The sequence below is a fragment of the Aegilops tauschii genome, chromosome 4 (assembly GCF_002575655.3).
Source record: "Aegilops tauschii subsp. strangulata cultivar AL8/78 chromosome 4, Aet v6.0, whole genome shotgun sequence".
NCBI lineage: Eukaryota > Viridiplantae > Streptophyta > Magnoliopsida > Poales > Poaceae > Aegilops > Aegilops tauschii.
The window spans coordinates 303,516,399-303,588,487 of record NC_053038.3 but is presented as its reverse complement, the minus strand read 5'-3'; the positions used below and the strand labels follow the sequence as shown (position 1 = coordinate 303,588,487).

General features: G+C 46.0%; 2 protein-coding genes across 2 annotated transcripts; both read left to right on the top strand.

Annotated features, from left to right (window-relative positions):
- The first annotated feature begins 15,629 nt into the window (after positions 1-15,629).
- LOC141021303 (uncharacterized) lies at positions 15,630-26,726 on the top strand. Its single transcript, XM_073496630.1, has 5 exons — positions 15,630-15,766; positions 15,875-15,949; positions 16,026-16,132; positions 16,368-16,421; positions 26,175-26,726. The coding sequence occupies exons 2-5, from the start codon at positions 15,901-15,903 to the stop codon at positions 26,472-26,474; spliced, it is 510 nt and encodes a 169-aa protein (XP_073352731.1). The 5' UTR covers positions 15,630-15,766; positions 15,875-15,900; the 3' UTR covers positions 26,475-26,726.
- A 1,417-nt stretch (positions 26,727-28,143) lies between these two features.
- On the top strand, positions 28,144-31,125 carry LOC109773029 (CBL-interacting protein kinase 10). Its single transcript, XM_020331733.2, has 2 exons — positions 28,144-28,434; positions 29,328-31,125. The coding sequence occupies exon 2, from the start codon at positions 29,629-29,631 to the stop codon at positions 30,943-30,945; it is 1,317 nt and encodes a 438-aa protein (XP_020187322.1). The 5' UTR covers positions 28,144-28,434; positions 29,328-29,628; the 3' UTR covers positions 30,946-31,125.
- Positions 31,126-72,089: the final 40,964 nt, after the last annotated feature.

The window sequence follows — 72,089 nt, the reverse complement described above, 5'->3', positions numbered from 1 at the left end:
TTCAAGGAGACTACGGCGTGGCTATCTCCCCCTCACGGCGCCTCGATTTTCGGAAAGACAGTAACAGCAGAGATCCGTTGCGGATCTCGCGGAGTAAAAAACGGACTTAATGGAGGATGACGTCACGGCGGATTATCCGGAGTCCGGAGAATGACGTCACACCGGGTTATGGCCTTCACACGAACGGTAAGCCGGAGATTTTTTTCTGTCAGCAGAGTTGAAGATTGACACGAGCCGGCTCAAGTCAATCTGGGGCCTAATGTTGAGGATATAGACCTGAGAGTCACCCGCCAGGAGGGCCGGGTTACACTAAGGGTCATTGCCAGAAGCCCGGAGCTAAGTTTCAAGATAATGGGCCAGAGATGGGCTGAGACCCGGCGATGGCTTAAAGCCCGTAGTACAATCTTTATTGTTATAGTAGACTTGTAGTGTAAGGCAAGTATTGTTTAGAGTCCGAGCCGGACACTCTTATGAGCCGGCCGGGACTCTAAGGGCCACTGGGCGTCAGCCTCCCTATATAAAGGGACGACCCGGCAGTGGATTAGGGGCGACAACGATCTGATCGAGAGCCGGGCATAGCTGTTTAGCTCCCTGGCGATCGTAACCCTAATCAATAACACCTCGAACTGGACATAGGCCTTTACCTTCACCGTAAGGGGCTGAACCAGTATAAACCCTCGTGTTTCTTGTCCCGCATAACCCCTTCAAGCTTCCTAGTTGCGATGGCTCCACGACTAAGTCCTAGCTCAAGGACATCTGCCGTGACAATTCCACGACAGTTTCCCTTTAAACTTTCCTTAGATCACTGCTGCAGTTTCACCAGGCCCTGCAGGCTCAGCTTTACGTTTCTGTTTCCGATTGGAATTACCTCCTCAAGTGTCTTGGCCGACTGGTTTGCTCTTGCCACTGTGGAGTCGGTCTTCTTCTTCACCATTTTCGTACCGAGTGGCTATTTCCATCATTCGGGTCAGGGTCATGTCTCTTGTCTGACCAAATTTCAGGTTAAGCTCACGATACCGAATGCCCTCCTTGAAGGCGCACACTGCTTGATGCTGAGACACATTCTCCACTGTGTGATGCAAAGTGGTCCACCTCTGGATGTAATCTCTCAAAGTTTCATTTGGTTTTTGCACACAATGCTGTAATTCTGCCAACCCTGCAGGTCGTTTGCATGTACCTTCAAACGTTCTGACGAACACTCGGGCTAACTCTTCCTAGCTAAAGATACTGCCTGGAGTCAACTGATTCAACCAGGCTCTAGCTGATCCTTCAAGCATCAAGGGGAGGTGCTTCATGGCCACCTCATCATTGCCACCACCGATCTGTACAGCCACTCGGTAATCCTCAAGCCAAGTGTCAGGCTTGGACTCACCAGTGAACTTGCTAACTCCAGTCGCCAACCTGAAGTTGGGGGGAATCTCTGCAGCTCTGATGGCTCTGCTGAAACACTCTGGACCGGAAACATGAACTCTGCTGCTAGTCGGGCGATCTCTGTCAAGTCCTTCTCTGTGTGCTATGTTCCTGTCGACCAGACCTTGAACGAGAATCGATCTCGCATCAAAACCTGGCTCCCTTGGGTTGACTGGTACCCTTCGTTAACCACTGTGCGGGCGCCTGTCATCATATTGCCGGGGCACATATGATCCACTCCTCGGAGGAGGTGTGGGCCCCCGACGGTGGTCATCACGGCCGAGTCGGTGATCATACTACTCGTGGTTCCGACCCACATACTGATCCTGGCGGTGCCCACGTCCCTCATGCCACAAGGGTGATCTTGGGCTGTGGGCCGACTGAACTGTGTCAGCCATCACAGATCTGCTGTGTATTCTGTTACGCGACTGAGATACTACTGTGTTCCGCTCTCCTGCTGCTCGCAGCAACGCTCTGATTTGCATCAAACCTTTTCCAGCCTCCGACTGGGACGTGTGGGCGTGTGGAGTGCCTCCACGTTGCGGCGGTGAAGTTCCTCCCTCTGCTTTGAGGTGAGGGCTTCAGGATGATACTCCTCATGAGCCTGCGACAGATCGCCACCGCCGTCGCCTCCGTCAACGTGACGAAAACCAGGCGGGTTGCGTGGCGTGTTGACCATCAGGACTTCTGCCGCAGGGTCGCTGCTGTCGCACTCAGACAGGGTCTCGACGGAGCCAGTCGACAGATCGAACAGGCCATAGAGAGTTTCGTCGGGCTCGATTGCCGTGACTTGGGGGTGGCCGACTGGTGTGCCACTGCGTGCTTCACCCACTGCTGAAGCCGCGACCGACTAGATCGTTTGTGACGGCGCACAACGGGGAGCGAAGACACTACAGGAGCCGACCGATACTGGGTCGATGGCTGCCGCAAGAGGACGCCGCGAACGCACGCGCGAAAGTGCGTTGCCCCGCGGACGGGGAGTGCCTCGACGTCGAGAGGGGCCTCCTGGAGCCAAGCGGAGTCGTCGGCGACGAAAACGAGCGCGCCGAGACGGATCTCACGGCCCTCAGCCAAACCACCACCGGAAAACACGATGATGGGAATCGAAAAAAATGCAACCTCACCGGAAAGTCGCTAAGACACCTGCCCCACGGTGGGCGCCAACTGTCGTGGTTCTAAGTCTGACAGTAGAATAGGGGGTATGTATGGAGAGGCAAGATCCTAGCTACGGTGAAGTTGTGCACGCAAGATTTACGAGTTCAGGCCCTTCGCGGAGGAAGTAACAACCCTACATCTCGGTGCCCGGAGGCTTGGTCGATTGGACTATGCGTGAAGTTACAGGGGGTGCGAACCCTTGTGCCTGAGGAGGGGGGTGGCTTATATAGAGTTCACCAGACCCCTCCGGCCCTCAGTTACACAGGGTTCAATGTACATAAAGATAGGACGCTACTGGTAACGCCAGCATTAAAGGCATATAAATGATCATTAAGACTACGGAGTGAACGCCCGACCGTTGTCATTCAGAGTGACCTTAGATCTTCTGTTCTCCGAGTGGTTCCGGTATGGTCGAATGAATATATCTTTGTCGAGTGGAATTGGGGTATCCGAGTGGGATAGCTGGTCGAGTGGATTGCACTCCAAGGTGATTTCAGTCGGTATCATCTGTTGTACTTTGAATGTCCTTGACTCTAGGGCAGTGTCCTTGGGTAGGGCGTCTAGGTCAGACCTATGGCCCTACCCTAGGTACATGTCATCGTCAGCTAGGTCCAGTTAAACCCCCAAAACCAAATCTTTACTTCTCTAACTGATTTTGAAGGATTGGCTAGAGATGCCCTTAATTTCCTTCTAGACATGTGGTCATGCCATTGTAAATCAGAGAGCCAACGTAAAAGCTAGAAATGTTTACATGCCTGGGACTGTGTTCGCTCTTGGTTGAGTGTTTCATGGGCCCCCAATACATTTTCGGACTTACGATTGTTGGCTGGCAACCTCCAGGGTGTGTCTAAGAGGTTGTTTTGGACTGGGCTCGGTGCTTTATGCTGGTCTTTGTGGACTACTAGGAATAACTTCACCATTGAAGGTGTTTTTCCTAACAAACCTGCTGATGTCCTGTTTAAATGTCTATCTTCTTGCAGCAGTAAAAATTATTTGCTAAACCAGTGGATTGGGATGGTTTGGAGGTGCTGATCAACAAAGTGCGGGCGTCTGCCAATCTGATGTCATCTCCTGCCGACGAAACTCCCTCCCAATGATGTGGCTCCTCCTTTTAGCTGTAGGTGGTTGGCCTTCATGCCTCCTAGTGTGTCATTTGGGCCTGCGTGCCGATGAACTTATGTTTTGTGCAACTTTTGGTTGTTGGCCTGGTGATGTGGTTGCACCGTGTGCATGTGTTGCTTTGTTTGGTAATCTGCCGTCACTGCTAGGGAAAAGACTAGCAGTAGCGCGGGCACCCGCGCTACTGCTACAACGCTACATCTAATATTTAGCAGTAGCATGGGTCGGACACGCGCTACTACTATCCTACATAGTAGTAGCGCCTGTCCATCCAACGCTACTACTACACCTACCTAGCAGTAGCGTCTGGTCAACCAGCGCTACTGCTAAAATTTCTTGTATTTTTTTCTTTTGCGTATTGGCGCTGTATTTGTACAAGTTTTACACAATATATCAATGGTGAAAGAGACGTGAATTAGATTCAAGTGGAGGCAACATGGATTATTGGTACTTTGGATCTGCACCATGTTGCCTCCACTTGAATCTAATCCACGTTTATCACCCATTGATATATATAATAACTCATCATGCTCATAATGATATAACAACTCAGCATCATCATCATAATAATAACTCATGATCGTTATAATAATAACAAGTCATACTCCTCATCATCATAGTCATCTAACAACTTCTACTCGTTATCATAGTTATAACCATCTCTAGTTAATTGTTCTTAGCACATGATCATGAGTATTAGCTAGGACGTGCTACCCCTCTTTAAGGTAAAATAGCATAAAACAACATAGGCACTGACTCTCTATTATGGAGAATGGAGATTACCATGTCTCCAATTCGTGGGCTTCGCACCATGTTGCCTCCAAGTAGCTCCCTGCGATTATTCATAACTTTTTTCCATCCTTTGATTGTGAGGTCTTCATCTCTTTTAGAAATCGTGTATGCACAGCGGAGAACCGTAGGCAGACTTGGCCGTAAGCTCATAATATCAATGTGACCTTTCGTATGCATCAGATGAGGCACACAATCCTTTGGGATTTTCTGTTGAAGAGCATAATAATAACGTAATAAGCATAGTTTAGCTTTAATTAGAAGAAAGTATGCAAAAGATACACTAGTGTCATAAAAGTAAAAAAATCTTACCATGCCATTTCCATGGATGTTGTCGTAGTTCAACACGTGGACTAGTGGCATGTATTGACCATAATGTGGAGGAATTTCATAATTCTTATTGAAAGTCTCAACATCAATAATAAATGAGACATGATGATATTTCTCCTCGTAAGTTAGTTTAGAGCCATAAGTGTAGTAGATTTTGTTTACTACTTTCTGTATATTTTTTGAAGAATGAAAATAAGCTGTCAACTACTTTTAAATAAACAATATAAATTACTTAATAAATATGTTTGAGAAACTCATGTAGAGGTAGAAGTGGAAGTGTATCAATATCGACCCAAATGTCGATATTATCTTCGTCGATATTGTCTTCGTTGATGTCATCTTCAGGATCACCAATATCGAAGGTGACATGCATACCCTCCTGAAAATCATACGCCTTGCATAGTGCTGCCCAATTCGAGCAACCAAAATGGGAGTAGGTCACCGCATTGTATAGCTTTACGTCAAAAGCATAACCATGATGGGTCCTGAGGTGAACTCTCTTTGTCTCCATATTCTCGTGATCTTTGAAATCCAGCTTCTCCAAGACATAACGTTTTGCATGGCAGGGATACACTAGTCGAATTGTAGAAAGTAGAAATTACATGTTGAATAAGCAGAAGTCATGCTTAATTACGAAAAAAGACTTGTCGTCATTGCGTACCGTATAAACATCGAAGGTCTCATCGAGCTTAATACTGAAGCGCCGACCGTCTTCCAAGCGAGGCCTGTCGCACAGACCCCGGTCATCACCGCAGTACTCGCACTCAGGGATCCTATCATCGTTAGTCATTTCCTATGTTCACAATTCAAAGATTAAACTTGTGAAATTCAATATATGTAATACAAAAACTAAATTAGATCATTATTATTCATCACGGGTTGATTGTTGTTCTCTCGAGTCTTTTCTTGAAAACTCTCATCTCATGTGGTGTATATGGTGGACACTCCCTCACAGTTATTTCGACGGTGATGGTCGCTCCTCCCTTTGTTCCCGAGTGCATTACACAAAAATGTCTAGCACACGGGAATGAAGGAGAAGCGCCCCCCACGACAACAGTTGGGATTCTTCCTCTCTTATATTTTGACAGTATGTATATAGTGGACACTCCATCACACTTATTTCGACCGTCGGTGATGGTCGCTTCCCCTCCTCTCGTGCATTACCAAGGTATATCATGAGCAGAAGGAAGAGGAAGCGACCCCCACGACAACAGTCGGGATTCTTCCTCTCTGATATTTTGACACTATATGGTGGACATTCAAGTAGCATAGACAGACCGAAAGTCAACCCATTACATATATGGAGCAATGACATAAAAATGGAGCACTCAATATTTCCTACTTTCTAGCACAAGTCATGCCAAAATTCACGAAAAATCTGGCATGACCTTTGCTAAAAAGGACATATCGAGCGCCTGAAATTTGCCAGAATGAAAATTAATCAATACTCCGGCAAAACATAGGCCACTCGGAGTTTTGCTGCAAACAATAAAAGCCAAGATAGCACTTGGGCAAGCACATACACATGCTAGTACTACACAACACTACTCCACATATCACAGTAAGAAATAGACCATCTTAATTTACTCACTGGACGACTATCAAGGATGCCAGTGATCTTCTGGGTGTCGTCGATCGGCACATCGGTGATCTTCCCTGCACACAAATAAAATAACTATGTGAGCTATGCGTGATATGCTATCCAAATCTTCAAATGGCTAGTAAATAGCAACCTATGAGAATATCCAATTTGATTCCAAATAAAAATTTCAACTGTCTGTGATCTAAGTGGAGCCGCGCTACTGATAAGCGTCTACCTATAAGGTATTTCCTAGTAGTGACAGATCATTATTATTCATCATGGGTTGACTTTCGGTCTGTCTAGCCATTCTTGAAAACTCTCATCTCACGTGGTATATATGGTGGGCACTCCCTCTCTGATATATTTGACCGTTGGTGATGGTCGCTCCTCCATTCGTTCCGGAGTGCATTACACCAAAATGTCTAGCACATGGGAATGAAGGAGAAGCGACCCCACGACAACAGTCGAGATTCTCCCTCTCTGACATTTGCGACCGTCGGTGATGGTAACTCCTCCTTTCATTCCAAAGTGCATTACACCAAAATGTCTAGCACCTTGGAATAAAGAAGAAGCTACCCCCACGACAACAGTCGGGATTCTTCGTCCTCTCTCATATACGGTGGACACACTCTCTCACTGACTTTTCAACCGTCGGGGATGGTCACTACTCCTCCTTCCCGTAGTGCATAACAAAGGTCTAGCACAAGGAGAAGAAGGCGAAGCGACCCCCACGACAATAGTCGGCATTCTTCTTCTCTCATATATGGTGGAGACTCTCTCCCTCACTGATTTTTTGAATATCATGTATGGAGCCCCGACAGACTTAAAGTCCCGAAATGATAATGAAATAAAAGTAATTAAATTGTCCAACACTAAAAATTACAAAAAAAATTATATAACTAACTTTTTTGAAGTACATCTTACAACCCTAACATTTCATTTGTACAACATAACTAAATATTTAAAGGTATTTGGTTCTTTTGCCCCTACATTACTAAAAAAAAATTCTATTCTATTCAAATAATCTACATTATTGAAAATTTTCTATTCTATTCAAATAATCTACAATACTAAATATCTTATAACCCCTACATTTACTAAAAATCTACATTCCACATTCTATTGTATTTGAAAAAGTTAAAAAAAACCTACATTCTACAAGAATAGAGGGAGGAGGGAGGGAGGGAGGAGAGAGAGAGAGGAGGAGGGAGGATGGGCGGCTAGAGGACGAGGAGCAGGGGGAGGGGGATGAGGGGGAGGAGGGAGGGGGAGGGGTGGCTAGAGGAGGAAGGAGCAGGGGGAGAGGCCGCTAGAGGAGGAGGAGCAGGGGGAAGAGAGGAGGAAGGAGCAGGGGGAGGGAGGAGGGAGGAGGAGGGACGGCGAGAGGAGGAAGGAGCAGGGAGAGGGAGGAGGAGGGGCGGCTAGAGGAGGAAGGAGCAGGGGGAGGGAGGAGGGAGGAGGAGGGGTGGCTAGAGGAGGAAGGAGGAAGGAGGATGAGGCTTACCGAGGATGGGGCGACGAGAGCGGCGCAATGAGGCGATGACGGCGACGAGGGAGGAGGAGGACGGTCGGGCGCGGGCGGATAATGTTTAACCTAGCAGTAGCGCGGGTCACGGACCAACGCTACTGCTAACCACATTAGCTGTAGCGCTGGTCCAGGCCCAGCACTACTGCTAAGTGGGGACAGGCAGCTGGGCCCGGGCTAGCCATAGCAGTAGCGTGGGCCCCTACCCGCGATGCTACTATGGCAAGCCCGTGGGGCACGGCGACACCACAGTGTGGGACCACTTAGCAGTAGCGCTTGTCTGCGGGCCATTTCTACTGCTAACTTTCTACCTGTAGTGTTGGGATGTAACGCGCGCTGCTACTCCTAATTAGCAGTAGCGCCACCCCACTTACCAATGCTATTGCTAAAGTTCTATCTATGAGGTTTCTCCTAGTAGTGCGTGTGGCTTTATTTATAAAGTTGGGCGTATGCCTTTTCTCTAAAAACACACAAGGATTTATATGTTTTTTTTGGAAAAAGGAGGATAAACCCTCGGCCTCTGCATCTGGACGATGCATGCGGCCATCTTATTAATTATTCATAGAGACCATACAAAGTAATACATCAGTGAGTATGAAGCCACAATCTAGGCAACACCTGTTGCTACTCCTATCCCATTGATGAAGGTGTCCCGAATATCCGAGCCTAATACCAAACAGACATCGCACCAAACCCTAACATCTAAAGCCGGATGCCCCAGCCCAGCCACATACCGGGACTGGGTCCCATAACGGACCGGCGCACTCTCGGAGGCTGCCGCCGCCATCTTCCACCGGCCTATCTCCAGAGCAGCAACTGACCCATCGACCTTGCCTTGCCTGCCGTCGACGCCACCACGACGCCAGACAACTCCACCATCCTGGACGAATCCGTCCACATGCGCCCGTCGCTGAACCTCTGCAGAACCATGCCACCGAGATCCGCCGTCGGCCCTGCGGTGGATGAGACACCGCTCTTCCGCTTGTCCCGTCCAAGTAGCACTTGCTCCAAAACGATGCCCTCAGGAGGGACAACGACATCAAAGGTACCATCATCGTCCGATCCGGTAGATCCAGATCTAGGGTTTCCTCCGAAGCATCACGAGTGGGGTGCCACGACCTACAACAACGATGCCTCGAGAAGGGAACGGCGTCATAGACGCTGCCATCGTCCGCCATGACCGAAGTCGGCGCGATTTTCACCGGAAGTCGCATCCCCCAACCTTGCAGCTAGCTGGAACCGAATGCAGCCTCGCCGTGGAGACGAGGGCCGCCGTCGGCATGCTAGCAGGGAGCCTCCAGCCGCCCCTCACTGGTCCTCCTCGCGCCACGGCCGGCCAAGGCCGTAACGAGACGGATCTGGACAGGACGCCAGATCCGCAGCCATCGGAGCCACCCATGTGCCCGCGGCCGCCTCACTGCCGACCATGTAGGTTCCCATCGCCCGTGGCGGAGCCAGGATTGGAGCAAGCCCCGGGCCCCAAATTTTTTTTGCCTCGAGTGAAAAACTTATCATCCATAAGGCTTGTAGCTACCACAAAAGATACCCCATACAAAATATGGCTCAATTGCATGAAAATTTCAGAGTTCAAACTCAATGCTTAACGATACAACAAAATGGATAAAAACATGACAAAAACTACAAAGAACAATATGTGATAAAAAGGAGTACCAAAAGAATGGTTTGCTTCATCAGTGGCTCACATAGCCTCATCAATGGTGGAAGAAGAGCCAACACCTTCAAGACATCAAAAGCAAATTTTAGTAAGAGAAGGCATATTCATCAAGTGAAATAATTAGCATTGGCACAAATCTAAAATTACTACTTCAATGAGGTAAAATCCCTTTGCGCATCCTATATGATTGGAAGCAGTGTACAATATCATCATCATCAATACTTGCTAATACATCCGTCGCGGACAAAAAAAAACAACAACAACAACAAAGCCTTTAGTCCCAAACAAGTTGGGGTAGGCTAGAGGTGAAACCCATAAGATCTCGCAACCAACTCATGGCTCTGGCACATGGATAGCAAGCTTCCACGCACCCCTGTCCATAGCTAGCTCTTTGGTGATACTCCAATCCTTCAGGTCTCTCTTAACGGACTCCTCTCATGTCAAATTCGGTCTACCCCGCCCTCTCTTGATATTCTCCGCACGCTTTAGCCGTCCGCTATGCACTGGAGCTTCTGGAGGCCTGCGCTGAATATGCCCAAACCATCTCAGACGATGTTGGACAAGCTTCTCCTCAATTGGTGCTACCCCAACTCTATCTCATATATCATCATTCCGGACTCGATCCTTCCTCGTGTGGCCACACATCCATCTCAACATACGCATCTCCGCCACACCTAACTGTTGAACATGTCGCCTTTTAGTCGGTCAACACTCCGTACCATACAACATTGCGGGTCGAACCGCCTTCCTGTAGAACTTGCCTTTTAGCTTTTGTGGCACTCTCTTGTCACAGAGAATGCCAGAAGCTTGACGCCACTTCATCCATCCGGCTTTGATTCGATGGTTCACATCTTCATCAATACCCCCATCCTCCTGCAACATTGACCCCAAATACCGAAAGGTGTCCTTCTGAGGTACCACCCGGCCATCAAGGCTAACCTCCTCCTCCTCACACCTAGTAGTACTGAAACTGCACATCATGTACTCGGTTTTAGTTCTACTAAGCCTAAACCCTTTCGATTCCAAGGTTTGTCTCCATAACTCTAACTTCCTATTTACCCCCGTCCGACTATCGTCAACTAGCACCACATCATCTGCAAAGAGCATACACCATGGGATATCTCCTTGTATATCCCTTGTGACCTCATCCATCACCAATGCAAAAAGATAAGGGCTCAAAGCCGACCCCTGATGTAGTCCTATCTTAATCGGGAAGTCATCGGTGTCGACATCACTTGTTCGAACACTTGTCACAACATTATCGTACATGTCCTTGATGAGGGTAATGTACTTTGCTGGGAATTTGTGTTTCTCCAAGGCCCACCACATGACATTCCGCGGTATCTTATCATAGGCCTTCTCCAAGTCAATGAACACAATATGCAAGTCCTTCTTTTGCTCCCTATATCTCTCCATAAGTTGTCGTACCAAGAAAATGGCTTCCATGGTCGACCTCCCAGGCATGAAACCAAACTTATTTTTGGTCACGCTTGTCATTCTTCTTAAGCGGTGCTCAATGACTCTCTCCCATAGCTTCATTGTATGGCTCATCAGCTTAATTCCACGGTAATTAGTACAACTCTGAACATCCCCCTTGTTCTTGAAGATTGGTACTAATATACTCTGTCTCCATTCTTCTGGCATCTTGTTTGCCCGAAAAATGAGGTTGAAAAGCTTGGTTAGCCATACTATCGCTATGTCCCCGAGACCTTACACCTCAATGGGGATACAATCAGGGCCCATCGCCTTGCCTTCTTTCATCTTTTTTAAAGCCTCCTTCACCTCAGACTCCTGGATTCGCCGCACAAAACGCATGCTGGTCTCATCAAAGGAGTCATCCAGTTCAATGGTAGAACTCTCATTCTCCCCATTGAACAGCTTGTCGAAGTACTCCCGCCATCTATGCTTAATCTCCTCGTCCTTCACCAAGAGTTGGTCTGCTCCGTCCTTGATGCATTTGACTTGGCCAATATCCCTCGTCTTCCTCTCTCGGATCTTGGCCATCTTATAGATGTCCCTTTCACCTTCCTTCGTGCCTAACCATTGGTAGAGGTCCTCATATGCCCGACCCCTTGCTTCACCAACAGCTCGCTTTGCGGCCTTCTTCGCCATCTTGTACTTCTCTATGTTGTCTGTACACCTATCCAGGTATAGGCGTCTGAAGCAATCTTTCTTCTCTTTAATCGCCTTCTGGACATCATCATTCCACCACCAGGTATCCTTATCTTCGCTTCTCCTTCCCCTGGACACTCCAAACTCCTCCGAGGCCACCTTACGAATGCAAGTCGCCATCTTCATCCACACATTGTCCGCATCCCCTCCTTCCTCCCAAGGGCCCTCCTTAATGACCCTCTCCTTGAACACCTAAGCTACCTCCCCCTTGAGCTTCCACCACTTCGTTCTAGCAACTTTGGCACGCTTATCCCGCTGGACACGAATCCGAAAGCGGAAGTCAGCAACCACCAGCTTATGCTGGGGTACAACACTCTCTCCAGGTATCACCTTACAGTCTAGGCACGCACGCCTATCTTCTCTTCTCGAGAGGATGAAATCAATCTGGCTAGAGTGTTGGCCACTACTAAAAGTCACCAGATGTGATTCTCTCTTTCTAAAGAGGGTGTTAGCTACAATCATGTTGTAGGCTAGATCAAAGCTTAAGACATCTTCTCCTTCTTGATTCCTGATGCCATAGCCAAAGCCCCCATGCGCCCCTTCAAAACCTGTGTTAGATGTACCCACGTGGCCATTAAGGTCTCCTCCTATGAAGAGCTTCTCACCAATCGGTACACTCCTAACCATGTCTTCCAGGCCTTCCCAGAACTCCCTCTTGGTGTTCTCATTGTGGCCTACTTGCGGGGCATACGCGCTGATAACATTGAGAACCAAGTCCTCAACTACCAGCTTGACCAGGATAATCCGGTCCCCACGTCTCTTGACGTCTACCACTCCATACTTGAGGCTCTTGTTGATCAAGATGCCTACACCATTTCTGTTTGCAGCCGTCCCCGTGTACCACAGCTTGAAGCCGGTATCGTCCACCTCCTTCGCCTTCTGTCCTCTCCATTTGGTTTCTTGGACGCAAAGGATATCAACCCCTCTCCTCACCGCTGCATCAACTAGCTCCCGAAGCTTCCCTATCAGAGACCCTACGTTCCAGCTACCTAAGCGAATCCTCCTAGGCTCGGCTAGCTTCCTTACCCTTCGCACTCGTTGAGTCAAATGCGAAGACCCTTGCTCATTTTCCACTACATCCGGGCGCCGATGTAGCGCGCCACTAAGGATGCGATGACCCGATCCTCGCTCACTTGCCACCTATCCGGATCAAGATACGGCGCACCACTTTGGGGGTGACGGCCCGGCCCTTGCCCATTTTCCACCACACCCGGGTTCCGATGTGGCGCGTCACTGAGAGGGTTACGCCCCAACGAAAATCTTTTGGATTTCATCTCCATAAGAGTGGCTGAGTTTTTACGTTGGCTCGCCAAGCCTATCACAACCCTCCTCCTTTACCCGGGCTTGGGACCGGCTATGTTGAGACAACATAGGTGGAGTTTAATACATCCGTCGCGGACACCAGTGAAAAAATCTCTTCATCTTCTTTTTCTACAATATGAAATGAAATTGGCAATTACATCAATTTGAATTCAATAATACCCTAAATATATGAGTGGATACAAACACACACACTTCCGATTAAATTATAGTTCAGAGCAGTTTATACACTGATACAAGTAGAACACGGTATTGAACATATAAACCCTCAAGAACTGCTAGGCAGGAGAAAGCCATCCACGTCGCTCCTAAATCGCTATGAACAGTATTTCTGCCACCGCCTGTAAATTTTGTGCCCTACCGAGGGCATTTTAGTCTTTTCACGTGCAGGGTATAAATGGCAGCCGCTAACCCTAGCCGTCGCCCGCTCCCGCACTCTCCTCCCCCTCCTGCCTCTTCTCTTCCCCAGCTCCTCCTCCTGTCGCCGCCGCCGCCTCCCGTCCCACTCGCCTTCGCCTCCTCCTCCTCTCACCTCCTCCATCCACGGCCGGCCGTGAGAGAGCCGGCGGAAGCAGGATCCGCTCCGCCCGGAGCCCTCCCCTCCCTCTCGGTCGCCTCAGTCTCCTCCACCTCCGCCTCCACCACCCCTCCTCCCCTGCGTCCACACCAGGCTAGCACGGCCCGACCACGCGCTATGGACGAGGAGGCCCTTGCCCAGCCAACCGTCGCTTGCCTCTTCCTCTCATCTGGCTTCTTCTCAGATTAGGCGCAGGTGGTCGCCATGGGAGAGTAGGGCGTCAGGGTGGGTGGAGGAGTAACGGAGGATGCCGACGGGGGGAGGAGCAGCGAGGCTGGAGGTCATCGCGGATGGCCTCAACCAACAGGCAGGTCTGTTCACCCCTCTGCGCCATCTCCTGCTCTACCTCCACCAACGGTGGTTCTCCTTCTTCCTTTTCAGATTTGAGTACGTGTTGTCTCTTGCTATGTGATTTTTTGGCTTTGGAGGTCCGCATGTGTGTCTATCTTCTTGTTTTGCTCCTCTCCCTTTCCTGCCCCTTTCCCCCTCTCCCGTCCAATACTTGTCCCCCTCTCTGTTTACTTAATCTTTTCAGTTCTAAAAACACTAGCATCAGGTGGACTAGCATCAATTAGTACAACGACTAGCATCAATTAGTACAGACTTTCCATTTTACGCAAATATTGTTAATGTAAATATTTTATATCTTATGACATATGCATGTGGCATTTTGATTTTGCACAGTTCAGAGTATTAGAATCAAATGGTGCTAAAAGGAATCTTCCTTTGTGGTCGTTCTGTGTCTAAGAAAGTCATAGGGAATAGGCTCAGGGTTTGATTTTTCTTTTCGGGTTTTGCAGAACAAATGCACGAATTCCTACTGCTCGTATGGCTTCATTCCTCGTCTTTCTCAGTCACTAATGACTTAAGAAATTGCTTGATGCTGGAAGCTACCGGTTTTGTGAAAAGAGTAGAGATAGAGAGAGCCGTGAATCAATAGGCATGGACAAAAAAAGAGCGAAGCTCTATGTTCTGAAATAGAGGCAGAGCAGTAGGTATAGCACCCCTCGAGATATTGCATTGATTGATTCCCACCGTATATACAACTGAACAACTAATTTTTTCTCTATACACTGAAATTGAGCTCATAAAATTTCCTTTATCATGTGCTTTTCCTGCTGCATATCATCGCACTTCTCTTCAATACATCAATGCCACTTCCATAGCAGAGTCCTCCCCAGCCTGGGCGCCGTCGATCTCTCCCCAGCTGCATAGCTTCCTCTGCTGCCGAGTCCAGCGAGGGCACCGTCGATCTCTCCCCAGCCTGGATGTGAAGGCCACTACCAGTTTTGAAGCTGGTTGAGGTGAGCTTCCGATCCATTGCTCCTTCCTGGATGCAGTCATCCATTTTCTTAATTTTGTTACTATAGAGCTAACATGTTTAGTTTACTGATGTGGTTTGGCTAACCCTTTACATATGTGTCATTGAACATAACAGAGTGCTCTTTAGAATTCTTACCTGATTTTACTAAGCTTCTCTATTTATGTCGATATGAAAGATATTAGCTGCAGTATATAGAAAGTTGGTTTGGTATTCAGTTTATTTTCTATGCTTCTTGCTTGAATTCAGTTTACAATTTTGCATTTTCAGTTTAGTTGAGAAGGAAACTTGAATGCTAATTTTCTTTGACTGGTTTAGCTAACATCTTCAAGCCTGACAATAGTTTAAATTTGTACTTTTGTTTCTCTACTTTTTTTCCTCGGCACATCATGCAAGAAGTTTAGAGAGGTGTTTTCTCGTCATTTATATTGTCATGCCATTATACCTAATTTTATTTGCCTTCCTGTACATACTAATCTTTCAAACCCTCTTCATGGTTATCATCATACATCACCTACAACTATATCCATAAAACCGATGAAGGTTGAACACAAGACCTACATAACCTATACGATCAAACAATGTGTTCGTTTGCTCTACTAATACTAGTACATGCATATGCTTACACCAACCATTTTATATACCATTGCATAGGGGCACCTGGCACTATCTACTTTCTAAGCTCTGATGGCCATTGTAGATGGGGAAATAAAGTGAGGCTATACAGGAAGCTGCTCACAAATTTGAGGCATCTCATCGCTACAAGGATGACCTTTGCCACTCAAAGAATGGCAAGACCCTATATGCATCACGTGCAATTATATATACAATTCTTCTTAGTGTTGTTACCTTTCATTCCCAATATTTCTTTTCTCAGTGTTGTTACTTTTCATTTGCAGTATATCTCGGTCAGTTTTGCCAAATAATGGATATATTACGTGGACCTAACATAGGCAATGCCACCCAAGCAGCAAGTAAGTCGATGGCCTGGCAATGGGCAAATACAGGTTCCTAGCTCTTCCTATTCTGTTGGTGATTTGCTTCTCACAGCTCTGGTATCTTTGGATAAATGTAGTATAAGCAATTCATTTGCACCATCGCTGTTACAAGGTTGGGCTCTGACAATCGGCGGTGGTCGCGTGCGGTGGGCATTTCAGGTTTGCCTCCGCCTCCTCATCCCCCCTGCTCTTCACATCTGAGTTGGTTTTAGTTCTCAGTTTTTGAAAGGAGAAAGGAGAGACACCATCCTGCACAGTTTTTCTGTTGAGTTATTTAATTTAGATAATTGCTGCAATATAACCTGACTGCCAGATTCTGTAGCATTTTCTACTCAGACAAATAAAGAGCCAGGTCACACCATTTTATTTACTTCATTGTTTGTATTATATGTAGGAGTTTTGGTGTGGATTATACATAGTTAAATCTGAATGCATATATTATTTCGAGGTAAATTTCAATCCACATACCAGTTGTTAAGAAGTATTACATGATTTTTATTTTCTCAATTGTATGGAAGTGTTAGTTCTTTCCAGGTCTTTTGGAATAAGAGTTGTGCATTTTCTTATTCATGCTATTTGGACCGAATTTGCAGAACCTGTTGGGGATCGTAGCAGAAATTTAAAATTTTCTACGTGTCACCAAGATCAATCTATGGAGTCATCTAGCAACGAGAGAGAGGGGAGTGCATCTACATACCCTTGTAGATCGCGCGCGGAAGCGTTCAAGAGAACGGGGTTGATGGAGTCGTACTCGTCGTGATCCAAATCACCGATGATCCTAGCGCCGAACGGACGGCACCTCCGCGTTCAACACACGTACGGAGCGGGGACGTCTCCTCCTTCTTAATTCAGCAAGGGGGGAGAAGAAGTTGATGGAGATCCAGCAGCACGACGGCGTGGTGGTGGAAGTAGCGGGATCCCGGCAGGGCTTTGCCAAGCGCAAGCAGGAGGAAGAGGTGTCACGGGAGGGAGGGAGGCGCCAGGGCTTGGGGTCCTGCTCCCATGCGCCTCCCCACTATATATAGGGGTGGAGGGGGCTGGTTTCTTGCCCTCCAAGTCCATTGGGGCGTTGGCAAAGGTGGGGGAAAGAAATCCCATCATTTCCCTTCCCCACCGATTGTTATCCCTTTTTTTAGGGATCTTGATCTTATCCCTTCGGGATATGATCTTATTCCTTCTAAGGTGGGATCTTGGTGCGCCTTGACCAGGGGTGTGGGGCCTTGCCCCCACTACCCACGTTCATGTGGGTCCCCCATGCAGGTGGGCCCCACTTCGGAACCTTCTAGAACCTTCCCGGTACAATACCAAAAATCCCGAACATTTTCCGGTGGCCAAAATAGGACTTCCCATATATAAATCTTTACCTCCGGACCATTCCGGAACTCCTCGTGACGTCCGGGATCTCATCCGGGACTCCGAACAACTTTCGGTTAACCGCATACTAATATCTCTACAACTCTAGCGTCACCGAACCTTAAGTGTGTAGACCCTACGGGTTCGGGAGACATGCAGACATGACCAAGACGACTCTCCGGTCAATAACCAACAGCGGGATCTGGATACCCATGTTGGCTCCCACATGTTCCACGATGATCTCATCGGATGAACCACGATGTCGAGGATTCAATCAATCCCGTATACAATTCCCTTTGTCAATCGGTACGTTACTTGCCCGAGATTCGATCGTCGGTATCCCAATACCTTGTTCAATCTCGTTACCGGCAAGTCACTTTACTCGTACCATAACGCATGATCCCGTGGCTAACTCCTTAGTCACATTGAGCTCATTATGATGATGCATTACCGAGTGGGCCCAGAGATACCTCTCCGTCATACGGAGTGACAAATCACAGTCTCGATTCATGCCAACCCAACAGACACTTTCAGAGATACCCGTAGTGTACCTTTATAGCCATCCAGTTACGTTGTGACGTTTGGCACACCCAAAGCACCCTATGGTATCCGGGAGTTGCACAATCTCATGGTCTAAGGAAATGATACTTGACATTTGGAAAAACTCTAGCAAACGAACTACACGATCTTGTGCTATGCTTAGGATTGGGTCTTGTCCATCACATCATTCTCCTAATGATGTGATCCCGTTATCAATGACATCCAATGTCCATAGTCAGGAAACCATGACTAACTGTTGATCAACGATCTAGTCAACTAGAGGCTCACTAGGGACATGTTGTGGTCTATGTATTCACACATGTATTACGATTTCCGGATAACACAATTATAGCATGAACAATAGACAATTATCATGAACAAGGAAATATAATAATAACCATTTTATTATTGCCTCTAGGGCATATTTCCAACAGTCTCTCACTTGCACTAGAGTCAATAATCTAGTTACATTGTGATGAATCGAACACCCATAGAGTTCTGGTGTTGATCATGTTTTGCTCTAGGGAGAGGTTTAGTCAACGGATCTGCTACATTCAGGTCCGTATGTACTTTACAAATATCTATGTCTCCTGAACATTTTCACGAATGGAGTTGAAGCGATGCTTGATATGCCTGGTCTTCCTGTGAAACCTAGGCTCCTTGGCAAGGGCAATAGCTCCAGTGTTGTCACAGAAGAGAGTCATCGGGCCCGACGCATTGGGAATAACTCCTTGGTCGGTAATGAACTCCTTCACCCAGATTGCTTCTTGTGCTGCCTCTGAGGCCACCATGTATTCCGCTTCACATGTAGATCCCGCCACAACGCTTTGCTTGCAACTGCACCAGCTTACTGCCCCACTATTCAAAATATACACGTATCCGGTTTGTGACTTAGAGTCATCCAGATCTGTGTCGAAGCTAGCATCGACGTAACCCTTTACGACGAGCTCTTCGTCACCTCCATAAACGAGAAACATATCCTTAGTCCTCTTCAGGTACTTCAGGATATTCTTGACCGCTGTCCAGTGTTCCATGCCGGGATTACTTTGGTACCTTCCTACCAAACTTACGGCAAGGTTTACATCAGGTCTGGTACACAGCATGGCATACATAATAGACCCTATGGCCGAGGCATAGGGGACGACACTCGTCTTTTCTCTATCTTCTGCCGTGGTCGGGCATTGAGCCGTGCTCAATTGCACACCTTGCAATACAGGCAAGAACCCCTTCTTGGACGGATCCATATTGAACTTCTTCAATATCTTGTCAAGGTACGTACTTTGTGAAAGACCAATGAGGCGTCTTGATCTATCTCTATAGATCTTGATGCCTAATATATAAGCAGCTTCTCCAAGGTCCTTCATTGAAAAACACTTGTTCAAGTAGGCCTTTATGCTTCCCAAGAATTCTATATCATTTCCCATCAACAGTATGTCATCCACATATAATATGAGAAATGCTACAGAGCTCCCACTCACTTTCTTGTAAACACAGGCTTCTCCATAAGTCTGTGTAAACCCAAACGCTTTGATCATCTCATCAAATCGAATGTTCCAACTCCGAGATGCTTGCACCAGCCCATAGATGGAGCGCTGGAGCTTGCATACCTTGTTAGTATTCTTAGGATCGACAAAACCTTCCGGCTGCATCATATACAATTCTTCCTTAAGAAAGCCGTTAAGGAATGCCGTTTTGACGTCCATTTGCCATATCTCATAATCATAGTATGCGGCAATTGCTAACATGATTCGGACGGACTTCAGCTTCGCTACGGGTGAGAAAGTCTCATCGTAGTCAACCCCTTGAACTTGTCGATAACCCTTAGCGACAAGTCGAGCTTTATAGATGGTAACATTACCATCCGCGTCCGTCTTCTTCTTAAAGATCCATTTGTTTTCTATTGCTCGCCGATCATCGGGCAAGTCTGTCAAAGTCCACACTTTGTTTTCATACATGGATCCTATCTCGGATTGCATGGCTTCAAGCCATTTGTTGGATTCTGGGCCCGCCATTGCTTCTTCATAGTTCGAAGGTTCACCGTTGTCTAGCAACATGATTTCCAGGACAGGGTTGCCATACCACTCTGGTGTGGAACGTGTCCTCGTGGACCTACAAAGTTCAGTAGTAACTTGATCCGAAGTACCTTGATCATCATTATTAGCTTCCTCTCTAGTCAGTGCAGGCACCACAGGAACATCTTCCTGAGCTGCGCTACTTTCCGGTTCAAGAGGTAGTACTTCATCAAGTTCCACTTTCCTCCCACTTACTTCTTTCGAGAGAAACTCTTTCTCCAGAAAGTACCCGTTCTTGGCAACAATGATCTTGCCTTCGGATCTGAGGTAGAAGGTATACCCAATGGTTTCCTTAGGGTATCCTATGAAGACGCATTTTTCCGACTTGGGTTCGAGCTTTTCAGGTTGAAGTTTCTTGACATAAGCATCGCATCCCCAAACTTTTAGAAACGACAGCTTAGGTTTCTTCCCAAACCATAATTCATACGGTGTCGTCTCAACGGATTTCGACGGAGCCCTATTTAAAGTGAATGCGGCAGTCTCTAAAGCATAGCCCCAAAATGAGAGCGGTAGATCGGTAAGAGACATCATAGATCACACCATATCCAATAGAGTGCGATTACGACGTTCGGACACACCATTTCGCTAAGGTGTTCCAGGCGGCGTGAGTTGTGAAACTATTCCACATTTCCTTAAGTGTGCCAAATTCGTGACTCAAATATTCCCCTCCACGATCTGATCGTAAGAACTTTATTTTCCTGTCACATTGATTCTCAACCTCACTCTGAAATTCCCTGAACTTTTCAAAGGTCTCAGACTTGTGTTTCATTAGGTAGACATACCCATATCTACTCAAGTCATCAGTGAGAGTGAGAACATAACGATAGCCACCGCGAGCCTCAACACTCATTGGACCGCACACATCAGTATGTATGATTTCCAATAAGTTGGTTGCTCGCTCCATTGTTCCGGAGAACGGAGTCTTGGTCATCTTACCCATGAGGCATGGTTCGCACGTGTCAAATGATTCGTAATCAAGAGACTCCAAAAGTCCATCAGCATGGAGCTTCTTCATGCGTTTGACACCAATGTGACCAAGACGGCAGTGCCACAAGTATGTGGGACTATCATTATCAACCTTACATCTTTTGGTATTCACACTATGAATATGTGTAACACTACGTTCGAGATTCATTAAGAATAAACCATTAACCAGCGGGGCATGACCATAAAACATATCTCTCATATAAATAGAACAACCATTATTCTCGGATTTAAATGAGTAGCCATCTCGAATTAAACGAGATCCTGATACAATGTTCATGCTCAAAGCTGGCACTAAATAACAATTATTGAGGTTTAAAACTAATCCCGTAGGTAAATGTAGAGGTAGCGTGCCGACGGCGATCACATCGACCTTGGAACCATTCCCGACGCGCATCGTCACCTCGTCCTTTGCCAGTCTCCGTTTATTCCGCAGCTCCTGCTTTGAGTTACAAATATGAGCAACCGCACCGGTATCAAATACCCAGGAGCTACTACGAGTGCTGGTAAGGTACACATCAATAACATGTATATCACATATACCTTTGGTGTTGCCGGCCTTCTTGTCCGCTAAGTACCTGGGGCAGTTCCGCTTCCAGTGACCACTTCCCCTGCAATAAAAGCACTCAGTCTCAGGCTTGGGTCCATTCTTTGGCTTTTTCCCGGCAACTGGCTTACTGGGCGCGGCAACTCCCTTGCCATCCTTCTTGAAGTTCTTCTTACCCTTGCCTTTCTTGAACTTAGTGGTTTTATTCACCATCAACACTTGATGTTCCTTTTTGATCTCCACCTCCGCTGATTTCAGCATTGAATATACCTCAGGAATGGTCTTTTCCATCCCCTGCATATTGAAGTTCATCACAAAGCTCTTGTAGCTCGATGGAAGCGACTGAAGGATTCTGTCAATGACCGCGTCATCCGGGAGATTAACTCCCAGCTGAGTCAAGCGGTTGTGTAACCCAGACATTTTGAGTATGTGCTCATTGACATAACTATTTTTCTCCATCTTACAACTGAAGAACTTGTCGGAGACTTCATATCTCTCGACCCGGGCGTGAGCTTGGAAAACCATTTTCAGCTCTTCGAACATCTCATATGCTCCGTGTTGCTCAAAATGCTTTTGGAGCCCCGATTCTAAGCTGTAAAGCATGCCGCACTAAATGAGGGAGTAATCATCAGCATGCCGATGCCAAGCGTTCATAACGTCTTGGTTCTCTGGGATGGGTGCGTCACCTAGCGGTGCTTCTAGGACATAATCTTTCTTGGCAGCTATGAGGATGATCCTCAGGTTCCGGACCCAGTCCGTATAGTTGCTGCCATCATCTTTCAGCTTGGTTTTCTCTAGGAACGCGTTGAAGTTGAGGGCAACATTAGCGTGGGCCATTTGATCTACAAGACATATTGTAAAGATTTTAGACTAAGTTCATGATAATTAAGTTCATCTAATCAAATTATTCAATGAACTCCCACTCAGATAGACATCCCTCTAGTCATCTAAGTGAAACATGATTCGAGTCAACTAGGCCGTGTCCGATCATCACGTGAGACGGACTAGTCAACATCGGTGAACATCTTCATGTTGATCGTATCTTCTATACGACTCATGCTCGACCTTTCGGTCTTCCGTGTTCCGAGGCCATGTCTGTACATGCTAGGCTCGTCAAGTCAACCTAAGTGTATTGCGTGTGTAAATCTGGCTTACACCCGTTGTATTCGAACGTTAGAATCTATCACACCCGATCATCACGTGGTGCTTCGAAACAACGAACCTTCGCAACGGTGCACAGTTAGGGGGAACACTTTCTTGAAATTATTGTAAGGGATCATCTTATTTAAGCTACCGTCGTTCTAAGCAAATAAGATGTAAAATATGATAAACATCACATGCAATCAAATAGTGACATGATATGGCCAGTATCATATTGCTCCTTTGATCTCCATCTTCGGGGCGCCATGATCATATTCGTCACCGGCATGACACCATGATCTCCATCATCATGATCTCCATCATCGTGTCTTCATGAAGTTGTCACGCCAACGATTACTTCTACTTCTATGGCTAACGTGTTTAGCAATAAAGTAAAGTAATTTACATGGCGTTATTCAATGACACGCAGGTCATACAAAAAATAAAGACAACTCCTATGGCTCCTGCCGGTTGTCATACTCATCGACATGCAAGTCGTGATTCCTATTACAAGAACATGATCAATCTCATACATCACATATATTTCATTCATCACATCCTTTTGGCCATATCACATCACAAGGCATATGCTGCAAAAACAAGTTAGACGTCCTCTAATTGTTGTTGCATGTTTTTACGTGGCTTCTATAGGTTTCTAGCAAGAACGTTTCTTACCTACGTAAAACCACAACGTGATATGCCAACTTCTATTTACCCTTCATAAGGACCCTTTTCATCGAATCCGATTCGACTAAAGTGGAGAGACAGGCACCCGCTAGCTACCTTATGCAACTAGTGCATGTCAGTCGGTGGAACCTGTCTCACGTAAGCGTACGTGTAAGGTCGGTCCGGGCCGCTTCATCCCACGATGCCGCCGAAGCAAGATAAGACTAGTAGTGGCAAGAAAATTGACAACATCTACGCCCACAACAAGTTTGTGTTCTACTCGTGCATAGAAACTACACATAGACCTAGCTCATGATGCCACTGTTGGGGATCGTAGCAGAAATTTAAAATTTTCTATGTATCACCAAGATCAATCTATGGAGTCATCTAGCAACGAGAGAGAGGGGAGTGTATCTACATACCCTTGTAGATCGCGCGCGGAAGCATTCAAGAGAACAGGGTTGATGGAGTCGTACTCGTCGTGATCCAAATCACCGATGATCCTAGCGCCGAACGGACGGCACCTCCGCGTTCAACACATGTACGGAGCGGGGACGTCTCCTCCTTCTTGATCCAGCAAGGGGGGAGGAGAAGTGGATGGAGATCCAGCAGCACGTCGGCGTGGTGATGGAAGTAGCGGGATCCCGGCAGGGCTTTGCCAAGCGCAAGCGGGAGGAAGAGGTGTCACGGGAGGGAGGGAGGTGCCAGGGCTTGGGGTCCTGCTCCCATGCGCCTCCCCACTATATATAGGGGTGGAGGGGGCTGGTTTCTTGCCCTCCAAGTCCATTGGGGCGTTGGCAAAGGTGGGGGAAAGAAATCCCATCATTTCCCTTCCCCACTGATTGTTATCCCCCTTTTTTAGGGATCTTGATCTTATCGCTTCGGGATATGATCTTATTCCTTCTAAGGTGGGATCTTGGTGCGCCTTGACCAGGGGTGTGGGGCCTTGCCCCCACTACCCACGTTCATGTGGGTCCCCCATGCAGGTGGGCCCCACTTCGGAACCTTCTAGAACCTTCCCGGTACAATACCAAAAATCCCGAACATTTTCCGGTGGCCAAAATAGGACTTCCCATATATAAATCTTTACCTCCGGACCATTCCGGAACTCCTCGTGACGTCCGGGATCTCATCCGGGACTCCGAACAACTTTCGGTTAACCGCATACTAATATCTCTACAACTCTAGCGTCACCGAACCTTAAGTGTGTAGACTCTACGGGTTCGGGAGACATGCAGACATGACCGAGACGACTCTCCGGTCAATAACCAACAGCGGGATCTGGATACCCATGTTGGCTCCCACATGTTCCACGATGATCTCATCGGATGAACCACGATGTCGAGGATTCAATCAATCCCGTATACAATTCCCTTTGTCAATCGGTACGTTACTTGCCCGAGATTCGATCGTCGGTATCCCAATACCTTGTTCAATCTCGTTATCGGCAAGTCACTTTACTCGTACCGTAATGCATGATCCCGTGACCAAACACTTGGTCACATTGAGCTCATTATGATGATGCATTACCGAGTGGGCCCAGAGATACCTCTCCGTCATACGGAGTGACAAATCACAGTCTCGATTCGTGCCAACCCAACAGACACTTTCGGAGATACCCGTAGTGCACCTTTATAGCCACCCAGTTACGTTGTGACGTTTGGCACACCCAAAGCACCCTATGGTATCCGGGAGTTGCACAATCTCATGGTCTAAGGAAATGATACTTGACATTTGGAAAAACTCTAGCAAACGAACTACACGATCTTGTGCTATGCTTAGGATTGGGTCTTGTCCATCACATCATTCTCCTAATGATGTGATCCCGTTATCAATGACATCCAATGTCCATAGTCAGGAAACCATGACTATCTGTTGATCAACGAGCTAGTCAACTAGAGGCTCACTAGGGACATATTGTGGTCTATGTATTCACACATGTATTACGATTTCCGGATAACATAATTATAGCATGAACAATAGACAATTATCATGAACAAGGAAATATAATAATAACCATTTTATTACTGCCTCTAGGGCATATTTCCAACAGAACCGTTAAAGTCACAGCTAGGATTTTGACCTGGTTATCTGGTTCTGGCTTATAGCACAGCATGGCAGTAGTGTAGAAAAGATCTAAACAGATTCTGAATTAACCCAACTAGACATGGAAACCAAGAACGACCTATCGGCTGGGTCCAGTTCCTCATCTTTGTCTCCGAGCAAAATGATCATCTGGTGACGAACACCTACTCCTTCTCTTCTCTGTATGTGCTCCTCCCTAAAGGAGATCCGGATTCTGTTTCTATTAGCAGCAGATATGTTGATTTGCTACTACCTGAAAAAGTTGTCAATGACACAATAATGTTGAATCTTTCTTTGCTATCTGCATAATCATCTATTATTTTATAGCCTTAGTTGTTAAATGGTGATGTCCAATTACACTTTTTGTGCTGCCACAATTGCTATTGTAATATTTGTAGATTGGATCACCTGCTTTGTTATATGCAGATGCATATGCAGTTATGTATTTATGTTTTCTTAAGTTGTATATACATGGCCTATAAATGATATAGTTGTATATACATGGTTGTATATACAGTACAAGGAGCACTTTGAATCATGGTTGTATATACAATACAGGGAGCAACTTTAATCATGATGCATATGGCCTCATTTTAATTGAATTATGAAGAAGTTTTGCTCTGTTTTGTGTATTGTAATCTGGGGTTTATCTATGTGCTATACAATTAATGGGAATTGCTTTTTTCCTTTAATATTGAAAGCTAGAGAACTGGAGGTAGAGTAATAAAAGCTGCTTCCTTGGAGAGGTTTTTGTGCAGAGTGGTGCATGCATAATATTATCCTCATTATGTTCTCTTTGCATGTTCTATTGTAGGAAGCGGATGCTATCAAGATCATGCCAAAGGCAGAGCATGCCAAAGGGCGATGCTCATTCCCGTTCTTAGTGAGATGGGTTTACTTGATGCAAAGTATGAGCATTGTAGACTCTAGCGAGCTGCTGAAGGTCGACGAGGAGGGCGCCGCCACCACCGTCATCCTGGTCCATATCCACGCGCTGCTCGGCGTCACCAGGTCACCGGCACAATCCTCACGCCCAGGTCGTTCAACATTTTCTTCCGCTTTTGGTGCGTCACATTTAGTCTTTCTTTCCCATTTTACCGTGTTTGCATGGTAAGATGTTTGGTTGGATTTGAAGGTTCGTAGCCTTGGCTCCAAAGCTTCAAGCTCTTATAGAAATTAGAACTGAGGGCCTTTTAAAATGAGTCTTGCATAATAGTGTTTTTCAGCGGGATGCAGAATTTTTGTTTGTCTGATCGGCTATCCTTGGTGCTGATTTACGTACTGATTTCATCATCATATGACTACAATAAAGAAGCTGTGTGTATAAATATTACTAACTGCTGATACTTTGCATCTGTGATTTCAATTCTGTTGGCCCTCCTTAAGATTGCTTGGGAATGTGAGGCTTAAAAGTTTCAACCCTGTGCAGTGTGCTTCTCGGGTGTGGATTTGTGTCTGACTAATTAACGGTTCTGTTTATACGGATATTTCCTTGAACATTATATGGGTATTGTATCACTTGTATTTATAGTAAGTGGATTTTTTTCTTCATATATTTTAATATGTGCCCGAATAATATTAATGTACACTCTTTTAATACATGGTTTACTCTTGGCCTTTGCGTCATTGGCGCAACTGGTCATCTAGTATAAGTAGAAGGCATAAGGGGGAAACAGGGAAAGCATCAAAGAAAATTACAAGTACAAGCTGCGGCAGACGGCAGTGAAGCAGCACACGCGTGTGAACGACGAGCAGGTCCGGGAGGCAAGGGGGGCAATGGGTGGGCCGGGAGCGGAGGCGCGTAGCCACGGTGGACGGCGGCGCGGGCGTTGGAGTCCCTCCTGGAGAAGTGGAGATCGATCTTGCCGTCCTGCGTCCGTGCGACTGGCGGCGGCTGCGCGAGAGTTTCATGTTATTTTTTTACCAACAGCGATGAGTCTCTTGTGCCTCGTGCGTGCTAGATCGTGGGGGTGGAGTTTTTCCTCCTGCGTGCGACAGCCCATCAAAGCTTTGGGCCTTCTTCTTTTCGCTGGGCTGCAACCCGGGCCTGCAGAAAAACTTACTTGATTACAGTCTATTAATCTCTCCACGCCCCGGGCCTGGGCCCTGGATGCCCGGGGCCCAGCTCCGCCCCTGCCCATCGCCACCGCGCAGCAGGGGCGCTCCCCTGATTGCCGCCCCCGGCCTCCACGTGAGACGCCGCCTCCGTCTCACCGGATCTGCCGCAGCCACCACCCGTCCTGGATCATGCAGGGCCCGCCGCCACCGCGGCCCTTGCCGGCGGCAACGGCGGCTGGGGATGGAGGAGAGGGGAGGGGTTGGCGGCGCGGGATTGGGGTCCCCTGGCGCCGCCTGAGGGGAGGCAACGCGAGGGGGAGGGGCTGACGTGATCGACTTGATCGGCGGTAGTTGGTAGAGAAAAAACAATACTACAAGGATTTACATGTAAAAGAACTATATAATTTGCACGCTATCAATATCAAAATATCAACTGAATATATTTGTTTCAAAATGGAAAATTCATCCGATACAATCAAAATTTAGAATATGGAGTGGAACAACTCAGAGCCTATTTCCCAGCACAAATGTTTGTATGAAAAATTTGAGAGCCTGTGGAAAACCGGAGCCTCGCAATCGCCTAGTGGCGAGGTCGATCATCACATCGGGGCTCGAGGAAGCGTCCAATATAGAGCCAGTGCAAATCCTTGTTCTTTCCATTTCGAATGAGACTTGTGATGCAAGGCGACTAAAAAAGTATTTTTGACCCGCTAAGAACAGAAAACAATACGAGTAATAAATATTGACGAACTAGCCCCTGCTGGGACCCTTGTTCAGCGGGTGCAAAATCGGTACCCTTTCGGGAATCGGAGAAAGATCCCACCGTGGAGCGCCTATAAATACCTCCTAGCGTGGTGTTTGCGCATCCAATACTATTTCTTCCTCCCCACTCTCCCACTACCGCCGCTCACCTTCGATTCTTCTCAGAACCTTCCTGCAAGACTTTGTTTCTTGGCTTTTCTACCGGCGCGGTTCTAATCTCCTCTGCGTCTAGAATTCCAAATCGTCTGGATCAAGTATGTTTCTAACTTTCTATCTCATAATATGTTTACCTTTTAGATATGCTTTATGATTTTAATCTGGGTTTACGATTTTGGTATGTTCCAATCTCTCTAAGAGGTTAGGAGCAGCAAGGATTTGAAACTTTGACGTGAATCTTGTAGAAACCTCAGCGTTTTACACGCAGCTAATTGCATCTTTCCTTGGCTCTCCGTGCCCATAATACTAGTGATTACACAATCGCGGAAGTACTCTTTAGAATTCCGTTGATTCAGATCTGTTTTTTCGTAGATATGCATGCATGCCTTGGATGATCATTATTTGGGAGTTGGGACTAACTTTGTCTGTTGTTCCACTAAATATCTGAACGATTTGTTTGGTCGGTACTGTACAAATTGTTGAGTTTTTTTGTCTGCGAGCTTTTGGAGCTTTTCAGATATTTTTCTGTTTGTCTGCAGTTGTACATACTAGATGCATGAACGGGACTCAGTAACAAGATCATTTTCTTTTGCCGTATGTTCTAGAACAAATAATTTTCTCTTCTACAACAAGGATGTTGTTTTCACGGATCATGTTCCATGTCATGCAGCTCTCTCTGCCTTGATATCTTTGTTTAAGGCAAAGAGAAACACACACATCTTGATAGTTCAGACCAAAAGATGAAAATAATCATAGTTCATAAGAAATCTTATCTATGCAACAAGATTGCTAGTGCTTGCCCTTATTTTTCTTTTCTTTTTCTTTAAGAGGCAAGAATTTGCTTTCTGGATTCTTCTGGAAAGTAATAAATACCATTCATATGCGTAAAAACTGGAAAGTTTGCCTCGTTCAAGTGTTTTTATTTATTAAAAAATATTCTAAGCTATTTAGTAGTTACGTACCTAATCATTCGTGTGTTTCCTCCTTGCAGTATTAGTCTTTCAGTGCGAAGGAAAATATCTCCTCCACAGGAATGCCGGAAGATGTGCTTGTGTGGTAGAGGACTACCTTGGTTGGGAACTGACAGTCTAGCTTTTGAAGACACTGAAATACAAGAGTTGCTCCATGGGCATACGCAGGATGCTCCATGGACCACCTACCATCTTGGTGGAGATGGTTGAAACGAATTGATCATCTGCAGGTGTTGTCCACATCATTGAGTGCCCCTGATCAGTTCTGACCACCTCAACTTACAACATCACTGCCTTTTGTGTACATAAGAACTGGCCAAGATGGTAGAGAAGAAGGGAAATATCTTGATGGAGAGATATGAGATGGGAAGACTGCTGGGGCAAGGGAGCTTTGCTAAAGTTTACTATGGTCGTAATCTCAAGACTTCACAGAGCGTTGCCATCAAGGTGATCGACAAAGAGAAGATCTTCAAGTGTGGGCTTATGGATCAAGTAAGGCGAGAGATATCTGTAATGAAGTTGGTGAAACATCCAAACATTGTCCAATTGTATGAGGTGATGGCCACCAAAACCAAGATATTTTTTGTGCTAGAGTATGTGAAGGGGGGCGAGCTGTTCAACAAGGTTCAACGAGGAAGGCTGAAAGAAGATGTTGCTCGCAAGTACTTCCAACAGCTCAATAGTGCGGTTGACTTCTGTCACAGCCGAGGCGTCTATCACCGTGACCTGAAGCCTGAAAATCTTCTTCTTGATGAGAACCGCAATTTAAAGATCTCTGACTTTGGTCTGAGTGCACTTGCAGAATGCAAGAGACAAGATGGGCTGCTTCACACAACTTGTGGTACCCCTGCATATGTTGCTCCGGAACTGATTAGTAAGAAAGGATATGATGGTGCAAAAGCTGACATCTGGGCTTGTGGAGTCATCTTGTATGTATTGTTGGCTGGTTATCTCCCTTTTCAGGACAAGAATTTGATGGACATGTATAAGAAGATTTACAAAGCAGAACTCAAATGGCCAAGCTGGTTTTCTTCAGATGCCCGGAGGCTTCTGAGGCGTATTCTTGATCCGAACCCCGGTACACGGATCTCCTTTTCAGAGATCTTGGACAATTCTTGGTTCCGGACAGGCCTTGACAAGGGACTGATTAGCTATAACACACCAACGGAGGGCATTGTTGCTGTTGACATGGATCCGACTTGTGATCCATTCAGTAGCTGTACAACCGAGACAATACAAGAAGCAACAGAGCTCACTAACTTGAATGCTTTTGACATCATTTCTCTTTCTTCTGGGTTTGATCTCTCTGGCATGTTTGAGGATAAGTCCAACAAAGAGTCCAAATTCACATCTACCAACACAGCTGCAACAATCATCACAAAGCTTGAAGATATTGCAAAGCGCTTGCGGCTAAGACTCATGAAGAGAGACGGTGGGTTGTTGAAGATGCAGAGCTTGCAACCGGGAAGGAAAGGCGTAATGTCCATAGATACCGAGATATTTCAGATTGCACCAAATTTTCATCTGGTGGAAATCAGGAAGACCAATGGTGATACTCTCGAGTATCAGAAGGTTAAACATGATATGAGACCGGCTTTGAAAGACATTGTTTGGGCTTGGCAAGGTGAGCAGCCCTAGTAATAGTGTGACTACTAAGTAAGCGTAGAAGTTGCAAGAATGTGCAATGTTTACATGTTGGAATCAATAATGCACTTGTCTAATTTTTGTAGGTAGTTTAGTGTGTTCACTGTCATGTTTTTATTATGAAATGCTACTTCTGTATTGACCATTATTCAATTGAAAACATGACTATTTTAACTTTGGTACTTGTTACTACTATGGATTGGAGAGGAATTTGCATCATTGGTGGGTTTTTTTTTCTCAGGAATGGCTAGAAATCAGTCAGCTGAGTTTTTCATCTCTGGGCAGTCGATTTTCCAGCCGTTGGATGCGAAATCAAAGGCCTGCAGTTCATCTTTAGCCTCCGCCCCCTTGAGCCGCCAGCCACCACCGACCGAACCGCCGGCCACCGCCGCCCGCGGCTGGCGGCGCTCCGGCGCCGCCTCGCCGCCCCACCCTCCCTGAAACCACTCCTCACCGCCGGTCCGCCGCCGCCCCGACCATCCCTCTAGCCCCCCGTTCCCCGCGCCGAGCTTTTTCTCCGGCGATCCCCACGCCACCGCCCCCCCCCCCCCCCAGCCGGCGACCACCGCCCCCACCCTGAACCCTAAGATAGATAGCGGGGTAGCCTCTCTGGCGAGCCCCCCTTCCCGCTGCGGCTGGTTCTTCCTTCCCTCCGGCGAGCCCCCCCCCCTCCCCCCCCCCTAAAATTGACTGACCCAAAAGCCAATTCAGTCGACTGAAGTGTAGCTAAATAGTTTTCTCTCTCTTTGTATTCTTTATTAGGTCTGTTTTTCTCTACTATCTATTACTCCCTCTGTTCCTAAATATAAGTTTTTTTACAGATTCTAATATAGACTACATACGGAGCAAAATGAGTGAATCTACACTCTAAATATGTCGATATACATCCGTATGTAATCTGTATTGAAATTTATAAAAGGACTTGTATTTAGAAACGGATGAAGTATAGTAGAAAAACATCATCCGAGAAACAATATATGGATAGATTTTTGCTTACCTATATACCATTGATGCTACGCGAAGTATTGGTGTTGTGGAACCAAATTGATGCAAGCATATTTCTGAAATCATGTGGGGCCACTGATTTTATGCAAAGGTTGAAGGCTCCATCCGGCACTAATGGTTCAGAAAAGGGATATGATGCCGAACAAGTGGACAATTATTCCCACTAGTATGACAGGTTAGTCTCACCTTGAGGCTCCATCCAGGGTCATCAAATATGGCGAGGCATGGAACACTCCAGAAACATCTAGATCAGAGATAACTGTCATACACTTTGGACAGGCTGCATCAAGGGCCAAAGGCATGACGATAGCTGCTGCCTTGGCCCAGCTTAGCTGCATCCAGCTGTTGACGCGGGCATGCTGCGGTGAATAGTTAGGCCGGGGTGGAGACCTGCCGTCGCCGAGACGGAAATATCTTGTGTGTTTGTTAATTCTGCACGTCATTGGCTGGCTGCTGGTGATAGAAAGTGGTGTGCCGTTCGATGGACTGAAGCAGCTTGCGTGCTGATGCCGCAGCCTTTGCTTTGCCCGTAGATTTTCTTGAGACCGCGAAAGCAAGGCGAACGAACGATGCCACCACACATCTATTTATTCCTTGTCCAACGCCTTTTTGATTATCTTCATTCAATCGCAGTTCCTCGGCGTAACCGTTTGAACCGTACGGTCCAAACGTATATTGTCATCCAATGCTGTTCTATATCAGTTCTGCACCACCAGCCGGCATTGATGCCGAGCGACGTGACTGGATAGGAGGGCGGCGCTGGTGGACGTGACCTCTCGAGCGTCGCCGCTTCAATGTGGATGACAAACCAACTCCGGACGCTACGCCGCACTAAAGTGGATTGACCGGCCCTTCGCATGGTCTGGTTGCAGCTATTTATGGCATGCGCCGATGATGCACACATGACACATCTGCACCGCATCGTCTCCGAGCCCCTCCTCCTCCTCCTTGAGCATCTCGAACTCTCACAATGCCGAAGTCCTGGTTCTCCGCGGCGGCAGGTGGAGGCGACGACAGTTCTTTGTCAAACGGATCATGGCATTGCCATCCTCTCTCGTCAGGCACCTCGGCATCCACGGCGGTCGGCTCCTCCATCAAGGAGGAGATCGTCATCTCCTCTGGCAACAAAGAGGACCAGACACTGTCGTAGGATCAGCAGGAGTCGCTCTAATGGACGAGGAATTCATCCGTCAGATGGAGCTCATGATGGAGCAATCGCTCCATCAGATGGGCCCGGCGGCACCCTCATCGCCGCATGCCGTAAAGGAGAAGCCGTTGTCCCCACCGCGCTACCTTGTGAAGCGGGAGCCGTTGTCCCCACCGCGCTACCTTGTGAAGCGGGAGCCGACGTCCCCTCTCCGGCGGATGGAGGAGGAGCCAGCATCCCATTCCCTCCGCGCGCAACCGTGATGGCCTCCAGATCGGATGCCGCATCAAGGATGAGCCGACGTCCCCTCTCCGGTGGATGAAGGAGGAGCCAGCATCCCACTCCCTCCGTGCACAAGCGTGATGGCCTCCAGATCGGATGCCGCATCAAGGATGAGCCGACGTCCCCTCTCCGGCGGATGAAGGAGGAGCCAACATCCCACTCCCTCCGCGCGCAACCGTAATGGCCTCCAGATCGGATGCCGCGTCAAGGAGGAGCCGCCGTCAACGCCACGCAACTGCGATGTCCAGATCAAGTGTCGCGTGAAGGAGGAGCCGGCGTCGCAGCACCCACAACCGCCACAAACGTGGCGTCCAGATCGGACGCCGCGTCAAGGACGAGCTGCTGCCGGCGATCACTAAGATGTGAGGCCGCATCTTCCACTACCTCAGAATTGGTAGTGGCGGCGGTCCCTCGGGCTCAAGGACCGTCGTGTCCGAGAAGGAGCGGGCGGCTCGCCAGCAGCCGCGCTACAAGCGGCGAAACGCCGCTCGCTGTTCCGTGTTCGCCAAGTTGGACGCGGCGTCGGAATGGGTCCGCAATGACCCATACCTCGCTGCCGCTTGGGCCCTCAATCACTCCATCACCACTGCAGAGACGACCGCGAAGCGCCGTTGCCGCCTTGACGGCGAGCTCCCCAAGATCGGTGAGGAGTGGTCGCTTAGCAACTCTTCCGCCAACGCCGGCAGGGGCAAGGCCGCCGCCAGCGCTCTGCGGGCGTCGTCGGCATTGGCCGCGACAGCACTCTGCACCGAGTAGGAGGAAGCGAAGCGGCTTCTACGCGAGTGGCAGACAGCGGCCGTACAAGGCTGGCGCGGTGGACCGGTGCCCTACCGGTGCTGGAGGAACGACGATGATGACAATGCCACGGACGGTGACAGTGGTGGGCTAAGCAAGGCGATAACGTGTACGAGGTGATCGTGCGGTACGAGTTGTAGACTTACTTTAGTTTTCAGTAAATCGGTCAAAATATCGGTCATTTATGTAAATTATGACTGAACTGGAATGAATTATGTCGTGTTTGATTAAATTCCGTTTGATTATTTCAAATAGTATTAAAAAGTATGCGACTAGTTTTGATTGGCCGGCTCTTGCATCATTGTCCATGAAATGGCCATCCCAGTCTATGAACGGATGCGATGTCTGAATTGCGGATATACCATAGCTGCCAGCTACCAGGGGAGTGAGAGTGGAAAATAGTACTGTATTACGTTCGTTGCGTGGAAGTGTCGGACACACACACTCGAACCTCCCAGCGCGAGAATTTTGGCCGACCCAATATACCACTGCGAGGCAGCCGGTCTTGCATACCTTCTGAAGGTTTCATGAACCGATTTTGTTTGTTTCTTTTAACGGGTTTCCGACTTCGTTTGGGTTTTATTCGTTTTCTCTATTACCTTTTTTTTTCCTTTTTTTTTTACCTTTTTCTGTTTTTTTTCTTGTTTCGTTTTTCGTTTCTTATTTTCTTTTTCAAAAATAATTCATGTTTCCAAAACTGTTTTCAATCTTAAAAAAATCTTCGAATATTGTTCATGAACCAAAATTTTGATTTTGCAAAAAATGCTCATGCTTTAAAAAAATTGTTCAAGTTTCTGGATAATGTTCCTGCTTTTCATATTTTGTTAAACTTAAAAGAAAACTGTCTTTTCAAATTTTGTTCATATATTCAACAAAAATTGCGCTTTCAAAAATTGTTCAGAATTTAAAATTTCCTGTTTTTTATTTCGGGTCATAAACTAAAAACAATTTTGGATTTCAAAAATTGTTCACAGATCCAAAAATGTTCGATTTCTTCAAATTCTTGTTCGGAGTTTTAAAAAATGTTCCCATTTTTTCAAAACCTTCTTAGTTTTCTAAAAACTGTTCGTGTTTTCAGAAAAGAAATTGTGTTTAGAAAAATGTTTGGACTGTTCAAATTTTGTTCGTGATTTCAAAAATTGTTCACATTTGTCAAAAGATGTTTGGAATTCCAAAAGTTGTTCACGTGTTTCCAAAAATGTTTTGAAATTTTAAAAATTGTGAAACATTTAAGAAGATGTTAATTTCAGTTTTGTAAATTATTTGCATTAAATTTTTTTTTGCATTTCAAGAAATGTTTTTGATTTTTTTTTTCCAAAAATGATTTCATGTATGAACGCTGTTGTCTATTCTTATATACTTCGTGCTAACTATCATCACTAGCAGCTGGCTGGCCGAGTGGCTAGCTTTGCACATCTTCAGTGAGAGCATCTACAACCGACACCCTCATATCCGCTCCAAATGCCCGAGTGGCCTGTGCTGACACAAAACTGCCACCTAAACGGACCTGGCAAACCCGGCTCAACCACTCGGGCTGACCGACACCCCTATACTCAGCCCATATCTCTTGGGATATGGGGACCCCTCACGCTTCCGCCATGTCGGCTCCGACAAGCTAGACTCATCTGAAATCCTCTCAAAATTGACTACTCCACCACTTTGACCGTGCTCCTCTCGCGTCTGTCCTCTATTTCCCGCCTTTGTGCAGTTGTCCACCTCCTTGTTCACCATCTGCGACGCCGTCCTCCTCCGTCGCCGCTCGTTTACAGAAGACAAGTGTCTTCGCGTGATGGGTCGACCCCGATGGTCGGCCCAGTTATGTGCGGAGCATGTGCGAAGTCGGCCCAGTTATGTGAGAAGCTTGTGCGTCACCGACCCAGTTATGTGCGTCAAATGTGCCAGGTTCTAGTGAGAGCATCTACAATGGAGCTCTCATATCCGCCCCAAATGCCTAGGCGAACTGGTCACTACCTGGACAGAAAACCGTCACCCAATCAAACCTGGCAAACCCGACCCAAACGCCCGGGCGGCCTGCTAGTCACTGTCTGGACAGAAAACTGCCACCCAATCGAACCTGGCAAACCCGACCCAAACGCTTGGGCTGACTGGCACCCTTATACCCGGCCCATATCCGTGGAGGATATGGGCCCCCCAAAGCTTCCGCCACATTGGTTCCGACAAGCCGAACCCATCTGAAATCCTCTCAAAATTGACTAGTCCACCACTTTAGCCGCCGTCCTCCGTCGTCCATTTTCCACCTCCGCGCAAACCGCCCACCTCCTCCCTCTCTCACCATCCGTGTCGCTGATATCGTCGCCGGGTACCCTGTCCGCCACCATCGGCATGGATGATTGATGGCCCACAAGTACAGGGGATCGCAACAGTCTTCGAGGTAGTATTTCATCCAAATTTATTGATTCAACACAAGAGGAGCCAAAGAATATTTATAAGCCTTAGCAGCTGAGGTGTCAATTCAATCACACCTAAGAAGTTATTTCTCCGCGGAAAAATATTAGTAGCACAGTAATATGGCAATTTTGATAGTAGCGGTAACAATAACAACAGTAATAGAAACGGTAATAGTAGCAGTTTTGTAGCAGTTGGAACAACAATAGCAATGGTAGAAACTTAGCAAAGACAATATGATCAAAGCATAGAGGAGTAGCAATGGATATTTGGATGACATTCATCATGTGACAGTCACAACCTAGAGCGATACACAATAGCTCCAATTCATCAATCATATGTAGGCACATATTTCGTATATAGTCATACATGCTTATAATAAGAACTTGAATAATATCTATTGTCCTACCCTCTCGTGGCAGCTGGGTCCTAATGGAAACTAAGGATAATTAAGGTACTCCTTTTAACAGAGAACGAAACAAAGTGTTAACACATACTGATACATGAACTCCTCAAATTACAGTCATCTCTGGAGAGTAGCCCAACTATTATCACCTTGGGGTCTACGGTTCAGAACAATAACATGTGCATGTAACTTGCAGATAGGATCAAGAACTCAAATATATTCATGAAAACATAATAGGTTCTGATCCGAAATCATGGCACCCGGGCCCTAGTGACAAGCATTAAGCATAACCAAGTCATAGCAATATCAATCTCAGAACATAGTGGATGCTAGAGATCAAGCCTTAACAAATTGACTCGATTACATGAAAAATCTCATCCATCTCGATCTACCTCCAGTACACCTACAATGAAATTACTCACTCCAGGTGGTGAGCATCATGTTGTTGCTTATGAAGAATGGTTGTTGGTGATGGCAGTGACGAGTTGCCCTCTCCGGAGCCCTGAACGGACTCAAGATCAGGGCTCTCAGTGAAGAACAAGAGGTAGCGGCAGCTCCATATCATAAAACACGATGAAACTCTCTCTGATTTCTTTTCCCAGGAAGACGGTACTTATGGACCTAGAGGTAGGGCAAATAGAGCGTCGGAGGGCCCACAAGCTCAGGTGGCGCGCCCCCTGAGCTTGTGGATCTGTGGTGGCCCCTCTCTGGTCACTCTTTGCGCCAGTATTTTTTATATATTTCAAAATAATTATCCGTAAAATTTCATCCAATTTCGAGGACATTTTATTTCTGCACAAGAAAAACACCAAGGTAGTTCTACAGAAAATAACGTCAGTCCGGGTTACTTTCATTCATATTATGCAAATTAGAGTCCAAAACAAGAGCAATAGTGTTAGGAAAAGTCGATACGTAGGGGACGCACCAATGACGCCTCGAAGGAATCAGTGGGGATCCCGACCATGGCGCTCATTTGGAAGGCGGCAAACATTGCCCGGAGGGAATGCTGTAGTTGCGGAGAAGGTCGGTACGAAGATTGCCGGTGATGACGACATGGACTATGGAGCGGGCGGTCTGGCGACACTGACACAATGCCGTCGGAAAAACAAGGCGTCGGCTTAGCCTGACTCTGTTCCGGCCTCCCAGTGGTCGAGCATCGTGCCAGCTCCGAGCATGCCCACATGTTGTTCGACGGAATGCCCCAGTTAGACCCGGTACAATCTTTGCCCTATGTCATTTGCATTAATTGATTCATTTGTTCCACATAACAATCGATCAAACTTGTAGGAGGAATAGTTTAATTGTGATGCATATTGTAGGGCTAAATAATGCCAAACATGATAAATTATGGCCAATAGCCTTTGCAATTTGACACGGGGAATACCAATTTGCCTACATTTGAAGTCGGGTAAACATCAAACACTAAAATGAAGAAGGTAGTGAAGCTAAGAGGTTCAACATTCACACAGTTTGAAGATGTTTTCCTTGTTGAAATTTGGTCTCATGTGTAGAACCGAGGAAAAAGGCGTCAAATATTGGAAAATTTTGATAAGCATTATCATGAGAAAAACACTATGTGACCCCACACCCAATCAATAGAGATTGTGAGGCGTGCTCTCCCCAACATAGATGGTCCACCATCCAAGAGAATGTGAGCTTTGTTGGTTTTCTCAAAGAAGTCGTTAGTTGGAACCAAAGCGGCCTCGGAGTCCAAGCCAATGCAACTTTGGTAGCAACTTTGTACCATCAAGTCAAGAAGAAGCCATCCAATTTATCCCATTGTTGGATGAAATTAATGGGAAATCAAAGTGGAAAAACGTCCTCGGGGATATGGAAAGCGACATGAAAAAGATGAAGCCAAATGATAGGTCTAGCTCCAATCAATCAATTGGATTGGATGACAAAGAAGAAGAAAACTGTGATGCCCCCGCCTCGATCGTGCACTAATCATACACGCAAACATGCACGATGAAGAGCAGAGACTCACGAGAAGATATCATAACACAACGCTAGACACAAATTCAAATAAAAAGCTTTATATTACAAGCCAGGGCCACGAGGTCCCGAATACATAAGTCATCGAAAGTAACAATATCTGACTACAGACATAATTAGACAAGTTGCGATAAGAAGGCTAGCAAAACAACGACAACTAGATTGAAAAGGCGTAGGCCTCCTGCCTGGGGCCTCCTATCTACTTCTGGTCGTCGGTCTCCACGTAGTAGTAGGCTCCATCAGGATAGTAGTAGTCATCGGCGGGATCAGCTGGGTCCTGGGCTCCGTCATCTGATCGCAGCAACCGGGTAGAGGGGAAAAAGGTAGCAAAGCAACCGTGAGTACTCATATAAAGTACCCGCAAGACTTACATCAGATCTATGCTAGTATGCATCAGTATCAAGGGAAGGGTTTGTCTGAGGACTATACTGCAAAAATGCCAGAATAGAAGGGAAGACCTAGCCTAACGAAGACTAGCCTCTTGTAGTGTCTTGCAGCAACAGAAGAGAGTAGACTAACATATCATATAGTAACAAGTACATAATAGCAACGCCTAGAGATCCTTCCTTGTCTACCCCGTGAGGAAGCGATACTGGAGCCATCATATCAGTTTAGGGTAACAAGTATCCAGTTCTAGCTGTAGTACGGGATATGAATCTGAGCGCCTGCTACTGTGGACACAACTATTTGAATAGATTACTTCTTTGCAGGGGTGCACCAATTTAACCAACACGCTCGATTAACTCCACTCGGACACACTTTTCCTGGTCATGCCCAGCCTCGGTTGATCGACACGACGTAGTCCTACCTAGGATCAACAGAGAGGTCAGCACGCCGGTCTACATCCTAAGTGCGAAGGGGTCATGGTCCAATCGTCCTAAGCACTCCTGAGCATTGCACGACTGGCCGGGTACCAGACCAACCTCCTTATACAAGCACAGTCGGTTACCGTCCACCCCAACAATCAGCCCACATATCTGAACTATGACATCTGAAGAGATTTCGGGAGAATCGTATGACACCGAGTGCCCATACTTATCCCGTGTGGTGGTTAGTGTGAAAAGGCCAGAGGCCTACTCAAATCACATACCCAAACCCGTTAGTGTGTTGGGAGCTCGCGGTGACGACCAGTGCTCCTATCCCCCCGTCTCGCGGTCTTACGACAAGGGCCAGGCCCATCCCTCTCCTGGGGCGGTCTCTGCCTGCCCGGTCGTGCCGTGTCAATAACTCTTGCGGGTACCCTTGGGGCCGACCCGACTTATCAAGAGACTGTTGGGAACTCAGGTCCACCTCTACCGGGGCGGTACCACCTGTCCCTTCAGTCCCGCAGTAACAATTAACGGGGAACAGCTAAAGTAGTTCTGGGTCCATACCATCAAGGTGAACTCAGAGGAATCACCCTCGGTAGGTTCACACCTGGGGTAAAATGTCAAGGTGAAATTGGAGGAATCACCCTCGATGGGTTCACGCTTGAGGTGCTGCACGACAGAGTCATCATCGGGAGTGGTGAGTGAGGAATCACCCCCAGTTAACCACACTCAATGTGCTACACAACAGAGATATCATCGGAAATGGGATACGAGGCATCACCCTCGGCACTCGATATTAGCTCTGCAGGGTCATACAACTAAGGGCGTACTGGTGGTGTATTCGGTCTCAGTACATTGATCACACTGATCGAGTCACCGGTAGTAAAGCATGGCAACAAGGACAAGGGTGCAGGGCCATTGATGGATCACTAACTAGCCTATACTAAGCATATAGGACAACATGTAAAGTATCAACAACAAGATACAAAATCAGGCCATGCATCAGAATAGGAGCTATCGAATACAGTAGCAAATTCTAATGCAAGCACCAGAGAGAAAGAATGGGCGATATAGGAATGGTCAAGGGGGTTTTGCTTGCCTGTTTACTCTTTAGACGACAATGGATCTTCAGAAGTAGACGTAGTCGATCACCGAATCAACGTTGGTCTCGAGGTCTACCGAAAAGAAGTAAACATGGGGGAAACAACAAATAACATAGCAAACAAATGCATGACACAATGTATGTCATGGCGATATGTGTGGGTGACATGCTCTAATGCATCCTTAAGCATTTTAAAAGAAGAGGGAAAATATTCGCGAATATTTTCTCGGCTCCAGGCATTATTGTCTATATTGATCCAGGTGCAATTTTTCAAGGCTTGTTATGCTAGAGGGGTTTTACATGGGTGTGGTAGCATGTTCGAATTCGTCACATTGTTATGATTGTTTTTCATATATATATATATATTATTTCCATCCGAGTTATGGATTATTTTATATGAATTTCCAAAGCTTTAATAATACTCTATAATTTCTGGAATATATAGATTCGAATATTAACAGTCACTTACTAAGTGCACCCAGCTGTGGGCTAGCCACAGTGGATGAAAAATGGGGCCAGGGGTTGGGTTGACCAAGTCAACATTTGACTAGTCAACAGTGGGTATTGTTTAGCAGGGTCGAGAGGTCATTGAGAGTAGCTGAATTGATTTTTATTATTTAGTTTAATCACCAGGGGACCAACCATGTCATACGGTAGCAACTAGTTAACCTAGCTGCTAATTAGCTCCTAAGCTAATTGGCACAGGGCCGGTGCTACTTCTTGAGTTTGCGTTGATTTTTCCCTTGAAGAGAAAAGGGTGATGCAGCAAAGTAGAGATAAGTATTTCCCTCAGTTAAGAACCAAGGTATCAATCCAGTAGGAGGAACACACAAGTCCCCAATAGATGCACCTGCACAAAGTAACAAACACTTTCACACAATGCGAAAAAGGGGTTGTCAATCCCTCCACGGTCACTAGCAAGGGTGAGATCTGATAGAGATTGGTATAAAAGATAAGTAAAAGTGTAAAATAAAGTAAAGATAAATAAATTGCAGCAAGGTATTTTTGGATTTTTGGTTTTATAGATTTGAAAATAATATGATAAAAATAGACCCCGGGGCCATAGGTTTCACTAGAGGCCTCTCTCTTGAAGAAAGCATACGGTGGGTAAACAAATTGCTGTTGAGCAATTGATAGAAAATCACATAGTTATGAAGATATCCTAGGCAATGAGCATGAATATAGGCATCGCGCCAGTGACAAGTAGACCGAAACAATTCTACATCTACTACTATTAATCCACACATCGACCGCTATCCAACATGCATCTAGTGTATTAAGTTAACAAGAACAGATTAACACTTTAAGCAAGATGACATGATGTCGAGGATAGATCCAAACAATATGGTAAAAACCCCATATTTTTATCCTTAATGGCAACAATACAAATACGTGCCTCGCTACCCCTTCTGTCACTGGGTGAGGACACCACAATATTGAACCCATCACAAAGCACCTCTCTCATTGCAAGACGGATCAATCTAGTTGGCCAAACCAAATCAATAGATCGGAGAGAAATACAAAGCTATCTTAATAATGCATAAAAGAGTTCAGAGAAGACTCAAATAATATTCATAGATAATCTAATCATAAACCAAAAATTCATCGGATCTCAACAAACACACCGCAAAATAAGATTACATCGAATAAAACAACAAGAACATCGAGGAGAACATTGTGTTGAAGATCAAAGAGAGATAAGAAGCCATCTAGCTACTACCTATGGACCCATAGGTCTGTGGTAAACTACTCACACATCATCGGAAGGGCAACAAGGTTGGTGTAGAGGCCCTCTGTGATCGAATCCCCCTCCGGCAAAGTGCCAGAAAAGGCCCCAAGATGGGATCTCACGAGAACAGAAGCTTGTGGCGCCGGAAAAGATTTTGGGTGTGCCCTCTGGTATACGGGGAATATTTGGGTATTTATAGAGCTGGAATTAGGGTTAGGGGAGTCCCGAGGGGCCCACAAGCCTGGGGGGCGCACCCCTCCCTCCCTAGGGCACGCCTCCAGGGCTTGTGGCCCTCTCGTGGCTCCTCTGGCCTCGTCCCATAGCTTCATGGTTGTCTTCTGGTGCAAGAAAAATCCTCAAAATGTTTATTTTCGTTTGGACTCCGTTTGGTATTGATTTTCTGTAAAGGACAAAAACAACGAAAAAACAGCAACTAGCACTGGGCACTAGGTTAATAGGTTAGTCCCAAAAATGATATAAAATAACATATTAATGCATATAAAACATCCAAGATGGATAATATAATAGCTATTGGAACAATAAAAATTATAGATACGTTGGAGACGTATCAGCCAGCCACACACAAAACACATACGCACACACAGCACACGGCGCCGTTGGCCATGGCCATGGCCACGGCCGCGAGCGGCGGCGGCCAGCGGCAGCCGAAGGCGGGCTTGGCCGCGAGCGGCAGGGTGAGCAGCGCTAGTCAGCGCGCGATGCGGGGCTAGGAGAGCGGGCGAGGCAGGCAGAGCAAGCAGCAGTAGCAGGCACGATTGGGCGCGCGGGCAGGGGCGAGGGAAGCAGGGCGCGGCCAGGGGCGCACGCGCGGGCAGCGTGGGGCGTGGCCGGTGAAAGTGCTAGTTATCGACTAGAGGGGGGGGGGGTGAATAGGCGATTTTTATGAAAGTCTTCAAAACATGGAAGTTTGAAGACAAACAATAGAAATGAACCTATGGACATGCAGCGGAAGGTAAACTACACTAGGCAGGCCATAGTCAAGTATTCAATGAAGTGAAAGCACTAAGACTAATAGCAGCAAGGTAGTAATGACCAGGATGGAAGATAGTATGAAGCAAAACAACAATAGTAGTCACATAGTGAAGTCAAACAGGTAACGCAAGTAGGCAATGACTCCACGAAGACAAACTGTAAGTATAGAGAGGGAGAAGATAGAAACAGTCACTTGGTGAGGACAAGGATTTGTTGGACCAGTTCCAGTTGCTGTGACAACTGTACGTCTGGTTAGGGAGGCTGAGATTTAACTCAGAAGACCGCGTCTTCACCTTATTCCCCTTGAGCTAAGGACACCCAGTCCTCGCCCAATCACTCTGGTAAGTCTTCAAGGTAGACTTCCAAACCTTCACAGACTTCGTTCACCGGCGATCCACAATGACTCTTGGATGCTCAGAACGCGACGCCTAACCGGCTGGAGGATTCACAGTCCTCAAGTGTAACAAGTCTTCAGGTCACGCGGACAGAAAGACTTCAGTGATGCCTAACACTCTTTGGCTCTGGGTGTTTTGGCTTTGTCCTCGCAAGATTTCTCTCTCTCAAAAGCTTCAGAGGTGGGTTGCTCTCAAACGACAAAAGCCGTGCACTAACTCTGAGCAGCCACCAATTTATGGTGTAGGGGGTGGGCTATTTATAGCCACTAGGAAACCCGACCTGATTTGTCCGAAATGACCCTGGGTCACTAAGGAACTGACACGTGTTCCAACGGTCAGATTTCAAACACACGCGGCAGCTTTGTTTGGGCTACAAGTAAAGCTGACTCATCCAGCTCTGGATAAGATTTGCTCTCATTGTCTTCGCTCGAAGACATAGGATTTGGTTGAGTATCACTTCAGTCACTCTAACTTTTTTCACTGGGACCCCACTTAACAGTACGGTGGTTCCTATGACTCAACAAAGAAGAAAAGGAAACTACGAAACAACTATGTCTTCACACTCCATAGTCTTCACGTGAATGTCGTCTTGAGTCATAAGCTTCGATGTGATTGCCTTCACATACCACCATTGTCTTCAATGTCTTCATACATTTTTAGGGGTCATCTCCGGTAGGTAAACGAAATCAATGAGGGACTACTACCTGTGTTATCCTCCAATTCTCACAAACACATTAGTCCCTCAACCAGGTTTGTTGTCAATACTCCAAAACCAACTAGCGGTGGCACTAGATGCACTTACAATCTCCCCCTTTTTGCTGATTGATGACAAATTGGTTGAAGTTTTCAACGGGGATAAAAGTATGTGAAATTGTAAAGGATTAAGATATTGTCTTCATAAGTAGCAAAAGGCTCCCCATGAAGATGTGCATATAAGTATTTTGCTTTTGGAATGCAAATGCACATGGCAGGTTGTACTTGTGGAGATCCTCTTCAACTTATGAAGGAAATTCATCATGCATGATTAGATATAGCAAAGATAATGACATGCATAATGAAAAATGGACGTCTGCAATATGACTTCGTGCGGGATTTATCATTGCATATGCGGAATTTATCATCGCATCACAGAATAGCAGAAAAAGTAGCAGACGACCATCAAGTTTAAGTGTTACAACTCAAAGAACCAAAAGTATCAAAAGCAAGAGTTGTAAACACTTGGCAAAATATAAAGCAACCACCCATATGGACCCACTTGAAGACTATCAACTCATATGCTTCTCCCCCTTTTGTAAGTAAGGACCAAAAAGGTTTGAAGACATAGAGCCTCTACTCGTTCCCATGAGGAGTAGGTGGTGAAGCAGCAGGATCGTCGTTGCGGTTTGGTGGTGCAGAAGAACTTGGGGCAGTGTCGATACGCGCCGAAGTTGGAGGTGGTGAAGTAGCATCATCTTCGTCATCAATGACTCTGGCATTAACAGTTGCAGCTGAGGAGGAATAGTCAGAGTCTTCAAGTGAGGGAGTCCGACGCAAGACATCATTCCTGGGAGGAGTGGAGTCAAATTTGAATCTCTCTGTGAAGCCATCGTCTTGAAGATCAACTTCAGCACTGAGCAATGTCAGACTCTTCCATGACCTCCGACAGGTTTCATGAGTGACAAATGCATTCTTGGTGGCAAGGTTGCGAATGCGGTTGACGTCCACCAAGAGGCTTTGCATCTGACGCTTCAGCCAGTAGTGATGCTTATCTTGCTTTTGATGCAAGGCAACGAGAAGCTCTCGGTCATTGAGAACACGAGAACACTTTCGAGGCCTTTGAGCTATTGTGCTTTCAGTGGCTTCAGTATGGGCATGATGAGGTGCACGAGTATTGCGAGCCAAAGGGTAAACACGAGTGGCAGCCAGAACTCCTTCAATGGGCTGGGTGAAGCTTTGATGATCAGCATTATGAAGATAAATGGGCTCCTTGGCAGGCTCTGGGTAGATGGCTTCGACAGACATATCAACCTCTGGCAAGAATATCAGATGGTTGCGCGCAGACGGCTGATAGTTGACCGCAGAGTGAAGCTTGATAAGGCGCATAACCCATGGAGCATAGAATTTCAATCCAAAAAGATCAGAGCCAGATGCAGCCAATTGCCTGATGAAGAAGTCTTGAGCATTGAAACTGATGCCATTGAAGATATAGAAGACCAATGTCTTCATGGCTCCTTCAAGCTTCGCTGCAGAGGAATGTCCCTTGACAGGCCATAGAGTTTGCCTTATGATATGATAGATCATGCGGGGCAGATACTCTAGGTCTTCAACAAAGAATTCCCGTGGATATTCAGCGTCGCGTGGCAGTGGCTTCATCATGCTCAGCATTTGTCTCATGTTGGGCTCAGGCTTCTGAAAAATGCTCTCCAAAGCATTGCGGTGAAGCTGACAACCAGGCTCGATGAGTTCACCTAGAGTGGGCAGGCCTGTGAGCTCAATAACATCCAGATCTTTGGCTTCGTGGTGTATATTGCCTATCATCCACTCAAGGATCCATGTCTTCGGATCCCTGTTGTAGCCGCGAATGTGGAGGGTAGCATAGAATTGTAGCAGAAGCTCTTCGTTCCAGTGCTCTTTGTCAGTCACAAATTTTAGCAGACCAGCATCCCAGAAACAGTCAAGGGCTTCTTCTAAGTAGGGCAGTCCAGCAATAGCTTCGCAGTCTAGGCGCATATGTGGAAAGATGCGCCCTTGATCATAGAGAACACAGGAATAGTAACTGCTTTGCTGATAGCTCCAGAACCGATCAGACAAAATTCTTGGCTTCGAGTAGGGGTTCTTGACACTATCAAAGAAAGTGTTGTGTGCAATGAAGCCATTTGCATTGAAAGATCCTGGTGAAGTTGCAGTGCCTGGAAACCTTGGCAACCTTGGTTTAGGCTTCTGGACCTGAGGCCTGTGCTGTACATGATAGTAAAATTGTGGACCGGCAGCAGGTGGAGGAACCAGGATGGTCAATCTGACAGTAACCAGCTGACCATGATCAAATGCTTGCTCAAGGGTGTGTGGCCTTGGAGGTGGTACAGGAGCAGTGGCATTGGAATTAACTTTAGGCTGCAGATTTGTATCAGGTGCAGCATTGGCTTCATGTGCATTTACTTCTGGCACCACATTAGCTTCAGGCGCCACATTAGCTTCAGCCATGACAACGTCATTGGCTTCAGTATTGGTGTTGGTGGACGCCTCAATGTTATCAACCTCCACTTGAGTAGCTGGAGGGTCGGACACGTTCTCCTCGAGAACAACTTCTTGGTTGGACGGGGGTGTAGCAACACGTTCTTCTTCTTGACTTGGTTCTTCTTGTTCATCGGCTGATGCAGCCGGAATGTCTTCAGCAGCTTTGGCTTCAGACTCGGAGATGTTCGCAGTTGGAGAGGCTTCAGGAAATACTTGGTGAGATACTGAGTGGTGCTCTTCTCCTTTTGGAACACTCGAAAGAGTGACTTGTGGCATTGGTCCTTTGCGAAGCCTGCGAAACACTGGCGACGCTTGTGGAGATGGAGTTGCCTGAGCCACAAAGTCTTCATCATCAAGCACCGGAGTGGTGACTTGAGTTGGGGGAGTACCTGGCGATTCTTCTTGACGGGGGGAGTCTTGAGGGTGATCAGCCCATGAATCATCCTGAGCAATTGGCGTCAAAGGACGACCAATGCTGATGAGTTCGCTGTTCATGAGAACAGGCGATGATACCATGTTGTGCTCGATCTGAGGAATGACTTCATCATCTTCTACATTGTCTTGGGGACCAATGTCTTCAGCTGCGGTGTGGTCAACAGCTGGTTCTTCTTGAGCTTCAGGAGCCTCTGTGGTAGCAGGCTCATGAACTATCAACCGACGCTCTTGATGTGTGGACGCAGGACGAGCAACTGAGATTGGCTCGACGACAAGGGGCTCTGTGGGAGCAGCCCGATCTTTCTTCTTGGTTTTTCTCTTCTTGGGTGCTGGAGCTTCATCAGTGGTGTTCTTGGACTTGCGCTTTCTGGCTTCGGCTGTCCTTGTTTTCTTGAGTTCTGAAGCCACTGTGGGAACCTTTGGCTTCACGCCTGCCATACTGGCGGGGAAGACAATGCGAGGTTCTTCCCACCTGGATGCTTCAGCTTGGTCCACAACAGGCTTCTTCTTCTTCTTGGCAGCCATCTTGGGGTCGATGCCGGGACGCCCAAGTGCCTTGCGCTTCTCAGCTTCATTGTAAGCTTGAACACATTTGGCAGCAAGCAGTTTCATGCGCTCGCGTGAACCTTTAGCTTCATCACGTTTCTTGTGAAACGCCTCCTTGAGCTCATGCATCATTTGCTTGAAGTTTTGGACATCAGTCACACTGAGCTTGGCCATATGCTTCTTGAACTGAGCTTTTTCATAGTCAATTTTGTTCTTTAGCTCAACAATCCTCTGAGCTAGAGCCAGCTCAGGAGCAATGGCTCCATGGAATGAGACGCTGAGGCCGATTGGGAGCTGAAGATCATCAAAACTGAGGTTTGGGTTGTCAAACCATTCATCAATGAACTTGTTCAGGATGTCCACATCAAAAAGGGGAAGATCGTTGAAGATTTCTGCCCCTTGCTTGCTCTTTATCAGCAGCTCAAGAGCGTCATCGCCTAGATCGTCATCACTAGACAGATCAATGGCTTCGTTCTCATTCCTCAGAACGACAGCTGGGGTCAGTGCTTGACCAGTAGTCTGCATGGGCTTCTTCTTCTTCTCAGACTTGGAGATGCGAGAGAGATCTTCAGAATGCACACTTGGTGCAGGAGGAGCATTGGCCAGAGGCTTCGCACGCGAAGCTCTTGGTGCAGTGGAGGGCTTTGAAGCCTTGGGTTTCTTCTACTTTTGAGGCTTCAGTGGAGCAGGAGCCTCATCAGAATCAGCTTCATCTCCAGAGTGATCCAGTGTGGCCCTCTGAGCAGTGATGTAGGAGAGGAGACCATCAAAGTTGTTGAAGGGGCCGATGACATTTGGATCGGCATCACGTGTGCCATCAGCCCGCGGAGCAGAAGGACCTGAGTTGAAATTGCATCCAAGACTCTTCTTGTTCTCTTTGGCCGATGCCTTTGTAGTCTGAAAGTTGCGCTTGAAGAGATTATCATCACAACACCATAGCAATGAGGATGGGTCGGCATTGGCAGGCTGTGGTCCACGGACCATACAGGGGTAGAAACCCTGAGCAATAGCTTCAGCTCTGTTCTTGGGTTGAAGATTTCGAAAGAGAATATCACCCCAAGGACTCTTGATGGCATTCTTCTAAGCATACTCCTGGGTCACGAATCGGTATTTGAACCATTGCTCGGCCCAATATCTTCGAATCCACTGGATTCGTGTTTTGCGCTGATTGTAATCCTCTTCTAGATCAGTCTTGTACAGCTCATAGAGATCTGTTGGCAAATCCCTTGATGTGCCCCCACGGTGCTGCCTGCCGCCCTTCCTTGCAGACTTTTCTGTTGCCATGAAGTTCAGACTGAATGGCTTCAAAACTGGCAAAGGCTTCCGTCTGCTAGTCAGACAGGAACTAGCTTCGGGAGAATTGATGTGATGCTGTAAGAATTCTGCAAATGAATGCAGACTATGAGAACCAAGGGTTCTCCCATGGACATGTACCTGTGATAGCATTAGAGATGCGAGGGAAGGGGAAGAGGTCATATGCATTCTCAGAAGATTTTGAAGATAAATCAGTTTAGAAGACATTGACCTCATAGTGCGAAGACATTCACTTTATGTTGGGAGTTGGTTCCAGATTTGTACGAATCCAAGAATAGGTACAAGTGAGGAATCTAACTATATGTGTAGCATAAGTGAATATACTTGGCATATTATGAGATGCAGAACAGGATAGATCTAACGATGTAGCCAGAGAAACCACTTTTGGTGAAAAAGGATGAATCAATCGGATCAAAAAGGCAGTAAAAGTGAGTTTTAATTACCACATGAAGAACTGCTAGACGAGGTAGAGAGGAGGCCGAGCAGTTCGATCTTCCGTGCCCTAACTTGGCGACGAAGGACACCTACAGCGGCGACGAAGAAGACGAGGTCCGCGGCCGGCGTGAGGACGGCGTCGGTGAGGTCGCGGCAGCTAAGCGCTTCATTGCCGGCGTCGTCGAGAGCTAGCGGTGGAGCTAGGGTTTGTTGAGGTGGAGAGGTGGAAGAAAGATTTTGACCGCGATGTGATGTGCATCTATAGGGAGAGGGACAACACAGTGCAATTACGTAGGTGCCCCTGGCGGTTCACATCTGAGGGACACGTGGCGAACATGCAACACATTGGAAGTTGTTCCATGTTCCCACGCACGCGTGGACTGTTGGGTGGTCATTCCGGCTTCTCCGGGTTTCAGGCAATAAGGACTGAGCATTTAAAAAAGACTTAATGTTTGTCTCTGTATCTTCTGCTGACAAGGACACAGAGAAGACATTCGACAGTTTCAACAGAATGCATATGATTTGGATAGATAGAGTTTGAGCTAGAAGCATAGAGAGGTTAGGGTCCGATCACATTCACTTAGTCCAAAAGATTCAAACGAGAAGACATAGCTATAAGTGAGTGCTGTAGAGGACAGAACACAAGTATATGTATATATCTGAGTAAAACTAAATCAACAAGGTGAAAATCATCAGGAAGAGAAATCACTGTTGAAGATAAATCAAATGCGAAGACTTAGCAAATGTAACGCCAGGAGAAAAACACTTCAAACAAGAATTTGGTGGTGGCGTTACCCACCGTATAGGAAGTATTAGACCCAGACACGACGCACAATTATCGTGGCGCTCCGAAGTCAAATTCCGCATTAAGTATTCACACTCAGAGTGTAAGTCTTCATTGATTGAAGACATACATTACATCGTGTGTTGCACATCTATGTCATCAACATGCATAAGTGTTAGGATGTGTGCCTAATCACAGGACATTCGAGGATTCCAAGATATTTAGTTCACACCGCAACTTGTAAAACCTTTTCTCATCCAAGGGCTTTGTGAAGATATCCGCCAATTGCTCTTCAGTGTTGACGTGTATGATATCAATATCTTCCTTCATGACATGATCTCTGAGAAAGTGATGACGAATTTCAATGTGCTTTGTCTTCGAGTGCCGAACTGGGTTGTTGGCAATCTTGATGGCGCTTTCATTGTCGCAGTAGAGTGGTACTTGTTTCAGATGGATGCCATAGTCCTTGAGTGTTTGCTTCATCCATAGAAGCTGAGCGCAGCAAGATCCAGCAGCAATGTATTCAGATTCAGCAGTGGAGAGAGATACACAGTTCTGCTTCTTTGAAGACCAACAGACAAGTGATCGTCCCAAAAAGTGACATGTGCCTGATGTAGACTTGCGATCCACCTTGTCACCAGCATAATCAGCATCCGAGAATCCAACTAGATCAAACTCTGAGCCCTTGGGATACCATAATCCTAGTGTTGGGGTGTAAGCCAAATATCGAAGAATTCGCTTCACAGCTAAGTGATGCGATTCCTTTGGTGCCGCTTGGAATCGGGCACACATGCAAACACTAAGCATTATATCTGGCCTAGATGCACATAAATAAAGTAAAGAACCAATCATAGAGCGGTATACCTTTTGATCGAACTCTTTACCATTGGCGTCAGGACCCAGATGACCTTTGATTGGCATTGGCGTCGTGTAACCTTTGCAGTCTTGCACTCCAAACTTCTTCAAGCAGTCTTTGAGGTACTTCTCTTGAGATATGAAGATGTCGTTGCTCTGCTGACGAATTTGAAGACCAAGGAAGAATTTCAGCTCACCCATCATGGACATTTGATATTGCTCTTGCATCATGTGTCCAAACTCATCACTGTATTTCTGGTTAGTGCAGCCGAAGATAATGTCATCCACATATATCACAAACAGTTCACCATCATATGTCTTCGTGAAGAGTGTGGGATCCAGGGAATCAGGTTTGAAGCCTTTGCTCTTCAGGAAGTCTTTGAGTGTGTCATACCAAGCGCGAGGGGCTTGTTTGAGGCCATACAATGCCTTGTTGAGCTTGTATACCATATCAGGATGTTTTGGATCTTCAAAGCCAGGTGGTTGTGCAACACACACTTCTTCTTCAATCTTTGCTACCTCTTGAGCACTGAGTTGGTTTTCCCTTGAAGAGGAAAGGGTGATGCAGTAAAGTAGCGTAAGTATTTCCCTCAGTTTTTGAGAACCAAGTTATCAATCCAGTAGGAGGCCACGCCCAAGTCCCTCACACCTACACAAACAAATATAAACCTCGCAACCAACGCAATAAAGGGGTTGTCAATCCCTTCACGGTCACTTACGAAAGTGAGATCTGATAGATGATAAGATAATATTTTTGGTATTTTTATAATAGAGGTGCAAAGTAAAATAAAAGGCAATAAAAATAGCTAAGTGTTGGAAGATTAATATGATGGAAAATAGACCCGGGGGCCATAGGTTTCACTAGTGGCTTCTCTCAAGAGCATAAACATTACGGTGGGTGAACAAATTACTGTTGAGCAATTGATATAATTGAGCATAGTTATGAGAATATCCAGGTATGATCATGTATATAGGCATCACGTCCGCGACAAGTAGACGGACTCCTGCCTGCATCTACTACTATTACTCCACACATTGACCGCTATCCAACATGCATCTAGAGTATTAAGTTCAAAAGAACAGAGTAACGCTTTAAGTAAGATGACATGATGTAGAGGGATAAACTCATGCAATATGATATAAACCCCATCTTGTTATCCTTGATGGCAACAATACAATACGTGCCTTGCTGCCCCTACTGTCACTGGGGAAGGACACCGCAAGATTGAACCCAAAGCTAAGCACTTCTCCCATTGCAAGAAAGATCAATCTAGTAGGCCAAACCAAACTGATAATTCGAAGAGACTTGCAAAGATAACCAATCATACATAAAAGAATTCAGAGAAGATTCAAATATTGTTCATAGATAAACTTGATCATAAACCCACAATTCATCGGTCTCAACAAACACGCCGCAAAAGAAGATTACATCAAATAGATCTCCACGAGAATCGTGGAGAAGTTTGTATTGAGATCCAAAGAGAGAGAAGAAGCCATCTAGCTAATAACTATGGACCCGAAGGTCTGAGGTAAACTACTCACACATCATCGGAGAGGCTATGGTGTTGATGTAGAAGCCCTCCGTGATCAATGCCCCCTCCGGCAGGATGCCGGAAAAGGCCCCAAGAGGGGATCTCACGGGTACAGAAGGTTGCGGCGGTGGAATTAGGTTTTCGTGGATGCTTCTGTTGGGTTGGGGGTACGTAGGTATATATAGGAGGAAGAAGTACGTCGGTGGAGCAACGTGGGCCCCACGAGGGTGGAGGGCGCGCCCGGGAGGGGGGGGGGGTAGGCGCGCCCCCTACCTCGTGCCCTCCTGGTTGCTTTCTTAACGTAGGGTCCAAGTCCTCTGGATCACGTTTGTTCCGAAAATCACGTTCCCGAAGGTTTCATTCCGTTTGGACTCCGTTTGATATTCTTTTTCTGCGAAACTCTGAAATAGGCAAAAAAAACCAGCAATTTGGGCTGGGCCTCCGGTTAATAGGTTAGTCCCAAAAATAATATAAAAATGTATAACAAAGCCCATTAATCATCCAAAACAGAATATAATATAGCATGAAGCAATAAAAAATTATAGATACGTTGGAGACGTATCAATCTTGCCATTGAGAAACACACTCTTCACATCCATTTGATACAGAAGGATGTTGTGATGATTTGCGTAGGCTAGCAGTATGCGACTTCAAGCCTAGCCACAGGAGCAAATGTTTCATCGAAGTCAATCCCTTCAACTTGAGTGTATCCTTGGGCAACGAGACGAGCCTTGTTTCTGACTACTTGACCATGCTCATCTTGCTTGTTGCGATATATCCATTTGGTGCTTATTATGTTGTGCTTGCGAGGGTCAGGACGCTTGACTAGTTCCCACACATTGTTCAGCTTGAACTGTTGAAGCTCTTCTTGCATAGCTTGAATCCATTCAGGTTCCATGAAGGCTTCAACTACTTTCTTGGGTTCTGATATTGAGACAAATGCAAAGTGTCCACAGAAATTTGCCAGCTGAGTTGCTCTTGAACGAGTGAGTGGACCAGGTGCATTGATGCTATCAATTATCTTCTCAATCTGTACTTCATTTGCAACACGAGGATGTACTGGACGAAGATTTTGCTCTTGCTGATCATTGTCATCATTAGGAGGATTGTCTTCAGGCTGAGCATTGTCTTCAGGTTGATTAGGTGCAGAAATGATAAGTTCATCTTCAGCCAGAGCTTCAGATGGTATGATTTCTCCAGTTCCAATTAGCTTGATGGATTCACTAGGTGGAACTTCATCTATCACATTTGGCAGGTGCTCTCTTTGCGAGCCGTTAGTTTCATCGAACCGCACATCTACAGTTTCAACCACTTTGTAGTGAAAGAGATTGAAGGCTCTATAGGAGTGCGAATCCTTTCCGTAACCAAGCATAAAACCTTCATGTGCTTTCGGTGCAAATTTTGAAGTGTGATGTGGATCCTTGATCCAGCACCTAGCACCAAATACTCTGAAGTAACTGACATTTGGCTTCTTACCAGTTAGGAGTTCATAGGATGTCTTCTTCAGAAGCTTGTGAAGATAAACAGGGTTGATGACGTGGCATGCAGTATCAATGGCTTCAGGCCAGAACTTTCTTGGAGTCTTGTATTCATCAAGCATCGTCCGAGCCATCTCAATGAGTGTTCTGTTCTTGCGCTCCATGATGCCATTCTGCTGAGGTGTGTATGGAGCGGAGAACTCATGAGTGATGCCTAATGTATCCAGGTAAAGGTTGAGGCCAGTGTTCTTGAACTCAGTGCCGTTGTCACTTCTGATATGCTTGATCTTGATGCCATAGTTATTCATGGCACGGTTGGCGAAGCGTCTGAAGACATCCTGCACTTCAGTCTTGTAGAGAATTATATGCACCCACGTATATCTTGAATAATCATCAACAATGACGAAGCCATAGAGACAAGCAGTAGTAGTGAGAGTAGAGTAGTGAGTAGGGCCAAATAAGTCCATGTGTAGTAGCTCGAAGGGTTGAGATGTCGTCATGATTGTCTTCGAGGGGTGCTTGGTCCTCATCATCTTTCCAGCTTCGCAGGCACCGCACAAGTGATCCTTCTTGAACTTGACTCCCTCGATGCCTATGACGTGTTTCTTCTTCGCGAGAGTGTACAAGTTCCTCATGCCAGCATGCCCTAGCCTCCGATGCCAGAGCCAACACTCTGAAGCTTTTGCTAGAAGACATACGACAAGCTGTGGTCCTGCTGAGAAATCTACCATGTACAAATCATCTTTCCGATACCCTTCAAAGACTAGAGACTTGTCAGATTCCATTAGTACAAGGCAATGATATTTTCCAAATATCACAATCATGTTCAAGTCACAAAGCATTGAGACAGACATTAAGTTGAAACCAAGGGATTCAACAAGCATCACTTTATCCATGTGCTGATCCTTTGAGATCGCAACTCTACCTAGACCCAATACCTTGCTTTTACCAGTGTCAGCAAATGTGATGTGACTCTTGTCAGATGGACGTAAGGTTGAGTCCATGAGAAGACTTCGATCACCAGTCATATGATTAGTGCATCCGCTGTCCATAATCCATTCTGAAGACTTTGGTGTTATTCCCTACAGTACAGTTAGGGGGATAGGCTTCACCAAGAGTATTGTGAAGCATAAACATTTGACGGACAAGAGGATTATCAAAGCTCAGATCAAGGTTAGGACTGATAGGATGTTTGGCAAGTGATTCAGGAACAAAATACATAGTGAGACCATTTGGGCATTTTATCTTGCGCCCTACAAGATGTTTTAGGTCCCCAGCAATAGCATCAGACGCCTTTGATCTCCGGCTGGAGACCTTTCCCTGCAAAAGAAAGTTAATTCTTCTTAACCACCCACATCTTCAGGGGTGGCTTAGAAGCAATGAGTCTAAGTGCAACATCTGAGAACTTCGGCTTTGGAGCCCTAGCAAATAGCCTAGCAGGAGATGAATGATACTCATATGAATAAGCAGAAAAGTTCTTAGTTTTATGAACATAGCGGTTTGAAGAAACACGCTCATATTCATAAGTTTGAGTATGATTTCCCTGCAAAACATTGGCATTAGGGTGACTCAGGTGAGTCCTGTGTCTGTATGAAGCCTTTGGGCCATATGAAGCCTTTGGTCTGGGGTTTGTCTTCTTCCCTTGTGGTGTCATGATGACATTCACATGAAGATTCTCAAGACAACTTTTGGGTACCCATATCTTCTTCATAGGTGGCCCATTCCTGCAGTTAGTACCAATATACCTGGCAAACACTTCACCATTCTGATTCTTAAACAGTTTATAGTTTGCATCCAAGGAATCATCAATGATAATTGGGTTAGCACAAGTGAAACCAGATAAGGTGGATGGATCCACTAAAGGTCCCTTTGCAGCAACCCATGTGGTTTTGGAGTACTTCTCAGGCCTCCAGTAGGAACCATCAACATTCATTTTCCTCTCGAACCCAACACCCTCTTTCCTAGGGTTTCGGTTCAGAATCTGCTTTTTGAGAACATTGCACAATGTCTGATGCCCTTTGAGACTTTTGTACATCCCTGTTTCAAGCAATGTCTTCAACCTAGCATTTTCATCAGCAATAGTGGTGGTATCCTCAGCAGAGGGGTTTGTTACCACATCAACAGTTGAAGATATTGCAATAGTAGCAGTAGTAGAACATTTAGCAACAGAAGTAGCGTTATCACGCTCAAGGCATTTTAGACATGGTGGTTCAAATCCTTCCTGAGCGGGACTGATCTGTTGAGCGCGAAGTGACTCATTCTCTTTTTGAAGATCTTCATGAACCGCTCTCAATTTCTCAAGTTCTTGCTTCCTTTGAAGATAATCGTAGGAAAGCTTTTCATGAGTTGTTGAGAGCGTTTCATGACGACTTTCAAGTTCCTCGTACTTAACATGAAGATTTTTTATGTCTTCAATTAAGGACTGAGATCGTGTCATTTCTGCGTCCAACAGGTCATCGCTGTTGTCTAACAGTTTTTGAATATGTTCCATAGCTTTCTGTTGTTCAGTTGCAATTTTAGCAAGTGTTTTGTAGCTGGATTTGGATTCACAATCACAGTCATCTTCACTTGATGTTTGAAAGTAAGCATCGCGTGAGTTTACCTCGGCACCGCGTGCCATGAAGTAGTAGGTGGGAGCGGAGTCGTCCTTGTCATTAGCATCAGCGTTGGTGACGGAGCCATTGTCTTCAATGTTGAAGATGGACTTGGCAACGTAGGATGTAGCTAGAGCCAGACTTGCAACGCCGGAGTCGGACTCCTCCTCAGACTCCACCTCCGCCTCCTCAGAAGCAGACTCCTCCTCTGAATCCATTTCCTTGCCAACAAAAGCACGAGCTTTGCCAGATGAGCTCTTCTTGTGTGATGAAGACTTGGACGAAGACTTGGAAGAAGAATTTGAGGATTTCTTCTTCTTCTTCTTGTCATCAGAATCATATTCCTTGCTCTTCTTCTTCTTCTTCTTCTTCTTCTTCTTCTTCTTGTTCTCATTGTCCCACTATGGACACTCAGAGATGTAGTGTCCAGGTTTCTTGCACTTGTGACATGTTCTCTTCTTGTGGTCATGAGTGGAAGCTTCATCATTTCTTGAGCTGGATCGTGAAGACTTTCTGAAGCCTTTCTTCCTAGTGAACTTCTGGAACTTCTTGACAAGCATAGCAAGCTCCTTTCCAATGTCTTCAGGATCATCAGAACTGCAGTCAGATTCTTCTTCAGATGAGGAAACATCCTTTGCCTTCAAAGCGCGAGTTCGGCCATAGTTGGGACCATAGATATCTCTTTTCTCAGATAGCTGAAACTCATGTGTGTTGAGCCTCTCAAGTATGTCAGACGGATCGAGTGTCTTGAATTAAGGACGTTCTTGAATCATCAGGGCAAGGGTGTCGAACGAGCTGTCAAGAGATCTCAGGAGTGTCTTGACGATTTCATGCTTGGTGATTTCAGTGGCGCCGAGAGCAGGAAGCTCATTTGTGATGTTAGTGAGGCGATCAAACGTGAGCTGGACATTCTCATTGTCGTTTCTCTTGAAGCGGCTGAAGAGGTTGCGAAGAACACTGATCCTTTGATCTCTCTGTGTTGAGACGCCTTCGTTGACCTTGGAGAGCCAGTCCCAGACTAGCTTCGACGTTTCCAGAGCACTCACACGGCCATACTGTCCTTTGGTCAGATGACCACATATGATGTTCTTGGCGGTAGAATCTAGTTGAACGAACTTCTTGACATCAGCAGGGGTGACACCTTCACCGGTCTTGGGAATGCCGTTCTTGACGACATACCAGAGGTCGACATCAATGGCTTCAAGATGCATGCGCATCTTATTATTCCAGTAGGGATATCCAGTGCCATCGAAGATAGGGCACGCAACGGAGACTTTGATTATCCCTGCAGTCGACATAGCTAAAACTCCAGGTGGTTAAACCAAATCACACAGAACAAGGGAGTACCTTGCTCTGATACCAATTGAAAGTGCTAGTTATCGACTAGAGGGGGGGTGAATAGGTGATTTTTATGAAAGTATTCAAAACATGGAAGTTTTGAAGACAAACAATAGAAATGAACCTATGGACATGCAGCGGAAGGTAAACTACACTAGGCAGGCCATAGTCAAGTATTCAATGAAGTGAAAGCACTAAGACTAATAGCAGCAAGATAGTAATGACCAGGATGGAAGATAGTATGAAGCCAAACAACAATAGTAGTCACACAGTGAAGTCAAACAGGTAATGCAAGCAGGCAATGACTTCACGAAGACAAACTGTAAGTAAAGAGAGGGAGAAGATAGAACCAGTCACTTGGTGAGGACAAGGATTTGTTGGACCAGTTCCAGTTGCTGTGACAACTGTACGTCTGGTTAGGGAGGCTGAGATTTAACTCAGAAGACCGCATCTTCACCTTATTCCCCTTGAGCTAAGGACACCCAGTCCTCGCCCAATCACTCTGGTACGTCTTCAAGGTAGACTTCCAAACCTTCACAGACTTTGTTCACCGGCGATCCACAATGACTCTTGGATGCTCAGAACGCGACGCCTAACCGGCTGGAGGATTCACAGTCCTCAAGTGTAACAAGTCTTCAGGTCACGCGGACAGAAAGACTTCAGTGATGCCTAACACTCTTTGGCTCTGGGTGTTTTGGCTTTGTCCTCGCAAGGATTTCTCTCTCTCAAAAGCTTCGGAGGTGGGTTGCTCTCAAACGACAAAAGCCGTGCACTAACTCTGAGCAGCCACCAATTTATGGTGTAGGGGGTGAGCTATTTATAGCCACCAGGCAACCTGACCGGATTTGTCCGAAATGACCCTGGGTCACTAAGGAACTGACACGTGTTCCAACGGTCAGATTTCAAACACACGCAACAGCTTTGCTTGGGCTACAAGTAAAGCTGACTCATCCAGCTCTGGATAAGATTTGCTCTCATTGTCTTCGCTCGAAGACATAGGATTTGGTTGAGCATCACTTCAGTCACTCTGACTTTGTTCACTGGGACTCCACTTAACAGTACGGTGGTTCCTATGACTCAACAAAGAAGAAAAGGAAACTACGAAACAACTATGTCTTCGCACTCCATGGTCTTCACGTGAATGTCTTCTTGAGTCATAAGCTTCGATGTGATTGTCTTCACATACCACCATTGTCTTCAATGTCTTCATACATTTTTAGGGGTCATCTCCGGTAGGTAAACCGAGTCAATGAGGGACTACTACCTGTGTTATCCTGCAATTCTCACAAACACATTAGTCCCTCAACCAGGTTTGTCGTCAATACTCCAAAACCAACTAGGGGTGGCACTAGATGCACTTACAGCCGGCACGCGGTCAGGTCACTGGTGGAGCGCGGCGAGCGGAGCTCCGGCCCTGACAGTGGGGCTACGGCATAAAACAATGAAATCGAGGGGGGAGGAAGTGGGAATCGCCGGCGGAGCTCACCGTGAGCACGAAGGCGAGGACAGGTAGATCGGTGAGGCGCAGATGACGATGAGTCAGTGATGGAAGTCGGCGTCCCGAGGTTGAAGAAGACGACGAGATTGCGACGTGGCACGAGGCAGCTTGAGTCCGTACCCGTAGTTTACGAAGACGAGGATGGTGCTCCTCCTGGACACGGTGGCGTGACGAGTAGCGGCTAGTGGGCACGGTGGTGACGAGGTGGCTGCAATGGCTGCGTTTGATTCGTGTGGGGGGGGGACGCGAGGGAGAAGAGTGCGGGGTTAAGGTTCACAGCGGAGCTTGGGGGAAAGCTTTGCGTGCGGGGAGTAGCGGATGGCCAGCACGTGGCCGGGGCGTGCCCATGGCGGCCAGATGCTCGCCACGATCTCCCTGCTCCTGTGGCAGTAGGTAGGGGAAGGTTTTAGGTGGGCCAGTGGTGCACTGTGGCCACTAGGGCCCATGTGCACAGTAGTTAGCTATTCCTTTTTTTGTGTGTTTCTTTTCTCTGCCTTTATTTTCTCTACTATTTTGCAATTTTTAGAAATAGTAAATGACTTTTATTCTACAAAGTAATTGGCACATAAATACAAGGCCATATATTAAGGGTGCACACAAGGTTTGGGGTCAATTGGAAAGGTTTAACTAATTGTTTATTTTGAAAAAGCCAGTTTAGTTTATGTTGGATCACTTATTAATTTCCTAGGAATTTATTTTTGAGTCAAATGAAGTTGGTTTCAACATGACAGTGATCAAGGGAATTTATAGAATAATGCGGACATTTTAGTTTTTCTTTTCAAAGAAATAATAATTTCACTTGCAATTTAAATTTGAATTTGACTTGATTTTTATCAAGTGGCAATTTGGCTTAGTAAAGCATGCTGACATGGCATCATTAGCATGGGTTCACTATAGCATGATTATTGGGGTATTACAAAAATGGTGGGGCGGACATACAAGTCACCGTGCCAAATAGGATCCAACAGGTGATGGGATACAATTAGGAGGTTGACAAGATCAGGCATGATGACGCGACAAGCAAAATGTCTACCAGTTGGATGGTCATTTTTTTGCCAAGAAGGTGAAGAAGGATAAGAGGTACAAGATCGTCATAGATGTGCAAAGGGAGAAGATGGAGTACAACCGGGAGAGGCTGAACATGGAGATGGACAAAATATAATTGAAGAGGCAAGTGATGATTGCAAAATGGAAGTACGAAAATACGACGCGTTGGAAGAAATTGAGAGAGAGAAGGCGGGGGGGGGGGGGGGGGGGTTGAGGCTTGCGAGAGACATGGAGGAGTCGACGATCATGTAGCAGGGCACTCACCTCTTGGATGATGAACCAAGAAGTGGGTGATCAAGATGAAGAAGAGCATCGAAGCGTTTGATTCATTCGTGTGTCGCCTATTTATGTATGAATTATTGAATTTTTCAGCACGTAATGAATTGTTGAATTGTCGTTTATTTTGTATCATCGAGTTTTTGAATTGGTGAGAAATTTATGTTATATGATGGACGTGTATGAAATTTGCACGGATGTGAGTGTTCACATATGGGAAGTGTGGTTGTACAGGAGGCCAATAAGGACTTCCAATGCTGTCCGCGGGGTGCATCCGCGGACATATAGGAGGTTGGATTAACCACTTACGGTTGTAGATGCTTTCACTAACCAGCTTGTACCACTCCAAGGGGCTCCTAGCGGGTGTTGACTATCGTGATTATTATGAAGTAAGATAGATTAGGATTTGTTTCTACCTTATCTTGTATTCTAAGTTGGTTATTGTATATATATATGTGCCCACGAGGCTCAAGCAATACATCAACGATTTCACCAATCCTTCTCCATTCCCTTCTACATGGTCCTCGATCCAAACCCTAGCCGCCACTTTCACACCGCGCCGCCCCTGGGTCGGTCGATCTTCATGATCGCCACCGGGGCTCGCGCCACTTATATCTAGGGTTCGTCCGCCGGTCATGTTAATCGGTTGCCCTAGAGTCTTTTTCCTGATCCCTTGATCTGGATTTTTCTCTCGCATCAGACGTCTTGATTGGCGTTTCTTTTTCATTTTCTGATGTAATATCGGTTTGCATCGCCTGCCGCCGCTCGTTGTGCTCGTGTACCTCTATTCCAACACCGGCGTGATTATCCGGTCTCTTCATCGACAAGGCGGCCTCGCGCGATGCGTCGGCCCAACAACCGTCATCCGTGCATCCGTCTGTGCATGAGGATGATCGGGACCTACAACCAACCCCGCCTCTGTCTGGATATACATCCAGTCCATACAGACCTCAACACCAAGCCAGCAACCATGCAACAAGCCTTCACGATGCAGGTTAATCCAAGTCATCTTCGTACGAGGCATGCACGGGCCAACCATATGCGTACACGCTGGCTGCAGTGTGCTAATTTGAGGTTGTTGCGGCCTTCATCCGCTGCAGCCACGCGACCTTCAGCCTCATGCACCGGTGCGGCGCAGCCCAGAATCGCTCATGTGTTCGCGCCCGGATGCTGGACTGCTCCTGCTGCTTCCCTGGTCTGCAGTCATCTACTATCATTTACACCTCTCTGACCTCGCGAGTGATCGGATTGATCATCCGTCCGCCCGCACTACACTCCATCCACGCCGCGCGACCGTGCTGACCTGTCGCTTGCGCGCCTCCGGAGGTCCTGAGAAGATCGTTCCCGAGTCCAGCACACCTCTCCACCGTTCGAGCAACCGACCGTCACTGCGTAACCCCCTTCAGCCGCAGTGCCACCGCCCCGTGGTTCTTCCCGCAGCTGTATCGACCCGCGCCGGCGCTGCGTTACCATTTCGGGCCGTAGCGCCGCGGCACGCGGTCCACGTCGCCGTCCCGAGGCCATTCCCACGGTTGCACCGACCCACGCACTGCCACTACGTCGCTTCATTGAGCCGTAGTGCCGTGGCCCGCAGTCCACCACAGCCCCAAGGCCGTCCGCTGCTGGCCGTCCCCGTGGCTGCTGATACGTTTCCAACGTATCTATAATTTTTAATTGTTTCATGCTATTATATTATCAATCTTAGATGCTTTATATGCATTTTATGCTATTTCATATCATTTTTTGGGACTAACCTATTAACCCAGTGCCCAGTGCCAGTTCCTATTTTTTTGCTTGTTTTTGGCTTTTCAAAGAATCAATACCAAACAAAGTCCAAACACGATGAACTTTACGGTGATTTTTTCCGGACGAGAAGGGACCCTAGAAGGTTCGGGAGGAGGCCAGAAGAGCTACGAGAGAGCCACGAGCTCACATGACGTGCCCTGGGGGTAGGGCGCACCCCCTTAGCTCGTGGGCTCCATGCAACTCCGTTTGATCTAATTCCACCTCTATAAATTCACATATATTCCCAAACCAACAGAGAGCCACCCGAAACACTTTTTCCGTCGCCACAAGCTTATGTTTTACCGCGATCCTATCTAGAGGCCTTTTCCGGTACTATGCCAAATGGGGTTTAGTTAATACCAAAGGTCTGTCAAATGATGACACACGAACAATTCAAAAAAGTAAATGAGTACGGTGACCTCATATGGACGTGGCAACCGGCGTGCGTTGTAACGCTGAACTCCCAATTTTAAGTGAGATACTCACCATCATCGAAGCCATCTGAAGGCATAAATTGGAATTCAATGGTACCCCCTCTGTAAAGTAAATATAAGATCTTTTAGATCACTACTAGATAAAATATCTCCAGAACTATTTTGATGGCTTGAAACCTGATCCAAGTCAAACAAGAAAATACCGCCCTTTGTCATTACCGTAAGAAGGAGTGGTACGATCGTTCTATGGAAGGGAAGTATATATATTGATAATATGCGTCTTGTTACTGCATAATTAATGTGGCAAGTACATACACCTAGCTGCGATATTAATTGAGGCAAAGCCAATATTGATAAAGTTGGTCTCCTCCTCCACCCGCTCGCCTCGCCGCCACTAGAGGATCTGTCGTCAAAACTCACGCCGGCTTCAGAAAAAGTGGCAGCGAGGCTCTTCACCTTGCTGGTGTCGCGCGTCCCTCCACCACAATCCCCATTGAGGTTTGTCATGGCTGCTGCCCCTCCAGTCCTCTTGTGCTCTCTTTCTACGCGGTCCAGCACAACATTGCTTTGTCGTGCTGGTCGGGGATCTCATGCTGCTATGCGGTGGCGTGGGCATCGGATCCGGTCCGACCGGGGCCGTGCTGGATGTGGTCCAGGAGGTGCTCCCGGAGGCGGCTGCTAGTGAGGGTCTGTAAGTGTATGTAGTGCCCCCTTAGTGGAGTGTTGAAGAAAAATGGGTTAAGGGACTAATGTGTTTGTGAGTGTCACAAAAGATATAGTCCATTAAGATTTGCTTTAACCAACGAAAGATGACCCCTAAATTGTATTTCTTCGTGAAGAATTTGGTGCATCCTATGAAGAAATTTAAATGAAGAATAGGAAGCTTGAAAACTTTGTTTTTGTAGTTTCTTTCTGCTTTATTTGATTCATAGGAAACACCGTACTATTAAGGAGGGGTCAGGTGATTGATAGGCGTATTTTCGAAGTGAAGCACAAAACCCACACCTACCTAATTCTTTGAGTTGAAGACTTTGGAAATCTCTTGCAGTGCAGTTGAGTTCTTCAACGAGGGGACAAAGTTCTTCTGGTCGTTGACAAAATTGGTCTAACTAAAGAGTTAGGATTTCGCCAGTGCGAATTTCCTATTGTGAGGAAATTGAGTGCCCCAACGAAATTGAGAGATCAAATTTCTGTCTGTTGTTGTGCTAGCACCAACTATTGAGTGTATCCTTATCCTGAAAATGGTCATGTCCGAAGGGCATTTATGACATTCCATGTCAGGTTGCCCTGGCTATAAATAGCCGCCCCCACAACCAGCAGTTGGTTGACTGCTCCAACAGAGAGATTGGCAAGTGTCATTTGAGAACTACCAATCCTCTAACGACTTTGAGAAAAACCTAAGTGAGGAAGAACCCCAATCAGAGCGAAAGTGATTAAGCATCACCAAAGAGATTGTCCTGTGTGATCCGATGCCTGTTACCTTTGAAGACTGTCATTTTTTCAGATGGTTAGGTGTCAAGTTCTAAGCACACAAGAGGAATTTGTGGAGTGCCACTGAATGAGCCTGTGAAGGTTTTGAAGTCTATCATTAAGACTTACCACGAGTGATTGGACGGGGTTTCAACGATGTTAGCTCACGAGGAATAAGGTGAAGACTAATTGTCTTCTGAGTTGAATTTCAAGCCGCCCTAACCAGATGTACAGTTGATACAATAAGTGGAACTGGTCTAACAAATCATCGTGTCATCACCGAACCAAGCTAATTTCAAATTCCTCAACTCTTTACTTTGAGTACAACTGCATTTGAAGAATTTGTGATCTGCATTCTGAAGACTTTGAACTGGAGACTTTCATCATGATGCCTTTCGTTTCTTCAGTTCATCGTGTTTATTCTTCAATATATGTATGACTGCATGTTCTTCATCTGCATCTATCATGCATGCCATTTTTACTTCACTACTGGAATCAGAGAATTTGCCGTCTGTCAATTCTTTGCCGTCTGCTAGCTGACGGCAAAGAAGGTCCTGTCTGCTTACAAAAAATAGACGGCAAAGAGCTGGGTGATGGTAAAGATACGATTTGCCATCAGCGAGTTCTTCGCCGTCTGCTAGCAAACGACAAAGAATCTTTGCTGTCCGCTACCAGACGACAAAGAGATGGGTGGGGTCCATTTTAGGGCAACGTTGTAATGGCCCACCCCAACCTCTTTGCCGTCTGCTAGCAGACGACAAAGATCGGGCCCCATCCAAACTAACACTCATCCCGACCTCTCTCTCTCTCTCCCTGACCGCACCCCCTCTCTCTCCTCTCTCTCTCTTCGCCCACCCGCGCCCCCAACGCCGCCGCCCAGCATCGCCGCCACCCGGATGCTGCCGCCATCCCACCACCACGTCGCCGCACCAGCCCAGCGCCCCATCGCCCCCGCCGCACCACCCCACCACCCCGTCACCGGGCCACCGCCTCTGACCCCACCGCCCTCGCCGCCACTGACCTCCGCCGTGCTGCCCCACCACCCAGCCCTGCGGCCCGGTGCCCCATGACCAGGCGCCCCACCGCCCCGACGACTCGGTGCCCCGCCGCCCCACTTCGGTGAGCCTCTCCCCCCTGTTTTTTTCTTTTTTTCTACTGTTAGTTAGGTTAGTTACTAGTGTTAGTTAGATTAGTTCTAGGTTAGTTGAAAAAATTATTAGGAGAAGAAAAGAAGAAGAATAAGAAGAAGATGAGGAGGAGGAGAAGAAGAAAAGGGGGATGAGAAGAAAATAAGAAGAAGAAGAAGAAGAGGAGGAGGAGGACGAGGAGGAGGAGAAAATAAGACGAAGAAGATGATGAAAAAGAAGGAAGTAGAAGATGAAAAAAAGAAGAAGAAGTAGAAGAAGATGATGAAAAAGAAGGAAGAAGAAGATGAAAAAAAGTAGAAAAAGTAGAAAGAAAGAAAAGAAGGAAAAGAAGGTCGAGGGTCGAGGACCTCTGAGGGGTCGAGAGTCGAGGGTCGTCGAGGGTCGAGGATCACCGGTCGCCGAGGGGTCGAGGGTCGGGAACGAGGGTGTCGAGGATCGCCAGTCGCTGAGCGATCGAGGGTCGGAAACGAGGGTCGAGGATCGCCGAGGGCTCAAAGTTTTTTTCATAGTTTGAAGTGTCAATGCTTTATGTGATGTGATGTCCTAAATTTTCTTGACTCGATCGGTAAAATTTGCAGGCTTTGTGCTATTTCATATCCTTGGAGTCATCGTGGTAGCAGTTTTTGTTCCGTGATCCCGCCGTTGTTCGACTACTTCCTCTACAGCCGAGGGTGAGCTACGAATCCACCTTCACATCCCATGCTCTTTTAATCATGTCAGTACATTTTATTTTCATGCTAAGTCGCGTAACCTAGGCGTCTCCCGTCTGAAAGGGTTGCATCGATTTCCAAGGACAGCCCGAGTATGTGTAGATTGGGTAAGCACTCCATGCTCTACCCCATTTCGAGACAAAATTAAGGCAACGCCTTACTGTTGTTCTCCGGATGAACATTCTCTCGGCTTTTTGCCGAGACGTGTATTTGGAGAACAGCGGGTAGGTGCTGCCGAAATTTTTTCTTGGAATGGGGTAGAGCATGGAGAACGTACTCAATCTACACATACTCCGGTCATATTAGGACCTATCTTTACCTATTAGAGTGTAGGTGCTACTTCTTGAGCTTGCGTTGTTTTTTCCCTTGAAGAGGAAAGGGTGATGCAGCAACGTAGAGATAAGTATTTCCCTCAGTTTGAGAACCAAGGTATCAATCTAGTGGGAGAAAATGCATAAATCACCGAATACCCGCACAAACAATCAAACAACTTGCACCCAACGTGATAAAGGGGTTGTCAATCCCTTCACAGTTACTTGCAAAAGTGAGATCTGATAGAGATAGATAAACGATAACGTAAATATTTTTGGTATTTTTGGTTTATAGATCAGAAAGTAAAAGATTGCAAAATAGTAGATCGAAACTTATATGATGGAAAATAGAAACTTATATGATGGAAAATAGACCCGGGGCCATAGGTTTCACTAGAGGCTTCTCTCAAGATAGCAAATAATACAGTGGGTGAACAAATTACTGCCAAGCAATTGATAGAAAAGCGCAAAGTTATGATGATATCTAAGGCAATGATCATGAATATAGGCATCACGTCGATGTCAAGTAGACCGAAATGATTCTGCATCTACTACTATTACTCCACACATTCACCGCTATCCAGCATGCGTCTAGAGTATTAAGTTCATAAAGAACAGAGTAACACATTAAGTAAGATGACATGATGTAGAGGAATTAACTCAAGCAATATGATGAAAACCCCATCTTTTTATCCTCAATGGCAACAATACAATACGTGCCTTGCTGCCCCTAATTTCACTGGGAAAGGACACCGCAAGATTGAACCCAAAGCTAAGCACTTCTCCCATTGCAAGAAAAACCAATCTAGTTGGCCAAACCAAACCGATAGTTCAAAGATAATTACAAAGATATCAAATCATGCATATAAGAATTCAGAGAAGATTCAAATAATATTCATAGATAAGATGGCCTTAAATCCACAATTCATCGGATCTCGGCAAACACACCGCAAAAAAGTATTACATCGAATAGATCTCCAAGAACATCGAGGAAAACATGGTATTGAGAATCGAAGAGAGAGAGAGAGAGAGAAGAAGCCATCTAGTTACTAGATATGGACCCGTAGGTCTGTGGTAAACTACTCACGCTTCATTGAAAGGGCAATAGAGTTGATGTAGAAGCCCTCCATGATCGAATCCCCCTTCGGCAGGGTGCCGGAAAAGGTCCCTAGATGGGATCTCACGGGTACAGAATGTTGCGGTGGTGGAAAAGTGTTTTCGTGGATGCCTCTGGTGGTTCGGGGATATTTGGGAATATATAGGCGAAAGAATTAGGTCAGGAGGTGCATGGGGGCCCACAAGGGCGGAGGGCACGCCCTACCCCCCTAGGCGCGCCCTCCGTCCTTGTGGCCGCCTCGTGGCTCCTCCGACTTCATCTCCAAGTCCCCTGGTTGTCTTCTGGTCCAAGAAAAATCATTGCGAAGGTTTCATTCTGTTTGACTCCGTTTGGTATTCCTTTATTGTGAAACTCAAAAACAAGGAAAAAATAGGAACTGGCACTGGGCCCTAGGTTAACAGGTTAGTCCCAAAAATAATATAAATATCATATTAATGCATATAAAACATCCAAAACAGATAATATTATAGCGTGGAACAATCAAAAATTATAGATACGTTGGAGACGTATCAAGCATCCCCAAGCTTAATTCCTGCTCGTCCTTGAGTAGGTAAATGATAAAAACAGAATTTTTGATGTGGAATGCTACCTAACATGTTTATTCACGTAATTTTCTTTATTGTGGCATGAATGTTCAGATCCGTAAGATTCAAAACAAAAGTTTAATATTGACATAAAAACAATAATACTTCAAGCATACTAACAAGGCAATTATGTCTTCTCAAAATAACATGGCCAAAGAAAGCTTATCCCTGCAAAATCATATAGTCTGGCTATGCTCCATCTTCATCACACAAAATATTCAAATCATGCACAACCCCGATGACAAGCCAAGCAATTGTTTCATACTTTTGATGTCCTCAAACTTTTGCAACTTTCACGCAATACATGAGCGCGATCCATGGACATAGCACTATAGGTGGAATAGAATATGGTGGTTGTGGAGAAGACAAAAAGAGGGAGATAGTCTCACATCAACTAGGTGTATCAACGGGCTATGGAGATGCCCATCAATAGATATCAATGTGAGTGAGTTGGGATTGCCATGCAACGGATGCACTAGAGCTATAAGTTTATGAAAGCTCAAAAAGAAAACTAAGTGGGTGTGCATCCAACTTGCTTGCTCATGAAGACCTAGGGCAATTTGAGGAAGCCCATCGTTGGAATATACAAGCCAAGTTCTATAATGGAAAATGCCCACTAGTATATGAAAGTGACAACATAGGAGACTCTCTATCATGAAGATCATGGTGCTACTTTGAAACAAGTGTGGTAAAAGGATAGTAACATTGCCCCATCTCTCTTTTTCTCTCATTTTTTCCTTTTTTGGGCCTTCTCTTTTTTTGGCCTTCTCTCCCTTTTTTTGTAAATCCTCACATGGGACAACGCTCTAATAATGAAGATCATCACACTTTAATTTACTTACAACTCGACACTAGAAGAAAATATGACTCTATATGAATGCTTCCGGCGGTGTACCGGGGTGTGCAATGAATCAAGAGTGACATGTATGAAAGAATTATGAATGGTGGCTTTGCCACAAATACGATGTCAACTACATGATCATGTAAAGCAATATAAAAATGACGATGGGTGTCATAATAAACGGAACGGTGGAAAGTTGCATGGCAATATATCTCAGAATGGCTATGGAAATGCCAAAATAGGCAGGTATGATGGCTGTTTTGAGGAAGGTATATGGTGGGTGTACGGTACCGACGAAAGTTGCGCGGTACTAGAGAGGCTAGCAATGGTGGAAGGGTGAGAGTGCGTATAATCCATGGACTCGACATTAGTCATAAAGAACTCACATACTTATTGCAAAAATCTATTAGTCATCAAAACAAAGTACTACGCGCATGCTCCTAGGGGGATAGATTGGTAGGAAAAGACCATCGCTCGTCCCCGATCTCCACTCATAAGGAAGACAATCAAAAAATATCTCATGCTCCAACTTCGTTACATAACGGTTCACCATAGGTGCATGCTACGGGACTCACAAACTTTAACACAAGTATTTCTAAAATTCACAATTACTTACTAGCATGACTCGAGAATCAAACTTCTCGTAGTATTCAATGCACTTTATATGAAAGTTTTTATTATATCCCTCTTGGATGCCTATCATATTAGGACTAAATTTATAACCAAAGAAAATTACCATGTTGTTTAAAGACTCTCAAAATAATATAAGTGAAGCATGATAGTTCAACAATTTCTATAAAATAAAACCACCGCCGTGCTCTAAAAAAATATAAGTGAAGCACTAGAGCAAAATTGCCTAGCTCAAAAGATATAAGTGAAGCACATAGAGTATTCTAATAAATCACGATTCATGCGTGTCCCTCTCAAAAGGTGTGTACAGCAAGGATGATTGTGGAATACTAAAAATCAAAGACTCAAATCATACAAGACGCTCCAAGAAAAACACATGTCGTGTGGTGAATAAAAATATAGCCTCAAGTAAAGTTACCGATAGACAAAGATGAAAGAGGGGATGCCTTCCGGGGCATCCCCAAGCTTAGGCTCTTGGTTGTCCTTGAATATTTCCTTGGGGTGCCTTGGTTATCCCCAAGCTTAGGCTCTTGCCACTCCTTATTCCATAGTCCATCAAATCCTTACCCAAAACTTGAAAACTTCACAACACAAAACTCAACAGAAAATCTCATAACCTCCGTTAGTATAAGAAAATAAATCACCATTTTTGGTACTGTTGTGAACTCATTCCTTATTTATATTGGTGTAATATCTACTGTATTACAACTTTTCCATGGTTCATACCCCCCCGATACTACCCATAGATTCATCAAAATAAGCAAACAACACAAAGAAAACAGAATCTGTCAAAAACAGAACATTCTGTAGTAATTTGTAACTCTCGAATACTTCTGTAACTCAAAAAATTCTGAAACATTAGGACAACCTAAGAAATTTATTTATTAATCTTCTGCAAAAAGAATCAGTATTTTATCACGCTTCTGTTAAAAATGAGAATTGTTTTCCTGAGCACAAAAGTTTCTGTTTTTCAGCAAGATCAAATCAACTATCACCGTAAGCTATCCCAAAGGTCTTACTTGGCACAAACACTAACTAAAACACAAAACGACATCTAACCAGAGGCTAGATGAATTATTTATTGCAAAACAGAACCTAAAAAGCAAAAAATAAAATAGAATTGGGTTGCCTCCCAACAAGCGCTATTGTTTAACGCCCTTAGCTAGGCATAAAAACTCAAATAGATTTCGGTATTGTCATCTTTGGTTTGCAATCCATAAGTAGCTCTCATAATAGAATCATATGGCAATTTAATTTTCTGCCTTGGAAAGTGTTCCATGCCCTTCCTTAACGGAAATTGCAATTTAATGTTTCCTTCTTTCATATCAATAATTGCACCAATCGTTCTAAGGAAAGGTCTACCAAGAATAATATGACATGTAGGATTGCAATCTATATCAAGAACAATGAAATCTACGGGAACATAATTCCTATTTGCAAAAATAAGAACATCATTAATCCTTCCCATAGGTTTCTTAATAGTGGAACCCACAAGATGCAAATTTAAAGAACAATCATCAAATTCACGGAAACCTAGCACATCACATTAAGTTTTTAGAATCGTGGAAACGCTAGCACTCAAATCACACAAGGCATGGCACTCATAATCTTTCATATTAATCTTAATGGTAGGTTCCCACTCATCATAAAGTTTTCTAGGGATAGAAACTTCCAATTCAAGCTTTTCTTCAAAAGATTT

Excerpts from the sequence above, each read along its gene's own strand:
- LOC141021303 (XM_073496630.1), top strand. The coding sequence starts at position 15,901 with ATGGATATATTACGTGGACCTAACATAGGCAATGCCACCCAAGCAGCA. Across the intron at positions 15,950-16,025 it reads CAATGCCACCCAAGCAGCAA|CTCTGGTATCTTTGGATAAA; the intron begins GTAAGTCGATGG and ends TGCTTCTCACAG. Across the intron at positions 16,133-16,367 it reads GCGTGCGGTGGGCATTTCAG|GAGTTTTGGTGTGGATTATA; the intron begins GTTTGCCTCCGC and ends TATTATATGTAG.
- LOC109773029 (XM_020331733.2), top strand. The coding sequence starts at position 29,629 with ATGGTAGAGAAGAAGGGAAATATCTTGATGGAGAGATATGAGATGGGA.